Source organism: Ornithodoros turicata, chromosome 5 (genome assembly GCF_037126465.1).
Source record: "Ornithodoros turicata isolate Travis chromosome 5, ASM3712646v1, whole genome shotgun sequence".
In the NCBI taxonomy this organism is placed as follows: Eukaryota; Metazoa; Arthropoda; class Arachnida; order Ixodida; family Argasidae; genus Ornithodoros; species Ornithodoros turicata.
The window spans coordinates 28,467,541-28,539,629 of record NC_088205.1 but is presented as its reverse complement, the minus strand read 5'-3'; the positions used below and the strand labels follow the sequence as shown (position 1 = coordinate 28,539,629).

The following is a 72,089-nucleotide window of genomic DNA, read 5'->3' as shown; positions in this document are numbered from 1 at the left end:
TCGTGGCCGGGTCAAACGGTGAAAGATGGTGACAAAACTTACGCCAACGCTTCCTGTCCTCTTTCTTCAGTTCTAGAAGAGAAGAGAAGGCTAAATTGCACTTTATACCTGGATTACACAAGCAAGTAAGCATGTTTCTCAGGAAAGCTTTTCGATTTTTTTTCTTTTCTTTTACATTGTATTTTCGCCTAGGTTACATCCAGGCGATGTCGTAAATGGATGAGTCAGTCATATTCTGTGGTTGGTATTACGTTCTGCTGAAGAAACAGAAGTTGGGGCAGAACAGGAATCCAAAGGTATGGAAAAGAAAAAGAAGCGTGACCTCCGAGCAGCCGCAATGGTGAAGGAGAGATGCAGTTGAGTTGAGTTGATAAGAGAGATGGTGGTCAGCGTTCATCCATACGTTGCGCCCCGTGTGTTTGACGTTTGTGCATCATGACAATGCATACTCGCAATCAACAAGCACACTTGAAAGGCATGTAATTTTCGAATAAAAGTATCTGTTTGCGACATTTATCGTCCAGCGTGGCTTCTTGGGGCTGTTCATAGAGGAGGGGAACCACCCAGACGACTATGCCTAAATCGCTGCGCGCTGTGCGTTGCATGTACCGCATGTGAAGGCGTGTGTGCTTCATAAATTTAAGAGGTACGTTGTTTAAAAAGTATACCTTTTGACCAAGCGGTGCTTAACCGTTACATAAGCGTTACCTGGTTCAGAGTGCATAATGGGAATGGGTGGTGAGAAAGCATTAATAAACGTTTGGATAAGTATGTTCACGCAATCCGTATTTGGAACAATCCCGTGTCCTGGGTATTTAAAGGGACCATGAAAACAAAATTTGCGAATTCTGAGTACTCTGCCGGAGACGGTTCTCACGATCCCTGTCTATCATAAACACATCGACTTTTAACCGTATTCAGTGCACCGGGGGCGCAGTTCCTACGCGAAATATAGCGGGGTGCGACCGCCGGATACATCCCTTCGAAGCGGGGCTTACGACATCAACATCCAGTCCTCTTAGCCAATTGTGGACTACCTGGAGCACCCACCCTGCGAGACCACGTGGTTTTTTTCGGGTTTCAGTTTGTAAAGCAAATGACGCTGTCGTATACCTGCCGTCGAAATTAGTAAAGATACGGTGAAGCACGAATTGTCAGCGATCGAGGAAGACATTATGCGACGGACACAGCGACTACGGAATCGTTCCATACGCAGCAGCTTAATTACGAAGAAGCAGCTCACAGAGGAAAGCGTGCTCCGGTAACCACGTCAACCATCACGGCTACACACTTCCGGTAGGATTCTGTGTCAACGATTAGATACGGTCTTAGCTCCAGGTCAAATTAAAATATATTTCATGACAAAGTTAACACGCTTGTTTGCAAACCTTAAAATTTGCACGTAAGAGGCCGTCCGCCAATCGGCAACATCCCCTGTGTTTGTCGTCACGGCCAGTTCGCCTCGCAGGCGTGTCGTAGCAGCTAGGCGCCGTTCACGGCCGTGGTTAATATTGAATATTTGCAACTATTTCGAGGTACACCCCTAGCGCTCCGCTTCATAGCTTCGTTAGCCACAAGGATTACAGGCGCCACGCCATCGTGTAAAAGTGGGCGTCCCCTGGGCACCAACACAAACTCACCATTTATTATGTGTGTGTAGCGGCGGCTGATGTACCTGGAATAGACTTTCCCATTACGTAGGGAGGTACACTGCGAGCGTTGATACCTGCAGAATCGTTCTTGATGCACAACGACATCGAAACGTCCGTCATTAAATTCGAGGAAATTTACTCATGCGCTGTTTCGATCTTACAAAAAGGAACGGGTCAAGGAACAGCGTAAGATAAATGCACGCAACGTATCAGTTCGATTCTACCGTCTGTGCGCGGCCGAATTTGCGGATTTTACAAGTTCTTCTTCTTGCCTCTGTACTAGTTTCTTGGGTAAATGATATCTACCACAGGGGTGTCATAAATCCGCCATCGTTGTAACTACCCTCAAGCGAGAGCTTTTTCCAAAACCGCCACCTTGTCCTGGTCGCACTTCATAGAAAACGTCATCTTGAGGTCATGTGACCCTGTTTACATGTCGTTTTGCCGCTTACCGACATATTTGCTTCGTCATAACGCCAAGAGATTAACGTATTTTGCCAGCGTGAACTACGCAGTGCTTCCTCCACAACATATGGTAGCCCATTTCTCCTTAGTTTATAAGTACATCGCATCGGCTCAGTGACCCTTAACGCGCTGTCGTCATCACATCTTTGGAAGTCGTCAACAGGACGAGGCCTTATGTGCAAAACTGCGCATTACTGCGAGATTAACGGATAAAAATAATTGCTGTGGTCGAAAGACATCCAAAACGTCGCGCAGGAACAACAACCGCATTGCTTACAAGCGGTTTGGCCGCTGATTACGGGCGCGGCCATCTTTAAAGGGACTATCGCATCCGGGAATGTATGTACGGTATCGATAGGGTAATGTTCGTCACCGCTTCAGAGTCAACTTTGCCAAATTTATCTTCCGAAAACAGCTTACATATTAAGTAAACGAGTTTTAAAGGTCCGCCTTCCATCTGCAGCCAACGCGATGATGACGTAAGCCAGGCACACGAATTGGAGCGCAGCGCAAGGCGATTGTCTCCGAGATCGTCTGCTTGGCGTTCGCATCGCACTATAATAAGTGAAAAGTCCTCGGTAAATACGGCTGACTTTCGCTTACCAGTGTGAGTGCAGATGTAACCATGTTACGTGAAACACGGCGCTACGCTCCTGGCTGTACGAACACGTTCAATGTTAACCAGAAACAACATTCCGCGAGCCGGTAACAGAGAAGACGGTGTCCCCTAGCATTCCGCCTCGCCCGCCCGCCCGCCTGTCGGTCGGTTGCCAAGGCTACCAAGGTCCCTCCGGCCGCTCCGTGATTGGTATTCTCCATGTCAAAGGGCGCGCAGTGATTGGCCTCGTCCGTGTGATGTTTCCAGAGAGGGAATCCCGGAATGCGTCGTCTGCTCTTGCCAAGTTTTATGTCAAACTACACAGGAACAACGCTGCCAATTCGCGTCGGGTTTTCGGCGTTATTATCAGTGATAAACGCGGAGTAAAAAAAGCACTACAGTTTCGGAATCGACCGGGACGGATGCGATAGCCCCTTTAAGGTCACGTGTGCCTTGACGATTGCTGTGGCGTACGGTCAGGACCTGTCCAGAAGGCATTGCGTTCGCCCAGCACGCTTTCGTATACTGAGCAATACATTGGATGCCACACCTGTGATAACTACAGCATAGACTAGATATCGTTAACATGGTGCACAGTGTTAGTCCGCAGTGCAAAAGTAAAATCATAAAGGAACAATGCTACATAAATTTCCGTCGGAGACCGGATACACGTAATCCTGATGTTTTCTTTCAACATTCTTGCTCCACATTTGTGATTCTAAGATTCATCACAAATTTCCTTTCGCACATTTTTTTTATCGAGGAAAAAAAATAAAAAAAGACGCAATGGGCGTACTCGGACATCGAGCGTGTGTGTTCACGTCGCTTTGCGCCTGAGTGCTACAGAACGGACCTGAAGATAAAGGAGCTCAAAAAAGGTTCTTTTTTAGTTTGAGTTTGAGCTTGATCATAGAAAAAAAAAAGGTTCTTGTTCAACTATATTCCCTGAGTATCCTGCATATAACCAGCTCAGACATAAAAAGGGTCGTCGTATCATTAAAAAACATCCGCTGGAAACGCAAAAGAAACGCAGTGCACCGTTGCTCCGAAGTCATCTCTACCTGTCGAAGACGGCCAAATTCTGCCTCCAATGCACTCGTGAATAACTAATGTGCGGTTGAAATATGACTGTCATCGAAATAGCTAGACAGCGGCGAGATTTGAAGCAAGTATCTCTCAATTACCGTCCTCAGAACAATTACCTTCCATCGTACTAACTATGTGCTTACCACATTAACAACCAATTGATGACTGGACATTAAGCATAACGTGTCTGTCCAATGCAGTTGTGTATAATTGGAAATGATTGTGTCTACGTTTCATTATTGTGTGTTTTTATTATCTGTGTAGCGGCAATTTTCGTGTAAATGCTTTCGTGTGAACCTTGTGCTTGACAGCGTCTCTTTGTACATATCCCTCAAGCTCCTGAATCTTTATAACTGTACGTGTGTACAAACACTGTGTGATAAGCGTGCGTTTAAATCATTCTATACCATGAAGGCCAACTACTCACTAAAAAATTGGATCCAATTGCGGGGCGCGGCTTTAGGTTTTAGCTTACTGTGCGTTACGGTTTCCACGGCTGTTTCCAGTCTCAACTTTTAATATCAAAACTTCAAATGATCAGCTGCACGGACACTACGTAATACGCGTTGAGCTGCACAGCAGGGCGGACACGTTTGTCCTGCAGAAAAGAAAGGGCAGCAAAAGTCGCCAGAAACACCATTAGGTTGTCCTCTATATCACATATATTTTGCGCAAGCAGTTGCATCCTGACTTGGCACACACCAGCCGGATACACGCATGGTTCCACAGAAATTAAGTATTGCCAATAAAACATTTATAGCAGCACTACATCGCTAAATAGACCTTGTATTGCCAACTGTTGGATGGGACAAGCGTAAGCTTGCCCACATCACGCGCCACCAGTGGCAAAGCCAGCCACAAAAGTCACAAGGCAACCTGCGGCACGCAAGGGCTCATGGGAACTTGGACCGCCTTAAAGCATTACGAGACGGCTAGAGGCGGAAGTAGAGGAAGAACAATAAGATTCCCGGTGTGCGCAGCAGCAGCGTCAGCCTGTGTAAACCATAACCGAAGCAGACGGCAGAGCAGTGTCCCTCAAAGTTTGCATGCTGCTTTGCGCCGCGCGCTTGGTGGCGCGCGCATCTTTTTAAAACCGTCTATTAATGCATGCAAACCGCACACGGCAAAGGCACATTATACGTATGGCACGCGCGTCCCCTAAATGATACTAAAATATTAGTCACGGCTCACTTGCATCAACGTTGAGAAAGTTCCTCAGCGCCATCCTCAGAAGCTTTGGTTGTTCTTCGTGTAGGTGCAACTGTCCTCGGCATTGCTAGTGTCCAAACCATTACCGAAACTGCTGAGGACGACTGTGAGGAGTTTTCTCATCAAATGGTATGGTGCATTATAGGTTGGAGCGATCGAGGATCCAGGATTGATGTGATGGAAATCGTTGAACTTCTAAGAAAGCGCGGGGATTTTAAATTGCCCGTACTAGAGCGCAGATATGGGTCAAATGTAGGAGCATAACTGTAATGAGTTATGATGTAATGCGAGAGAGGATAACGCACTGTGGGGTTTGGCGTGAAGAAAAACTTTTTGACGGACCACGAGTACCTTAAGCAGCACACATAACCACCTGAAGAACATAGTGGGCTGGTTGGTAGCATTGCATGTTAGGGCGACGCAAACAGAAAACAAAAAAAAAAAGAAGAAGAAGAAAGAAACAATGATTGCGACTTCGTTATTGTTTTTTTTTTATATGCAATATTAACCATCTCGCAAAGTAGTTGCCGATGTGAAAGCCAAGGAACCTTTCGTCTAATAAATATATCCCCCCCCCCTCCCCAGGGAACCGGGAGCCCGCATTTGGTCCCTAAATGATAGTCCTTCAAATCACTGGTCCTTCCAGAGTTGGAATATGCAGCGTTCGTGTGGGATACTGATCACAGGACAATCTCCAACGCAGTAGAAACACTAGAAGGTGTAGAGCAGGTTGGTTAAAACATGATGTAACACATAGAAGACACAGACGGAAGACACATAATCTTGATCTCCACCATAAGACTGTCAAAAACTTGAACTGTCCCAGCCTTTAACCGACGTAGTCGTTACCTTCGGTACACTCAAGCTCAACAGTAAGCCGTAATTCCTAGATTTACGAATTCAGTACTCTGCCTCGGCCAATTCTCGTTGTTTGCGTCGTAGATTTACGCATAGTTTTCTTAAAACGGCACTTGGTGGTCTTACCAGCAAAGCAGCAAAGAAAAAAAAACATTTTGTAGAAACCATTTCGCTGGTTCTTTACGATATGAGAAGCATCGTGTATGAAGACTCACGACGTCACGTACAAGAAGAAGCCAGATTTTGTTACGATGCCAGGTATAGCCACATCGCAACCACTACGCCGCTCGCTATGAATACAAGGACGCAATGGGTGGTTTTCAAGTTAAGAAGTGGCCCTACGCATGCTGGGTCTTCAAACTTCCGGTCCGAAACTGCGCTGAATTGCAGCAAAGCAAAACTTTGTAAACTCTGGCTTTAACGACAACCAAGATGAGTTCGCCTGGGAACGCCTGTACCCCTACGAAGTAACGTACTGTAACAAATACTTCGCACGTACTTTTCTTATGACAAAGATGAGATTTCGTGACACATCGTGCATGTTTCGGTTTCGTTCGGGGTGCGCTTCAAAATCGCAATATTTTGCTGTGGCAAATGTTCTGTTACAATGCGGTCAGTTTGACCCTTCAAATCACAAAGATAACAAACAACATTTCAAATATTGCACAACAAAATGTACAGGCGGTATTTTACGCTGCAATCTTCGTCACTGTGACGATAGTACGCATGTAATCGTTTTCTTTTAGTTTGGGACGAAGCTGTGACTTTAGTGATATTCTATTCACATTATGAGTTGATAATCTTATCACAGCTACGCACAATTCAACGTGATAAGTACACAACACGGCGTTTGGTGACAAGTGTCTACACCCCTTAGTTGAATTTTCGTTTACGTTGACAACATTTTTCTAAAGGCGCAGGATCCACGGGTATGCGATACATTTTATGTCCCTTTTCCGCAGAATTAGTGCATTTAAGCACGGAACATCCGCTTATTTTTAGGTTGAAAATCACACTTACTCTCTACGACTCCAGCAGAACTTCGGACCGGAAGCGTAAATCAACGTGACAATGCAACTTCCCTTACGTCATTTTAACTGGAAATTGCAAGCCATCCATTGCGCCGGCACTACCGATGCGACGCTCTCGACCGTCTTTGCATTATTGCCGGCCACGTTGCTGCCGCGTTTCAGTATTGGGTTGAGGATACGAGGTTCTCTCATGGGCCAGAACGGTGCATTGAAGCGACACACAAACTTGGTCTTGTCCAGTCGCCGTGCGCCGTTCCCGGTCGAGGAGCTCCTCTTCTGTGGGTGCTGGCTGCTTACGAGGCCCCATCTCATCTGACAGAACGAGTGACTCGAGATCGGGTTTTATAAAGGGTTTACGACGCGTTGTGAAGCTTACCCGTACGACGACGTTTACGACGCGATTGTGAAGGATTGCGTACCACCGCTCCGTTCACACGCGGCACGTGTATACCCCCTAGTTTTGTTACGAGGCCAGACAATATACCACTTTTTATGTGGTGGTTGGTTGGTAAAATAACAAGGGGAAGTTCACTTTTTCTGTGTTTGTAGCTAAATGAATGCGTCGCATCAAAAAACATTCTTCCCTTCACCAGCTCTCGCTTCACTGCAAGATTGTCAAAGATTGAGTTGTGAAATCCGCTATCAAGCCAGCCGTGCCAGAGATATGTGGACACATGTGCCTCTGCAGCATTATCTTATACAAAATTAGTTAGAAAATTTGTTCATTTGCAAAGCGTGCTTGCTCTCAAAACAAACGGGGGATGAGCCTGACTGGGCCTGAGCCCATGGAGGAAGAGTCCTTGCTCCACAGGCTTCGACTGAACGTGGTGTGGACTCCACAGCTCCTCTTTAAGAATGACCGCCTTTCGTCACCGAACTGCCCCACCTGTCATGGTGAAGGAGACATCGCGCACTTGCTGCCCCACTGCACCCGATACCGCCAACATCGTCTTCTCCTACGGACGCGCATCGCTCGCCTCAGGATTTCGGACGTTTCCCTATAGGCTGCTTGGCCCCACACAACATTTCTTTTTTTGTTGAAGGGGGGGGGGGGATAGGAAGCCGGTGTGCTGCATGGCTGACCTGTCCCTTTTATCTTCCCTTTTTCTTTTTCTGCTAATAAATCCCCCCCCACACACACACACACAACCAACATAGTCAGGTGACAAAGGTACTTGTTCAGTTCCTGAACAAGTCTGTGGCCTGTGGACCTGTGGCCTTCTGGGTTAACTGTGATCGATTTCGTGTCTGCTTTCCTTTTTGTTTATTTGTTTTTCTTTTTGCTTGTCTTTCTTTCTTCTTTCTCTTTTCCTTTCTTTCATGGGAATAGCAAGCCGCCGCAGCGTACGCTAACTTTCCCCTCCTATTTTTTTATAATAAACATATCCCCCCCCCCCCCCCCGTGCATCTTCGCTGGGTGGGTGGGATAGGTGGGTGTCCGCCAGGGCTGCCCTTTGTCACCGGGATTGTATGCCCGAGTGGTTGGTCCGCTTTTGGAGTCCCTCGCGTCCTCAGTTGCGTCCCGGATGCTTGCCCTTCCGGGCACATCCGCGTTACCACTTTGCGCATATGCTGACGACCTATCGCTCATTCTTACTAACAAGAAAGCTATCGGGAATGTTCTCCAGGTAATCGATAGCTAGGGTAGGGTTTCCAATGCACAAATCAACAGAGAAAAAAGCGCGCTGCTCACCCCAAACCGTCGTGCTCCGCACCCCTTGATATTCCAGTGACGAATGCCGTATCCGTTCTAGGCTATAATTTCATTTCTTCAGGAGTATCTCCCAGCTCCTGGGTACGTGTCCGCATGCGAAGTCTTCCTGTCCTCCGGGACTTGAAAAATCTCGTACTCCCCATTACCTGCAGAGCGCGTCTTGCTGCGTCTTGGTTTCTCAGCAAATATTGGTATGTAGCCAATATTCCCATCCCTCCATGGACTACTCTACAGACTGCTGCACGTGCAGCGTTTCAGTTTATCTGTGTGGGGGGGGGGGGGGGGGGGTTCTGTAGAATGGGTACAAGGGGCCGAAAGCATCAGCATCGCGTAGATGGCGGCCTACTCTTGAAAGTGAAGTGGCTTGCCTTAGGTCTGCGCGCGATCTTTCAGGGTTTCCAAGAGCCAAATAACTTTTCTGTTAGTGTCCGACATTCGTTTTTCTTTCCTTTTCTTTTTTTTTGTGTTGTGTGTTCTGACACGCACACGCTCGCGTTCCGAGTGTGTGGTTCTCCACCTGCAGGCATACTTTGTGGCAATGCGCAATCCACGAGTTTCGTTCCCGGATGATGATATAGCATCATGGCCTGTGCAGCACCTTTACGTACATGGCACTTCTTGCGCTTGATCGGCCACACTCTCACTCGCATTGGTCGCGTATTCAGCGCCACATAGCGTGACGTAGGACCACTGGCGGCTGGCTTGATGCCCGCCGTCCCAGTCCTCAGTGGCTCTTACGCATGATGTCTTGCCGCTGCGTGAGCGTTTTTCGCGTTTTGGTGTAACGTCACCCGGCTGTCCCTTTTGCGAGTACAGGCAGTCAGCAGAACATGCTTTTAGTTTGTGTTTGTTGCCGGGTGCCCTGTGGCATTGTGTAGCAGGCTTCTATAGCCTGACGGATGCTGAGTGGAGCACCGTTCGTGGTCTCCGCTCCCTCCCTGTCTCTCAGCGGGATAGGCGCTTGGTAGCAGATACCACGTGTGGATTGCTCGCTGGCGACGAGCACACGCGGAGCAGAGCCGCAGTGTGCAGGAGGTGATTCAACTTGTTAACGCCGGTATTCGCAGAGTTATTTACAGGAAGCGAGCGGTACTTGGAGCAGTTGAGTTTCACCGCCGCTGGATGACCTCTGACATTCTCTTTTGTGTGGACAATGGCAAGTTCCATGTTAACCTATGAGCTGTCCACGTCCTCCTGTTGATCCCACTTGCAGCTTTCCAGTGCCGTGAACTATTGCATGGCGAAACTGACACGTATAGTAATCTGTGAACAGCCTTAGTCGCTGGGCGACAGTTGGCATTCAGAATGTGTCTGAAGTCTGTTTGAGACGCTACAGGAACCCGGCCCCTAAGTTTGACCTTCCTCCTTTTTTCTTTTCTTGATACCAATACACAGTCTGGCTTACGTTAGTGTTCAGTCATGCAACAACAGTGTATCTTCGACGATGCAACGACCACTGCCCGCCGTATAGGTCGTTCCACTGGCTAATGTATTTGTGTGAGTTCTGAATAGATGGTGCGAGAGTCGCCTCAGGGTTGTCGCATCTTGGAGTCCGCAAATTTTGCTTGAGGCGACGATCTTAAAAATTCGATCGCTGAAAAGATACTCTATGAACAGCAGTATATCTTTTTTATGTATGCGGCATTCAGGCTACAAGCTTCCAGAAAAACATACTTTTTGGTTTACCATTCACTTTAAATAATTCTTGTATTGTTGACTGGTTAGATGAGCCTTGCATTGCCAATTGTAGGATGGGACAAGCGCAACGCTTGACCACATCCCACTTCAAAAATAGTATGATATAATATGATATATCAACACGACAATCAACATGATATAATAGTGTCTAAAAAATAGGGATGAGCCTTAAACAATTTAGAAATGAGATTAGGAAAAATATTTCCATGAACAATAATATAAGCAATGCTTGTATTGTTACCTGATTAGATGAGTCACAACATTAGTGATTCCATCTTCCTTAACGCAATACTGGCTACAATTGAAATCAATAGGATATGAGTGTATTGGCATCAAATCAAATCAATAAAACCAATAAGACATATATATATATGTATTGGCATCATCGTGGAAGACCAGCCATTAATCAATAAAATCAATAAGACATGAGTAACGCAGAGAAAGCATAACATTGAATTCATACAACCGATCTGTGCCACCATCCGAGAACGCCTTAGGAGAGACGTTTGAATCTACCGGTGTGCCAACCAGAGGTATACAGTGAAAAGAAAGACGATATTGTTTGTTTGAAAGGAACAAAGAGGAGAAATTGAACTCGTCTGCTGAGTTGTTCTGCTACTTCTAACATAAATTCTCCCCCCCCCCAAATAAAAATAAAACATACGACGACGATATTAAAAGTGTGCGCTTAGTCCGCGTCGTTGGACTAACGCGCTCGCTTGTAACCAGACTTATCCGTAACGTGTTACAAGTAATTGCGTTCGTAAAAATCAACTTCTTTAAGCGAGCAAATAATTTTTCAAGTAGTCTGATTGCAATTTTGGGTAACTACCCAAATGCGTGCGTAGTGCGAGAGCGAAGGCACATGTCCATGTGAGACTACTACGCGTGAAATGCCGAAATGGTGCGTTGTGTTCAAATTTTGCGATTAACTGAGACAAAAAATAAAAATGAAAAGTAATAGTAGGGCCCGGGACTTTATGTAAATGCACATCTTTTTTCTTTCTTTCTTTTTTTTTTCTTTTGTAGGCGTCTCTGCGAGTACCCTTATGTTTCCCACGTGTTTCCAAGCACGGAGAGCACGAAAAAATGTGTCTCGTTATGCATATATTTGCATATTTTTGCCGAATTTCTATAAAAGTGCATATGGCAGCATATATCTGCATATCTTCGTGCATATATTTACATGTTTCTAGTGCATATTTTTTGTTCTAGTGCGTCTTCCCACGTTTCCTGAGAGGTTCAGCACTGACACACTCACTTCTAAGAGAGCTTATGGACACACATGGCTGTGTCGCAGCTGCACGAGCAACCTGGAGCGCCTCTGGTTTTAAACAGTCTGCAGGTGATGCAAAGGCTGCTAACGCTTCACCACAACGCTTTATTTGACTGCGGCTCGCATTTTGCTTCTGAGCTGTTACGCTGAATTGCGCAATGACAGACGACATTACGACAGTACTCCGGGGGTTGGACGCTGCAGCGAGTCTACCTTTACAATTCCCACCTTCCGGTACATTCCACAAAGGTTGGTTGGACGCGCGCACGCGGAAGAGCTCTCTTCTCTTGGTTTGTGCCGCCTGTGTATGGCAGTGATTACTCCAGGCACCCACCCCCTACACCACCCTAACAACACCCCCCCCCCCAAAAAAAACAGATACTGGAGGAGACCCCGCTAAACTTTTGAGATTGCACAATATTTCACCAAAAGCATGTAAATACACCCCCTTGCGAAGCTCAGCACCTCCCATGGACGAAATTCTGGGGAAACCACTGGTGTAGGGTGTAAGGTGCAGCAGTGCCGAAAACACCGGCTTCGCTTCGCCTCTGAGGCAGTTGGCAGCTGAGCTCAAAAGTACATTCAAGACGGACGGATCCGTTTTGTTTTGTCTGGCATGCGAGAAAGCTGTAAACGCTGACAGACAGCGAAGCACCGTGCGGCCAGTCAACGAAAGTCACGTTGCATGCAGCAACTTATGTGCCAGAGTGCACCTTCTACGTCCAAGTATTCTGATTTTACGATGGACCTTTGTAGGGGATTGTGCGCAGCAAATACTCCCTTTCGGAGGCTCGAAAACGCTGAACTACGGGTATTTCTTGAGAAGTATGTACGTGTGTGTGTGTGTTGAGAAGTACACAGGCCGGCAAATCCCTCACGAGTCGACAGTACGAAAAGGCCACCTGCATCGTTGCTATCAGGCTGCCCTACAAAACATCCTTCACAATCTGAAGTCACGGAAAGTGTGGATATCCATAGACGAAACAACAGACGCTTCAAGATGCTGCGTGGACTCTGTTGTCGTCAGACCACTTGGGCTGGACACATGTGAAAAGAGCTACCCACTGACAGTCGAGGAGCTTCGAAAGGTCAATCATTCTACAGTGGCACAACTCTTCGTAGACTGTGTCCAGATGCTCAACGGGTATGTGTGTGCAAATGACGTGTTGCTTTTTGTTGCGTACGCAGCTCCTTACCTGGTACTGGCTGAAGGCTGGTGCCGCTCTTCGTGTCATATACCCGCAGCTCACGCGCTACACAGAGTTGCAGGTGAAGTTCGTGGCTGTTTCCAAAATGTTGATAACCTCATATCGAACACGAAGAAAGTGTGAAAGTGTGAAAGTGAAAGAACACGAAGAAACGTTAGATGCATTTCAAGCACCAACAACTGCGATCGTACCTTCAGTTCAACTGCGGTTTTTGTCCCCGGACAGAACCTTTAAGGATTTGGCGTAAGATGAGGCTTTGCCTCCTCAGCCTGTGCTGACCAGATGGGGCACGTGGATCGAAGCAGCAAAATATTACGCAGCAAATTTTTGAAATCGTGCGACAAGTGGTCAGCAAGCTAGAAAAAGCGCAGCGACTCTTTGAAGACGTTAGCGTGAAAAATGGCTTATAGCAGCTACTGAAGCTAATTTCTCGTTCTTTACCGATTACATCTTAAAGTTGGAGTCTACAAACTTGACTCTCGTGGAGGCTTTGGACATCGTTCGGGACGTTCAGGATTCCTTACAAAGGGCTCCGTGTGCATATGCATATGTTGAAGCCGTGCTTGACAAAAACATGGGACTTAAACTGTTGCAGTCCGTGGGCGCCATTCTTGAAGGCAAAGAACACGACTCCGAAACTCTGTCTGCATATAGCGCTGATGAACTCTCATTTCAAGTTCGCAAGGATAACGCCTTGCTATGTAGAACGGACATTTTCTCGATACAAGACTGTATTGTCCGACAACAGTATGTCTTTCAAATTTGAAAACTTAAAAATGGATTTGGAGTTGGCTTCAAACGGAGTGGGCTTCAATAAAAAATGTATGTTTGATATTCTATGATCCGTTTCTGTTCATTATTTTTCTGCACAAAGAGGTTCACGGCATCATTGGCTACAACTGTGCCTTTCGGAGGACTATTGCGTGCGCCTCACAGCGCAGCCTCCAGGCGTGCTCTCATCAGCTCAAGGTGTTCCTCCCGGTATGCAGTCTTCGAAAGACCTCTGCTCTGCGAACAACCTTACAGGCTCTCGACCTGCCCCTTACCCTTCTCGAGCTCGACTCTGCACTACGGGACTCTCCTCTGCATACCTCCCCTGGAGCAGACCAGATCACGTATAAGGCCCTTCGGCATCTTCCCCTGTCAGGGCGAGCATCCCTCCTACGGATCTTCAATGAGAGCTGGAGCCAAGGGGAAGTCCCTAACGAGTGGAAGACCGCGATGGTGGTCCCTTTACTGAAACCAGGTCAATCGCCCCATCACATCGATTCTTTCCGCCCAATAGCTCTTACAAGCTGTGTGGGGAAGACCTTGGAACGTATAATATTCAATCGCCTGAGCTGGTACCTTGAGAGCACGGGTTTTTTTCCCGAGGAGATGGCTGGTTTTCGCCCAGGCCGGTCAGCAATGGACAGCGTCATAACTCTAACCAGTAGGACACAACAGGCAAGGGCCGAAGGTCTATTGACAGCCGCTGTCTTTCTCGACGTCAAGAAAGCGTACGACAGTGTCCTCCATAGCGCAATCATGGCGACGCTTTCAGAAACTGAAGTCGGGGGCTGCCCCTAGTCATGGCTTAAAGACTTCTTGGCTGACAGCTCCCTGTTTGTGCGCACCGCTGACGGGGACACTCCGACGTTCCGCGTGCACCGTGGTGTCCCACAAGGGAGCGTCCTCAGTTCCCTCTTATTCAATATCATTATGGCTTCTCTTCCTGAGCAGCTTCATGGTCACACTCATATTACAATATATGCTGACGACATATGTATCTGGACTTCCGCCGTTCGGCGTGACACGATCCAACGCCGACTACAAGGTTCATTAAACATCATTTTAAGATACCTCTTGCACCGCGGCTTGGTTGTCTCGCCTAGCAAGACGGTAGCCATGGCATTCTCACGAAGATCATTCCATAAGTACCCGCTTTTCATTGATGGCTCACCCCTGACCTTCGTCACGACCTGCCGATACTTGGGGATTACAATTGACCGGGGCCTGACGTGGTCCCAGCATGTGAAGCTGCTTGCTACCAAGCCAAACTCTTTGGTAAATGTAGTCAGGCGTATTGCTGGTGCACCCTGGGGCCCGTCATGCTCTGACCTCTATCGTGTCCATCAGGCCCTGGTGTTGGGGACATTGCGGTACAGCTTACCCATTCTGCCTGGTCTCAGTCGAACCCAAGAACAGGAACTGCTCAACATCCAGGCCCGTAGTCTCCGTGTCTGTTTGGGAGTCCCCAGGACAACGGAGACATATTCTGTCTTGGCAGAGGCGCGAGAGCAGCCGGTTCACATACTGCGGGATGGTGATACCCTTCGCACTTATACGCGGCACCCGCTCCACTCTCTTTGTCGCATTGCTGAGGACTGCCGGGCGTCTGCTTTCGGCAGTGCCATTGCCCGCCTGAAAGGGCGCATTCCATCTCCCGCGTCTACACGATCTTATGCACCGGCGATGTGGACTCTCGAAAGACCCTGTATTCACTCTAACATTTCTGGCCTCCAACGCAAGAAAGATGTCCCCACAGTCGTGGCCCACCAGCTCACACTGGAGCACCTCGCCTCAACACACCGACTAAGTCGCCATATATACAGCGATGGCTCAGTAACCCAATATAGTTCGAGCGCTGCTTTCTACGTTCCGGGTGAAGACCTGGGGCATGGTTTCAAACTCCCCTATAGAGTGTCCTCGACAGAAGCCGAACTGTTTGATATCCTGGCAGCACTGGAGCATATTACCGAATCCGGGCATGGAACGTAGGTCATTCTTACCGACAGCAAAGCATCACTAGATATGTTGTCGTCATCTCGCCCCAGCATAATAAGCGATTTGAATACCATGACGCTTCAAAAATTCAATGAACTCATCGCCACTGGTTACAACATCGCGTTTCAATGGGTCCCTGGCCTCGTAGGCGTGTATGGAAATACCCGCGCCGACGCAGTAGCGAGACGCCCTGGGTCTGATGACACTTCGGCCCTGGCACCTCTGCCGCTTACACCCTCCACATGCCATCTATACATACGCCGTCGGTGTGCCACATGTGCTCAGCAGTTCAGTGCCGAAACTACGACTTACAACTCATTCCTACGGTCTATCGACCCATTGATGGAGTTCGTCATCACTTGCCATCACAGCCGTAAAGAAGAATCCCTTCTCCACCGCCTACGACTCAATGTTGCAGGTACACCCTCACTTCTCTTCAAGATGGGTCGGCTAAATTCACCAAATTGTAATGTCTGTGGAGTGGAAGCGGACATCCCACACCAACTCCTGTATTGCCAGCAGCACCTTCAACATAGGGACACCCTCCGCTGCCGTCTGCTCCAGATTGGCTGTAACGACTTTTCGTTGGCCGCTCTTGGCCCCGTCTTGCACCCCAAGCAGTGGGCTGTCACTGCCGCTCTCCTCGGTTTCCTCCGAGTCTCAGGACTCGTGAACTGCATGTAACGTTGTGCTAGTGTTTATTCTCTTCTTTCTTTCTTTCCTTGTCGTTTTGTTTCTTTTTGTTTCTCTTTCCTTTTCCTTTCTTTTTGTTTCTTGTTTTCTTTCCTTGTCCTTTCGTTTTGTTTCTTTTTGTTTCTCTTTCCTTTCGTTTTGTTGCTTTTTGTTTTTCTTTCCTTTCTTTTTTCTTCTGATTCCCCCGTTTTTCTTTTTCCTTTCCTTTTCTTTTTTGATTCCCATTTTTGTTTTTCTTTCTCCTTCTTTTCTTTTTGGTTTTCCCCATCCCCTTTTTCTTTTTTTTTTGGAATAGCAAGCCGGCTCTTTGCCTGGCTAACCTTTCCTTTCTTTTTTTCTTAATAAACATATTACACACACACACACCTGGCATCGAGGAGGAGGAGGAGGAGGAGTGTCGTTGGGAGGAACCCGAGAGGTCTGCCTGCCTGATTAGGCGGCATGTTTCTCGGGAAGGGAAAGATGGTGGAGAGGAGGAAAGGGTGAAGTGGAAGACCGAGCGGAATCCGCTCGGGGGGAGGATAGCTGCGTCCATGGGCCGACTTCAGGGGAACTGTGCCGGCATACGCCTATTACACATCTGAGGGAAACCCAGGAAAAACCCCAGACGGCACAGCCGGCCCGCGGATTCGAACCGCGGACCTCCCAGTCTCCAAGCGCTCGCGTTACCGCTGCGCCACCGGAGCTGGTCACACCTGGCATCACGTTTCATGAAGCGAGAATAGCGAGTATCGCATACCCAGAATTCACAACCTTTATTGCTATAGGCTCATCCTGGCGTACCGAAGGGCAGTTAAGGAAAACTTAAGTGACCTCCTGGACGTAGCGAGCTTAGAAATTACTAATCCTGTTTACAATTACCGCCACCCTTTAACATATAAAGTTCCACAGTGCCGGACGTCGTATGGGTTCCACAGGTTGCAATATAATTTAGTTAGATTACTCAATGATAATGCATGCGATCTGCTGTCTTTACATAGAAATGATTTGCTAACATACTTTTGTAATTTAGAATAATCACTACTGTATATAAACGTTACATTGCTGAAGCATGAGTAAGGTTCGAAGCTGATCTCTACTATTGATGATTGAGTGACATTTCTGTACTTGTTTACCATTGTGCATAGTGTTGCATACATTGTGATTATTTAATGTGCTGCTGTAGGGTCTAGAGGCCTTGTCAAGTCTCCTGTGACTTTTTAGCCTCTGCTCCTAATCACTTGTATGATGAAATAAATAAAATAAAAATAAATAAAATTTGGTGCGCATATTTTGAGCATATTTGACGTTGTTTTTTTTCTCGCATATTTGCATGCATATTTTGGAACATTTTTGTGCATAAAGTCCGGGGCCCTAGTAATAACCGTCAAAAGAAAAAAAATATTTAAAATAGAATAAAAGTGGAGTGAAGGGCAGGAATATGGCAGCTGAGTATTTCTATTCCCCTCCCCCTCCCCCGTTTTTAGTGCTACTCTCTGCTGCAAGTGCTCGCCAAGGGCAGCGAACATTCACTCTGTAGCTCTGTAGCTTCGTAATGTACGTCCTGAGCCTACACAATGTCTGCTAATGTGGGCAAGAAGATGGTCACTATCGATAAAATTTATATAAGTGTGTTCTTAAACAGGCGTGGGCGGAATCGCGTGACCGTCCGTGTAACCATACCGTGTCTGCCCTTCCGAACTATGATCATGAGGGGCGCCATATAGTGGTCGGACTGTTGATTAATTTTGCCCACCTGAGGGTTATTTAACGTGCGCTGAAATCTCAACACACCGCACACCGTATTTAACGTCCCCCGGAACATAAAGGACACCGTACTGGAATGTACCCTGGTGTCATCATTATCATGTGTGGAATCACTGTTGATGCAGGAAATTTTAGGGGCATTATTATTATTTGGGCAGGGCCATGGGGCACACCCACACCTACCATATGGCATCCTGTCTGACAATGGCATAAGGACGGGGTCCTTCTGAGTCTGCTTGCTTCAGTAATCAACCGGGAGATTGTTGTGCATATGCTCACATCCTGCTTATGCTCAGTGTTGCTCAGTGTAGAAGTAAGACTCACTATTATCAAACAGCTACGATTGGGATTGGGTCGAAGATGAAGTTCTTAAAGGGGAGGGGGATACGTTTATTGAAAAAAGAAAGGGCGCAAAGGTTAGTCAGGCGACTTGCTATGCCTTTAAAAAAGAAAAAGAAGAAAAACAACAAAAATCACACTCACACACACAAAAGGGGAGGGGAGGCTTAAAGATTGATCGAGAGGCCGGAGGCATGAAGAAAGCTCAAGAGGGCAGTCGTAACCGCCCCCTGGTTGTGCAGAACTGGGCCGAGAAGAGTGGCTAAAGTGACTTTGGGTGTACCAAGTTGTCGCAAGTGGCGTTGGAGGACGAGTCGTTGAGAGAGGTACCGGTTGCAGTATAATAGATAGTGCTCAATGTCGGCTTCCACGCACAAGTTGTGCAATTGGCAGTTGGCTTAAAGGGAGTGTAAAGGGTGCTAATGTGTTTCGTGTGCTGCTCTTTAGTTTATTTTTAGTTTGATCTTTATTTATCTAGTCATCATTTTGTTGATAAAAATATTGTCATAATCTATTACTGAGATGCGTGAATAAATTTGATTTACTTTCATGCCTATAGATTTTTTTATTGCCCTGCTGATAAGAAACGCGTTATTCGATACACCAGGTGACCCGAGATTATGTCTCTCTCTTTTTTTTTTCTTTTGTTTATTTAACTTCTGGAGACGGAGGAGGAGCGTAACTGCAAAATATTGAATACTTTTTCAGTAATATCTAACTTTATCAGCGTATCTTTCTTTTCAGTATGACTTCCGAACCTATTTATCTGTAACTGTAACTCAGGTACTTTTTAAAAGTGCTTTAACTTTAACACCATGCTTGTATCAAGCTGCCTTTCGCGAACAACGAAATGAAACCCAGGAACTTAATAACTTATCACACATTGCACTTTATTACAAAAAACCCTGTTCGTGAGCGGTGTCACAGAGGCACCATTGATGACGTAATTCGATTCTTTCAGGTAGCTTCTACGGTGATTTGGCGCTGCTTCGGTAACTTTGGTAGCACAGGAGAGGCATGAAGTGAAACCTATAGTGGGAAGCTGCAAATAATGTAGAGAAAATAATTAATGCATATTTAAAATTATACTTTCACTTCGTGCCCTACAAAATAGTGTGCGATTATTTGTCCCCCTTCATTTCTTCATTCTATGCAGTACACCAATCAGAGGAATTACTAAATGACTAAAGGAAACTAAAACGACTGCACAACGTTGGTTCCGTATTCCATTATTACAGTCTGCAATGCACAACAATGCCAAATGAGGCTACCCTGGTTTTGTAAGTCATGTGTGTCACTGCGCATAAATAGTACATCAAACAAGACACTGCGGTCTAAAAGCGCCGCTCACCTTGAGCATTTAGCCGTAGAATCCACGGCCGTATCCACCGTATCCGCCAAAGCCACGGCCGTATCCACCACCGAAGCCGCGGCCGTATCCACCACCGAAGCCACGGCCGAATCCACCGCCGAAGCCACGGCCGTATCCACCACCGAAGCCACGGCCGTACCCACCACCGAAGCCACGGCCGTAGCCAAACTGAGCCTCAACAGCGACGAGGCAAAGGACAACCACGAGGGCGAGGGCGAGGATTGCGCTGCACTTGTTCATCTTGCTGGCTGTAAGAGATAGTTAAGAACACGGAGTGATTGAGTGCTCAGTACTGTTCAAGAACATGCATTTGCATTTCTATGCGTTCACAATAGATTAAATTCATATTGATTACGTGCAGCGACCGTGCAATAGTTCTCGCTCCTACACTCTCAAAGCCGAACTTCACCAGATAACACGCTGAAGGCCATTCATTGCACTGAATGACACTGGGATTTTTGATGGGACTGCCTACCGTTGTCGGCCACGCTCAGGCGGGCAACGTCACGACTATCTAATGGGGGGGGGGGGGGAGTAGTGCGTCCTGTGTCGACTTCACAGGGAGCTGTTGTCTTAAAGCGTATAAGAAAAACCCTGGTGAAACACCCACACAGCTCAGCCGGCGCTCTGTTACGAGCCCTGGTCACTGGTTCACAAGAAAGGCGTGTGCAACGCGCTTTCTGCAAATCAGGTGTGATAACGGTACACTCTACGCCATGATCGGCCTTCACCGTGCTACATGGCGAAGTTCTGTTTCTGTTTCTGTTCCGACATATGTCGGCACAGTTCCCTTAGAAGTCGGCCCAGGACACACATCCCCCAGGGCGTCAGTCGTGACGTTGCCCACCTCTGTGAGGCCGACAACGGCGAGCCCTTTCACCAGCACCACCACCACCGCACCACCATCTGTTTGAAGAGTGCAGGCAATTCTCAGCAGCGAATAGAGGGTGCTCGAAGAGCTGCCGCCGCAGCACGCCAGAAAGAGCTGGGAGAGATCGCTCCGAATGCGCCCACTCTTGTAAACCAATTTTCGCAGAAAATGCGCGCTTCCCAAACGACATATTTCGTGTAACAGTTCCTGAAGTTCACATTACGAGATAAAACTAAATAAATAATAATAATAATAATAATAATAATAATAACAAAAAGAAAGGAGAAAATAACAAATGAGTGAACGTAGTTCACGAACATAGCACAACACTACGATATCAGGCTCAAAATTGGTAAATCTCTGACTTAGCTTCGATGCGAAAGTAAAAGAGAAAGTCTTCCCGCCACGCTGCTACAGAACTCGCATGAAAGGTTACACTCACCTGCTATGAGGTATCACCTGCTGAAGTTGGTAGAACTATTGGTGAACTGTTGCGTTCGGTGCACGCTTTTATATAGGAGGACGGATGCTTTCTTTCTTATTTCGCGGACTTTCTCCGAAGCCCCCCTCCCCGTTACCGTCAAAATTAGGCAAGGGGTTTTTTTTTACTCTTCGGCCAAGGCCATTCATGTCCAGATAGGAAACGGTACTGCCGTCTTTCCCCCTCGCCACTGTTCTCTCATCGACATGCGGCAAGGATGGAGATGCCGGTGTCACCAAGGTTACCTGGTGAACTGCTCGGACCGTTTTAATAATGCCGAGGTCTGATCTGCGTGCATTTGAGCGACATATAGGTCATTCGGATTGTCAGATCGGAGGTGTGGAGTACGCTCGACCGGCCACGCCCAATGCGGTTCTTCTCCGTTGTACACTGGATTGCGTAGTGCTTTTTCGCTTCTCTTCGAGTTATGTGCTCCACGCTGAATATTAGCGTGATAGTGACGTTGATTTCAGTCTGACGTAACGCCGTGAGGTGCTTGTGGATGTGCTCATTTAATGCGCGAATTTGCGTGACGCTGATTATGCTGCATAGAAGGCCCTTTCCGTTTGATAACTGAATCGGGGCTGGATTTCAGTGTGAGTGGCTGTGTGTATAGGACTGCTCCGGGCGTATGTGCTGTAGGGGACACAGTTGTCTAAAATCAGCACTCCGTGGTTTAGCTCATCTCAAATCTCCAGGTGCTGCAAGACTATTTCTTTCAAATAATAAACACATGCAGCACATGGTCGACGTTCAAATACAATATTGACTCAACACAAGCGCAACCGAGGTAGTATTGGACGGCGAAGTATTGAGAGGCGACTTTAGCTAACCGTGTCCCCAACAGTACGTCGCGAAATGAATGACATTATGGTGCCAAAAAACAACAACAAAAGACAAAAAACAAAGCTAATTTATCCGTTTTGCCTTACCATGTTGACGTAGTCTCCTTCCGACCGTAGCTCAAGGCTCTCCTCGCCTTTTTGGACGCCACAGGACTTCGATCCTCATTGTAACGGGACCCATTCCTTCATTCCCTGCTTCACCTCCAGCAGTGGGGTAGAGTATCGCCCCCAGCGATGAAACTCCCCACCCATCATCCTGAAATAAAGTTATTGTTGTTTTGTCTCCTTCCGAATTTGATAGTGCATTCATACGACTTTACGTAGAAAGAGATTACATTTCTTTGAGTATGAGGAATACACAATACGAAGAGGGCAATACAATACAAGACACGACAACTAAGACTGTCCTCTTCGTATTTTGTGTTTCTCAAATTCAAGGATATGTTACATCTTTCTACAGTACACCAGCTCGCTTGCACCATTATCACTTGCTCGACTTAAAGTATTTACAGCTGATAGCATAAGTACTTACTGGCTGACTAACCCATACACAGCGCGGTTAATTGCACCGATACTCTGAAGGGTCTGCAATGTAAATCTTGCGGTTCTTGTTTTGTATGTTTGTGTCTTGTGTGTTCTTGCGGTTGTGTATGCGGTTCTTTGTAGGGTGTCTAACCGAAACGTTTTTCGTTCTGGTTTCCGTTTCGGTTCAAAGAAAACCTCTAACATCCGGTTCAGCTCCGGTGTGACAAAATAACGTTTCGAAACTGGTTTGAACCGGTAGAGTTTCACATGGTGTGAGGAGAATTGACTGCAGCGAAAATAACCTCGTTTATTCTTTCCAAGATGTCATACAGAGGCTGAGAAAAGAACGGGGTTACATACAAGGTCCGACGAAGTGGGAGAAAAAACAACGAGCCCGTCTTGCACTCTGGCACGTTGTTGTGTTCTGAGGTTCGCACAAAGAATTACGCAGTTTACTTAAGTAACAGCAACTGGTCGAGTACTTCCGGGGAAAGACGGGACCTTTGATCGGTGAGAATGAGTTTCAAAATTTCCTACCTAAACACCGATAGATGCCATGTATTGTGCACTTGAGCTCTTGTGGTATGTGCTCTTCAGGTCCAAGTAGTTCAATTATCCACTTGAACCAAAAACCGGAAAAAAAATTTTTTTAGGTTTAGTACCGTCGAAACATGAACATTTTTTACGGTTTTTGTTCCGTTCCGGTTCCCCCAAAATAACGTGTGTGTTTTTATTCTTTTTCGTTTTTTTTTTTTGGGGGGGGGGGCTTTCAGTTCCGGTTTTCGATTTCCTCTGGAACCCTGATGTCATGTGATTCAACACTGATATTTCCCTCGTGTCATTCATGCGCATATACAGGGTGTCCCAGCTAACTGCAAACATATTTTTTAAAAATATATATAACACTTTTTCCAAGATGAAATCAATTGCAATATAGCATATGCTGAATGGCACTCCCTAGGAGGGCATTAGCAAAGTCCAAAGGCAATGTCTTAATTAACTTTCATTAATTAACTTTTAATTATAAAAGCTACAAAGTTGTCCCAATGAGAACATCTGTTCCTTTCGGTCACCTGATATCGTAGCCGTTTTCAGAACAAAAATCCGTTCGATAGATCGCCCGCAAAAAAATTCGTGAAGGAACGCCATTTTTTTTTCTTTATTTTGTTCATTGCGCTTCTTAGAAGACGCGTCTTTCCTTCACCCCCAATGTGAGAGGGAGAAAGAGCACACTATCGCCTCTCGTGTCCTGGAAAAAGATTAAAAGGAAACAGAAAATGCAACCCAAGATAAGGCCAGTTCTGATAGAGTCACCCGATACATTTGTTTTTGTTTTGTTTCCGCAAGTTAAAGCTCATCTTCGACGCATGAGGCGGCATTGCACTCCTTTCCCCTCTCACGTTGGGGATGAAGGAAATACGCGTCTGCGAAGATGCGCAATTAACAAAATAAAGAAAAAAATGGCGTTCCTTCACTAATTTTTTGCGGGCAATCTATCAAACGGATTTTTGTTCTGAAAACGGCTACGATATCAGGTGACCGAAAGGAACAGATGTTCTCATTGGGACAACTTTGTAGCTTTTATAATTAAAAGTTAATTAATGAAAGTTAATTAAGACATTGCCTTTGGACTTTGCTAATGCCCTCCTAGGGAGTGCCCTTCGGCACATGCTATATTGCAATTGACTTCATCTAGAAAAAAGTGTTATATATATATATATATATATATATTATATGTTTGCAGTTAGCTGGGACACCCTGTATATCATTTTTGCTTTTTCATGGACAAAAGAATGTGCTTTTCTCCTCCACTAGTTATGTCCATATTACTACTTTATCAGTGTTTCAAACGTGGCGTGTGCTCTTATTTATCTTTAGCACACCTTCCTTTCGTGATCTTGTTTGCTCTACATGGGGAGGCGTTATTTTCCGCAATGCTTCCGGGTTTTTAAGCCAACAAGAGTGAGCTCGTATCATATAAGACATTGATATGATAAGCCATTCGATATATTGTTCTCGTGCTCACGTGTTACAAATCCTGTTTCAAATTGAGTTAGCATTTTCTCTTCATATGGGATGCATTGAAAAAGAAAAATACTGGAAGGCCCACAAATGTGGAACCGTCTATTCCATAACATCTGAGTAGTTTGCTCAGCGACCGTTTTGGGTCCAAAGAAAAGTGAAAGTAACAAAATGGGAATGCGAAGAAGAAATCAGATAAAAAAGGTAAAGAAAGAGTGAAAAAAATGATGTACGAGGGTATAAAACGACCAAGTTATAGAACGTAAACAACGAGAAATTAGCCGAGGCAGGCTACAAACATGGACGACACAAACATACGTAATCCTGCAAGGTACGGAATCAACGGAATCAAGAAACTCAGTAAAAAGGTGCTGACACCAGGATTCAAACCTGGACTTTCGGACAGCACCTTTCCCTAAGTTGCTTGATTCCGATGAAGCCATACAAGTTTCACGTTGCTCATCTCAGATCAATAAGATTCAGAACTTGATGTCCGTCTGAATTATTCCGGAAATATTTGACTACAGTTCAAACACATAGCGAACTGTTAATAGGGGATGAGCTAAGCAGGGCTGTTTATGGCCATGTTATGAACACCGAGCTCTCTGAAACCTGTTCTCATTTGTCATCCTCGTGACATCTAGTTGTCGTTCAAGTGTTCTGGAGTAGTCAGCTCCAAATTAGTATAACTACATCTTCATATTATCGTACTTTTCAATCAAATAATTCAGTCCTGTCTGATTGAGTGAGCGAGTGAAAGAAAAAAAAAAAGACGAGAAAATTGGCACCACCAACGTGGAAGCCGGCTACTCCATACCATGTACAACTCAGAAAACATACCAATAGTCACACAAAATCAGAACAGTCAAAATAAACGTAAAACGTATTTGATCTTTCCTTGCATTCTGTAACCTGGCTGTTTAGTCATTTCCTTCTTGTGAGCAAGTGAAACGGAAAACTGTAAGCCAAGTAGTCGTTATAGCGTAATTGCTTTCGAGAGTTGAATGCCTCCTATGGGGCTCTCAGCTTCGTAAGCTATCGTCTAGTCAATGTCAATGCAGAGCGAAGCGAGAAGGGCGCGCGATGTTTAATGGTAAAAAAAGAAGGAGTGGAGGAGAAGGTTAGCTATACAAGAGGCCATGGAAAACGAATTTTAAGCGAGACCAATGCATGATGATAGCTCAGAATGGATTGCACGTGCTGCACATCGCAGGCATTCATGCACGAAGTGATGAAGCTCTGGAAAACACATCTTCCGCGAAGCTGTTGTCGTTGATTACGTAAACGCAGGTTCATTTACCCTGGCGTCGGTGAAAGCGTGGAGAATCCCGTGCGCCTAAGACACGTGGGAACCTTGCCACGCGCATTTCTATTAGTGTGTTCCAAGTTGGAACTGGTCCCAGAAAACTCAGATTTTCCCCCAACATTTTTTCCGTATTAATGAGCATGTGACCAACGAGGCGGATCAGATAAAAAACAGAGATGGAACGCTGATCTTGATTATGACCTTTGTCCACTGCAAATTAAAATTCGTGATAGATAAAACTCGGCCTAACATCACTTAAGTTGCTTCCTTGATAGGCGCTCTTACACCACATCCTGGCTTTGTTTTCTTGGGTTCCAGAGTAATGCACGCGGCTCAATGATGACTCTTTAACACCACGTGAAGAGAATGGCTAAAAAGCGCCACGTGAAGTCGCTCCCTTTCCACATGCGATGAAGCAACCCATTCAGTACGAAGGCGGGCACGAGTGGCACTACTTCCGTGTTAGCGCCGCAAAGCAACTGTGGCTATATGAGCGGTGTGCAGACGTGGACACGTGGAGAGAGGACGGGAGGCAGAAGTGGAGGCAAGGGGGTTAGTGTGCGTCCTGGGCCGGCTTCAAGGCGGACTGTGCCGACATTCGTCTGGAAAGTGTGCCGGAAAACCCGGGGAAAACCTCCGACAGCACAGTCGGTCGTTGGATTCGCCACCTTCCAGTCTTCAGCACGAGAAGGTGTTTCTTACACACTCGCCCATGCCGCTGGTAGTAGGAACGATATGGAAATGTTCGCTCCTATACAGCCCAATAATGGGCAAAGTACCTCAAAATTGTACTTAAAGTAAAGTACTAAGTACTTGGCATAAATAGTACTCGAAGTGCAGTACAAAGTACACAATTTGAAATGTATTTAAGGTAAGGTAAAGTACTCAGAAGTGTACATGGAGTAGCACTTGAGTACATGGTACTTCAAGTACTTCCCATCACTGCTACAGCCGAGGAGTGGGCTACTCCGAATGATTTATATGTGAAAGTCATTTGTCATAAAGTGATGTTGTCAAAGCAACAACAGACACGTGGTAAGTGCGGAAACGCGAAGCGTAATTCCGCCGAGCAACTGTGCCAGTATCTATATCGTAATGCCCTCTGACTTCCGACTGTCCAACGGAAACAAATCCCCGAAGCGTAATTTCGTTTGCGTGTCAGAGAGCTTCAAGGGTCGTGCGATTGCGCATTTATCCGGAAATTCGTTATTCGGACCGCTGAACCATGGGCGCGAGACACGACTGGTTACAGTTAAAGGCCTCTGCAGCCTAAATCGCAAGAAAAATGTGTTTCTTGATTCGTCATGGCATTTAGGAACGACAGCTTTGGCCACAGACTTCCAGCATGACGAAAGATGCGAATAATTTGCTACGTATGTATTTGCAACGGTATGTAGTTACAGGAATACGTCGTCTCCACCCTCATTAGTATATGCACCGCTGTTCTATTACCTTGTATAGAAACACCAGCTTGGGTTCAGGAATCGCTAAACCGACTAGGCTTTGATGAAACTAAGGGGTTTATTTTTGTGTGTCAACTGATATGCACTGAGTCAATTCAATTTTGAGAACTAACCCAATATAACCGATCTACTTCATCATCATCAAACTCATTAGCTGTCAGAATTTATACTAGTGCGACTGTAGTGACACATTTCCAACCAGACTTGTACACGTTACCGAAAAAAATGAATTGAATACCGTTCGTCACCACGAAAAAAAGGAACTAAATACGTCACCCGCTACCGAAGTACCAAAAGGAACGCGATCCCGATACCGGATGGTAACGAGTTACTCTTACGTTACCACGGTACTACAGAGGCAGGATTAACGTGTCAAGACAAAAACTGACATGCGTTTTATTTGGTCCGACAATTTACATATTTCGCTTTCAACAATAGCTGGTACTGGAAATGAGCATCGGTTATCATGGCGCGTTTCCTTGGGAGAATCTCTGTGGCAAGGCGGAACAATCGCTCCAGCTATACGCGTTTAGTCGCCTTTAATCGAGTTTAGTGACTCTAGATTGTCCATGGGCAGCAGCTGTAACACGACCTACTCTGTACATAGTATATAGTATAGTAGTGGGTCGTGAGCTGTGACATAACACAGAAAATCCCAGTGTCTGTTCCAAGAATGCTTTACGCGGTCAATGACACGATCGGATAGCGTCGCAGTATTCGTGATGCCGTCCACCTAGGACTCATGAAAAGAACGACTGTCGATCAGAGGCTTCCAGGAGCTGAACGTCCAGGTTAGGTCACCAAGTGTTAGGAGCCTACGGAATTTCCACATACTAATTGACAATGTCGTCCATCTTGAAGCCGAGTGTAAACGACGAAAAGGAACGAGTAACGTGTCATTACACTCGTCCAGATGTTCAGTAATGCGCACCAAAGGGTGCAGTGATTTTTACAAGAAGTGAACGAAAAGAAAAATGATATCAGCCTGTTTCTAAATCAATATATAATGTGGTATAGCAGAGGTATAAACAAAAGGAAAATCAACTTGGTTAAAATAAGTAGAGGGAACAGCTAGAAGTTGGGAATTGGGGATATTTCGAACACAATACCGTATCAAAGAATATTCGTAACAAAGATTTGCGGCGTAAATGCACACAACGAGCAACTTTAGAAGGGGGTGCCCGCAGATAGTGGGTACTCAAAAGAAACCTGTGGAGACGTCACTGCTCATGGCGCATAATACTGTTTTCGCTCTGGGCATGCGCAGTGACAACACCTTTATTACTTTAGGGCCCTATTTGGGGTCTTGGGGGCTATATGGGTACCCTGTTTGAAATCTGGCTAATGTTAATGTGAGAAACGACATCAGTTATCTTGGCAGTAACCCACGGTGCATTTTTTTTTTTTTTTGCTGCATGCATGTTGGCTAATTATTTACGTTACCGTTTCTTTTTCTCTGTTTTTTTGTATTTTGTTACATTTTCGAATTCGTATCCACGCTAGTATTACGCTACGTTTGTGTGAAGCATAGCGGGTAGCCGTATTCCGATATTTCGTTATTAAGGCTGGTTTAGAGTCAGACGGAGCGGGGAGTAACGACGCATAGCGCACCGCTGCGCATCGCGAGCCGCCGCCGGTGAGTTCATAGTGCGACGACACTCGGCGAAGCGCGGCGCGGCGGCAGCGCACGGCTACGCCAGCCGCCGCCGGGGGAGTACAGCAATGCCCTACATCTGGCGGTGGCCAGCGAGCTGAGCACTGCGTGGACTCGCATTTCCCAACATGGCGTCGCCCATTGAGCTTTTGATCGAAACTGGAAAGGAACATCCATGCCTATATAATAAACTGCGGATGGACTGTAGAGACAAGCAAAAGAAGGAGAAAAGCTGGGAAGACGTGCGTCTTTCTTAATCAGTGTTCATGTTTGGGGGTAGCAAAAGTATTACAGTAGTACAAACATACCAGTACAGACGATGGGAACACGGATTGCCTTTAGTCGGATTTCGGCAAGCGGGTGCAGATATGACTGCTTTCCCATTATGAAATGTGAAAATCGCCAGTGGTGTTTTTGGTTGCGGTGCGCCGAATCGCGTACTACGACCTCGGTAGGATGGGGAATCGTGGCGTAACGAACGCTGGCTGTCGGCGCGGAACGCGGGCAACGACGGGCGAAGGCTACGTCGGACTCTAAACCAGCCTTTACAGTAGCGGGCACAACACTGGTTACATGTGATTACATGTTATGCCTATGATGCACCTGCGTACCCGTCTGTTCTTTTGTGTTGTGTTTTTGCCTAACGTTTTGTTGATGTTCTCGCCACCGCTAATGTTGACTCACCGACTCGGCTGACTGTCGACCACTCACTTCAGAATCGTTCATCGTCTCATCATCAAGTCACATCTCATTCCGTCCATCGCGCCTTGGGGTAGTGGGCCGCACGGCCCACACCTCATGTGGGGAATTTGCCCATTCATCATCATGAATTTATCTGTTGTTGTTGTTGTTGTTGTTGTTGTTGCTATGCCCACGGCTATATGCGATAAGATAACTTGGATGATGAAAAATTCCACCAATGGAGAATCAACAACGCCATGAAGGAGCGTGTTCCATGCATATATTGTCTGCGGTGAAAACGAAAATTTAAAATATGCGCATTAAATGGCTTCCGGTACATCTCATCTAGAGTTACACCTTAAAAAACGTACTGTAAGTGAGTTTTCCTTGTTGCTAAGAATACATTAGTTGTTCGGCTGATGGAAGTGCAAAAAATGAAAGGTAATGATATGCGGAGAGGCAGTCTAGGACATTCGGACATTTTCGGTGCGCGCTCATCTTAGCGCCAGTGTTGTGCCCGCTACTCAATTCAAGTAGCGAAATACCGCTACCCGCTACCCTATTTAAAAGTAGCGCGATACTAGCGGCGCTACAAATTTACGAATGTAGCGCGATACCGTTACCGCTACCAAAAAATGTAGCGCAATTACCCTTGCGCTACTTTCTCGCCGAAGGCCTATGAATATGTGATTCGATACATTCAAAGATATGTGCTCTTGCTGATACTTTATATCTTGCGGTCAGTTCTTGGTGAACATATCGGCGCAAACACTGAAAAGTCGTTCGGCAGACGCACATGACGGAACGGCGGTATTCAGCTTGAGGAACGCCCCGTGCACTCTTGGAATACCCTGCTTTAGCGATGTCGAATTAAAGTTATCTGGCACAAAGAGGTACTGAGTAAGCTCACGATCAGCTGGATCTGCTGTATAGAAGTTGACTTCCCAAAAGAAAAGAAATCATCTGCATGTAGCTCGCTCGTGGATTCCTCGGCGCGCTCCCTTGAGGCGACCGAACACCTTAACATTTCGTTTACGGTCAAGCTGGTTACTTCCGTTCGTTGGTTTTCATCCCTGAGCCATCTGAGCTTGAACCTCGGAATTAAGACAGAAGCGATTTGAAGGTTCTAATCTGACATGAATCGGTCGAACCTAAAGTAAATATCATGTATCGTTACTTGTTTCGCAGTTGAATACGATACGGAAGATGTAGTAAAATCACCTTTAGACGCTAGAGTCTAGCGTCTAATTCATTTTATTTTCTCCCTCAAAAGTAGCGGTAGCGGAGGCGGTTCCGCTACACAAAATTGTAGCGGAAATTACTTTCCCGCTACAAATAACAAATGTAGCGGAATTACACCTCCGCTACTGAAAAAAGTAGCGATTACAGTAGCGCCGCTACGCACAACACTGCTTAGCGCACGGGTCATTCTGTACACGGACATTTGGTGTGACACAACAAGGGCATTTTCAACAGATGCCTGGAAGAAGCATAACTACACTTTTCTTTGTGCTGCTCAGGACATAGACTGTGTATCCTGTCACGCTTCGCGCATAATGAGGGGTGCGAGCTTCCATTGAAGTCATTTGACTGACGTAAGGGGGTGAAGGTCTGTCCCCCCGGCGTCCTTTCACTTCCACTCCTGCTTCTACGACCGTCATTTTTTCTTTTTCTTTTTTGCTGCTGCCTCGGTTGAATGTTTCATTCTTGTTTTCATTCATGCGCTCTCGCCTTGCTTCCAGCAGGCTAAAGGCTTTTCAAGGCCACCGCCTCCCCGCACTGTACGTTAGATGTGACCGTTCGTAAAGCAGCGCACGCTTTCGTCCCAAACGCGGTATCTAGCGTGTGCTTACGGGGAACGCTACACTCGAGAGGTACGGCTGCGTAATCTCCTCGAATTTACTCTCCTTTGAGCCAGGCACGGTGTCTTGCACGAGTGCATCTGAGTAGTCTTCAATTTGCGGAGGAAACTGCGTACATCCGCTGGTTCATTGCACTCGTGAAGGATAGGCACGTGTTACGTTTCCCTTTTTAATCTTTATTGGTTTTTAATCGGAAATGCGGGCGTAGTCTGGAAGGCTTACACTACATACCGGATCTCCTAGCAACACAGACTGAGAGTACGACGCTACAGATGCGAATGAGCTCTCTCAGGTTACGTCACACCAGAGGTCGGCAAAATAACTCATGATCGCGATAGCTCACGATATGCACAATCACGATCGCCGATTGCGTGAGTCCCGCGTATCTTCCCACCGCGTGGCTGCACCTCTGCGATAAGCTGCCATTAGAATCGACACTGAGTTCCAAGAGCGAGCATGCGCCATCTTGTTTCCGCGTTACGCTACCCACGCACACGCGCACTGCAGATTTTAGCACACGATGCCATCTATCGTGCGCGGGTGAAATGGTGATTTCGTTTGCAAGCAGCAGTTGACGGCCTTGAGCTCACCTTGACATCCTCGGGACGCTCTGGTTGACAATACATGGGTTATCGCACAACAATCATACACGCTACTTCATCCCACAGTGAGCATCATGTTAGCCGTCTTTGATCCTCAACTTGGGACGGTACTGTTGTGGTGCGGAAACAAGATGGCGCTACTGCTCTCCCTTGGACCTCAGTGTCGATACTCTGAAGCGAAGCTTATTTAGTGACTCTAGCTGCTATCACGTTGGTAATGAAACGAGAAGGACCGCGATTATTGTGATCGCACTCGTGCTGCACTCAGATATCGTGATCTCGCTTAGTGCACTTATGCTGGCGCGTCTCTCAGCGGTAGTAACGGGAACCATTCTGTACGGCTTCGAACGAAATCGTTCACTTCAACGCCATTATCGCGTGAGTCCGCGATCACTGTCCTTGCGTCGCTACCGCAATCTGACGTTGATGTTCAAATTGCTGCTGCACATTGGCGCTTGCTTTCTGGAGCGTTTTGCATTAGTGTATCTTTTTTTCTATTTTTCCCTGCCAGAGGCAAGATAGCACGTTGTAAAATTAACCAATGGGATACCGTGTTTCAGTACTGCAACCGCGCATGCCGCTTACTCGCACATTTCAAACTCTTTTCTTTTTTTCTTTTTTCAGGCACGCAGGCGTATGCATCGTAATTTTGCCATTAGCACACTAGCACTGTGACATTAGCACACAATGCTTCGTATCACCCATCAAATGCAAATCACTCAGGTGAGGTGTGTCGTCATAGTATCGGAACAAAGTGAGATCGCGTGATCACCCATAAAGCCGAAGAACTACATCAACAACAAATACACTGGTGATGATGAATGGGGAAACCACCCACAGCCCAAACCCAACATGTTCCGGGATATCCGTTCCACGTTCGGTGCGGGGAACTGATAAGAGTATCTTCTATCACGCTCAACTTCAGCCGCTCTGGCCTTGAAGGTTCATTCAGCTCTACCTCAATCGCCACGTGCGGAGGGCAGAGATTGATATCACTGCTGGGCTTTCCTCTCCTCCTGATGATGCGTCTCCTTTCCTTCTACTTGCACAGTGATTCTTCTCCAGAAGATGCGAGAACTTGTTTCCATAAGGTATACGCTTATACAAGCATCTGCTTCGATTATAACACCGCAGGCGAATCACTAAGGAATGCATACGAATGCATTATTGTCAGGAAATTATACACATACCAGGTGCAATGTGTGCAGGTGCATGAGGAAATGAAAAAACAAACAAACAAACAAACACACTAGATTAGCTGTTTTTCAAGAACTACTTTTTGCTGAAGCTAAGAAAAAATATATATTTTTTTTGACTGCTATCGCCACGCTCATGAGCATCAGTGTTCTCCAATGTGTTTTCTCTTCCCGAAACTTACGGTAGGTCCACGCTGCGTGTGTGAAATGGAATATTGTTCAATTTGGGGTTTGCATTGCTGAAACTTCTCTATACCTCATTGTAAAATACTGTAGTGGACATGTCTTTATCTTCAGGGGATAAGCAGACTGTGCATCCTGAACATCGAGCAGCGTTCATGCATCAAGTAATATAATTTCTGATCTATAGACAGGAGTTCCGTTCCTGACACTACAAGGCAGGTGGGCATCCACACAAAACAATATGATAAGACTCTCACTTTGTCTATGCTTCTGCTCTTGTTAGTCCTTTCGTCTGCTTTCAGTTTGCCTGTATGTACGATCATCACCACTATTTGCACGATAGTGTAGACTCTTTGAGGATAATCACAATCAAACAATTCGCTAAAAGTGCGTTTATTCAAGTTATTTACACTCGAACACTTCTCCAGTTCTCAAACACTCAAATACTTCCTCTTTTCTTGTTAATCGTGTTTAATGTGTCGATAGGATAACATTCTTCACAAAGCTTCCTGCCGTTGGTTTCGTATCATGAAATGTACGAGCTTGTTGTTCTGCAAGAAAAGTGCAACATCAGCAGGTGATTATCACGCTCATGCATCTTTGATTAAATGTGATCACCATGATACACAAAGCAATTCTTGTATTTACAAACAGTACATAACAGGCCACCGAGATTAGCTTGATGAGTAAAACGATTACTTCGAGATGTTCCAGATTTAGTCACTTGAGAGCCGGTCATCCAGAAAAGAGGCGCTTCAATAATATTTTGGGTTTCCTAGCTATTTCATATGCATAAGAATCATTTATGAAGAATTGAATATGTACAGCAGTCTACATTCTTTTAAGTCGGACTGGATTGCATGGCTCAGATTTGGCCTTTTCTTGAAATGAAATGTTTTCCCTGAGTAATACACTTATGTATAATTTGTCGAGTAAGCTCCAGACCATTCCCATTTGAGAAAATTTGCACTTCTCTGGCTAAATTCAGCCCGGAAAAGTGGTGCGAATTTACGTAGAAGCACAAATCCGAGAAGCCAGCACCAGGTTTGTGACAAGAATGTCAACAATACTAACCATACTTTAGCCGTAAAATCCTCGGCCAAAACCGCCGAATCCACGTCCAAATCCACGGCCGAATCCTCGTCCGAAACCACCACCGAATCCTCGCCCGAAGCCACCACCAAATCCACGTCCGAATCCACCACCAAATCCTCGGCCAAATCCACGTCCGAAGCCGAATTGAGCATCAACGACGGATAGGGTGAGGACCAGCACAAGGACCAAGGCGAGAACGGCAGCGTATTTCTGCATCTTGCTGGCTGAAATATGGAAATATATGGCGAAAAATGGTGAGCACTATTGGTGAGCATCGCTAGCATTCATTCTCAATAGCTTCTCCCCAGAGAATAAAAGCATTCTCCAATGTCAACATGTGGGACCCGGGGGCTATCTCTGGTTTGTGCCGGTAAGACACTATGTTGTCCTGTTTTCGTGTCACTGACACACGCGGCCGGGATTCAAAAACGGGAGTGGAGAAAAGGTTTTTGAGTAATATCCAGGACCTCAGAAAGGTGGAAGAGCCTCAGTAGAAGAGCCGCTGATATTTCGAACATAAGAATGGAATTATAATTCGAATTGTCGGAGGCTCTCGTCCTCACGCTCTTCCTTTAACACATCCCGGACCTCAGCCCCTTGAGAGGTGTCTGGGGTTCTATCATTCAACGTGAAACAATGTAAGATTACGAAGGCTTTCGCATAGGTGGAATAAGACCTACGTATCGGCGCAATAAAGTTCGTTATCTGTCAATTTCATAACACATGCCCGTTTGTTATCAAATTCGTGAAATTATTTTTAGGAATTGGTAATATTTTGCTTGGGGCGCGTAAAAAGATGAAAGCATATGTCTTTTTTTTTTTCTTTTTTTTCGTATATATTTGTATTTAGAGATACCACAGTGCGCGCTTCCTACATTATTGAAGATGATCGAAGCTCGAATCGATGTCTGACTAATAACAGTTTGCCGCGGATTCTACAACCGAACAAGGTATGGCCGATAAATAGGCATCAATCGATAGCAACAATAAAATAAGGGAGCAGCGTGCCGTTGCTGGAGTCTCTTATAACTGAATTGGCAATTAAGTAATTGGCAACGAATTCAGCTTGAGGGATAGCATTGCACGTGTAAGCATGCGTATTTAAGTATTCAAGCATTACTATATGCCTTAGCTATAGCAAGAACAGCGCCCAAGGCGTTGTGTATTAGAAACAATCACGTTAGACGTACGTGCAAACAGACAGTCTCCCCAACAGATGCGGTTGGAACATTTGAATGCACTGAACTTTTCGCGTTTCTTTTATAGGAGACTCAGGTATCCCGACAAATGTTAACAAGGGGACCACGTAGATGTATACGTTACATATGAGATACGTGTCTAAAGTTCTCCTTACGAAATCAAATGAGTGCGAACAGAGCTGCCTTCTACAAACAAAATACACCCGGAGCCCACAAGATATATTCCAGTGTACTTACAGTTGAGACAAAGGCACAGCTGCAATATGGAAGTACACGTGCTAGAGCGATGCTTTATATACAGTAGACGAGTCCTCCGGTCACCTTACGCAATCAAGGCGAAGAACAAACGTCAAGGACAATAATATTTTGTTTCCCCGCGAGGATTTTCCACGTCGTGATATAGCTGTAGTCTTAATACCATCCTAGAGCTCGTTACAGCGTGCTGGTACACAATGCAAGAAAAGTAACCACGCGTTGAGGAAATGGTGAAGACTCAGATACGAGATATAGGCTTCGCACAAAAGCTACACCGTGACGTTCACTTACCCAGTCGCACGTGCCTGATTGTACTTTAATAAATATGTGTGCGTATGCGTGAGAGGGAGTGATTTTACATAGGAATAGCAGGTCTCAGTTTTTGAATGTATATCTCCTCTCTTCTTCTTATTTATAGACATTCATCCCCCCCAACAATGGACCATCCTCCAGCGTACAAGGAGAGCGCAGCCTTTGGGTTCTGGTGCTTTGTCTCGGGCGTCAGGTTGGTCCCTTCCTGCTTGCAGTGTTGGGTACGCGTTGAACAAACAGGCTCAGGCATCTCACGCCCTTCAGTAACGATTAAAACCTGCATGCCTGTGCGGCCATACGAAACGCCGATTAGCCTCTTGGGAAAATAATTTTGCGTACTCTATTTCCCGAACATGTGGTGCTGCGTACACACACGCATAAATGGGATGATGATATGGTGGGTAATTCATTGCCGTTAGGGCGGTACACTGCCTCACTGCGCTTGTGGAAGGGATGAGAAAGTTATGATAATGGAAAGGTGTCGTATTACAGTTCTTTCCAATAGTCCAGTGCTGGAGAGGAACCCAGCAACAACTTGTAGGCCTTGTATCTGATGTGAGGGGTCCGACCACGGCCCGAGAATTTTGGCTAAGTCGAACTGACGTTTATCGACGCGTTGCAGAGCAGTTTCCATGAGGGTGCGCTCGCGATCCTACTGTCCGCAGACCAGGAGGATGTGATAGAGGTCATCTCGCACACCACACGTGGAAAAGATGCTGAACGCGCCGACACCGAGGAGGTGTTTGAAAGCCGGTGTAAAAGCCACATTAAGTCTCATGTGGTGGAAGACTGTGGTAAACGAACGTGGCATTCGGCGGGGGAGGGTAAGGGACAATGTAGGGTCAACAGAGTAAAGCATAACGACAGACAAAGCGGTGCATTATTGGGCAGGGACGTGAGCATTTCAATGCAGTAAAAAATGCATCGGTGACATTTGAGATATCAAGACATACGTAGAGCTGACGAGTGGTTGTGGAAGCAGCAGCCATTAAACCTTCCAAATTGCGTCAACCTACTTCCTGTCGCTCCATCTGCAACATCCTTTTCATCTCCTCTCTTTAATATACTCACATTCCTCGATTGTGAAATGAACTTTCCTGCTGCTTCCGGCCTTTTTTGTGTGTGAACGTTGAATTTCTTAAAGTTCGGACAGGTCTGTGGCAGCCGCGTGTGGGTCCCGATCGACAATACCAATTGTCATTTCCAAAGGAGGATAGAAGAAGCTACTTTGCCAATTTCATAAATCCCACGTCCCATCTACGATGGTGTCAAGATGTCCCAAAAGACCCTCATGAGAGAAGTAGATACCGATTTATCCCTCAACTTGCGGGTTTACATGCCCAATCGGCTGGCTCGCAACTTTTCGTCCGCTACACACAGGCTCTTCCTGGGTGTAGCCTTCACCCCTCTTTTTAAACACAGGCTTGGTCGCTGTGTCACCGTGTTATGATCCAGGTGTGCCGTGCTGGTAGATATCAAGCAAGTGATCGCGGACTCCGTCCCCTTCAGGAGTCAACCAGGAGCGCTACGAAACCGCATGAAGCAATTCACTGCTGCTAATCCTGGTCAAGTACGCCCGAAATATTTGCCCTCTGATGTTTGTGTAGGCCACAGTGTGTGAAGACAATTTCAAAATTCACCCCAGAGCCACAACTGACGCATTGTCTTGTGTCGCTGCGTCTGATGTGTTTAATATGTGAAAGCTTTGAACGTTGAAAGTGAAGGTTGCACCATTTCGAAGTCTTTACAAGGGGGAAGTAAATTACATGGTGAACTGTGCGGAATAGAAAATCCCAAAGTTGCCACACAATATGAGCGACCTAACGGTGATGCCACGGACCAACGCTACAGAGCGAGTGGCTAGTGCTTCAGGGCTCTGGTCGTGAAAATCAAATCAATGTTGCTGGATTTAAAACGAGGCTACTGTCATTTGTCGCACTGTTTGCGTTGGGTGCTCACTCAACTTTATCCAGGAAATTTCCACTCGTCACAAGGTTACATCATGCCGACCTGCAGACTACATGCGTCTCAGGTCCAAGTTGATATTCTGCCTGATAACTTCCCCACAGATTTTCTATCAAGGTTGTCGACCGTACCAATCTTGTTGTAGTGCGCCCAAGCTTTCAATGTTCCGCTGACACACATCTGCGTGCTTTCGCAGCCAGGAATTCTGACGGGTCTTTTGAGTTGACTATGGCGCCGCAGAAATCAATTTTCTATGGGACGATAATACCGCTGGAGTCAGCTTATGGAACCATTACACTTTGCTTCATGGATCGCGTTGATTTCTCCGTGGCGTGCGAAGGTGCGAAGGCCACGCGGCTCAATGCGTGAAAGCTAAAGAGGCTATTCTGACCAATTCTATTTCACGCATATTAAGCTTTTCTTTTTTGTTAATAACGAGCATGGTCTACCGCGTCTTTTATGCTCTTTCGACATCTAGGACTAGCTTTCACTTGTGTCCGGAACTGGAGTACAAGTACGTATGAGTAAATGTTTGCAACATGAACTCCCTGTACGTTGGGCGCGGCGAGTGGCGGTTGAGGCACATAACAATGAATGTGTGTGTGAGAGTGGATATAGAATGATATGTCTCATCGACAATGCCTAACCGTAAACTAACGATAACTTAATATATAAATAATAATAATAATAATAACTTAACACAGCTGAAGCACGCGCCATTTGCGGACAAAGGGTTACCGCGTCGTACAAGCTGGGCTCTCGTAGGACTTCGTTCTTAATGCTTTCGCTGTGTTCTGCTATGGTATGCTGAGCGAAGCATGACGTTGGATCGGGACGACGGGCCCGCCTACAGGTAGCTACCACGGGCTACTTCTGCGGTCGTTTGCAGCGTCCTCTCCGTCACGTCATACGGTGTGTGAACAGCAATCTGACCGCGCTCCGGAGTACAGCGCATAAGAAAATAGATGAAATCTACCGAAAATAGAAGATAAATAAAACCGAAGTGTGCGCGTGCTCATAGCTGTCTTATACGCTGTGGGTCAAGACAAACTGCAAAAAATGCACTCGCGAAAGAAGAATCGCGTTTTCTTCAGAATGTATATGACAAACATAAGCAGAAGCGGTAATGTGCGAACATCTTTTTCACGATGAAAGTCACTGAAAAGGTTATCCAGCTGTAAGACTTGAACCCACATCTTCTGGATTGCCGGTCCAGGGCTCTACCAATTGAGCTAAGCTAACACGCCTTCTTAGCGACTTCCAGGGTGCGCCATCTTAAGGGACAAACCAGTCACTCTCTCTCGCTCATCCTCCTTTCACTCTTACATTTTTGCACACTCATACACACATTCATACGACAGGGATCGACGCAAGCGGCAATTGTTGAACAAGAGCGAACTGATGTTCTGAGGCTGGAACAACATAGAAGGACAAACACATACAAAGCCTCAAGTTGCCTAAGTTTTTCACGACTGGTGAAGCGTGAAGTGAAAAAGACAAATGCAGGTGTGTGGAGACGCGCTGGTTATTGCACAGTTTCCGAGTATTGTTTTAGCATATTCAAGAGAAGTGCTAGAAACTCTTTGGTGGAGAGCTTCTTTATATACGACCGCGGTGACGACCGCTATTGACCGCTGCGTGTGACCTTTAATCAGAGTGCAACGCAGTAAGCTGTCTCTATGAGGTTTCATGGTTAACCTGGAATGGCTAGGTTCTGCCCGGTTTCATCAACATTTTCTCACATAGCACCTCTAAGTGCTTTCCGATGGGTGGTTGCAATTAAGATGTAACTACATGATGAATAATTTAAATGTTAGTTGGCATACAAGTTGTTGTAACCGGTTGCACGCACCACACACCCTCGTAGCAACGGCCAGTGGTTTAGCAAAACCCCTGACACGTGCCCCTAAATGTTTGGCGGCATCTCCTAACGTTTTTCCTGTGTAGTACTATAACAATGTAAGTGCACACAACTTTTTTGGCGACGCCTCCCCCACTACCCCCTACTTGACCCCGAACCCATGAAATCTGCAAAATCAAAATCTTGCTTGTGTGGGTACTCGGATTGCATGACAGCAAATTGGGAGACGACACTTTTGCAACAATAAAGCTGAATGTTTATTATACAGCCTAGACACTTTCGTTGACTTTTAGCAGTAAATGGTGCTTGAATGTTTCGTCTCTGTGCGGTATTCGGACCAGTCACAATGAATAGAAGTAAGAACTATCACCAGTAAAGAAAAGGGGGCAATAGAAAAATGTAAGCGTCATTAGATATAGATCTACCGATAATGGTATCGGTTTCATAGGTGGGTTTCCGGATGTGACCATCCCTTTTACTAGTGCTCAGAAGTACTACAACCCAAAAAGCTGCGCAGTCCAGCATGTGCTTCCCACTCGTCGAGGTACTGGAGGACGCGTCTGTCGCGAGTTTGGCCCGCAGAGCACCCAAATGTAATCAAAGGCGCATTGTGTGGCAGGTCAAACAGCAAATTGACAGCGTTGGAAGCTTAAATTCCAGTAACTAACACAGTGACTGTATATGACAGCATGGAGCTACATTTAATAACCCATCAATCAATATTTAGAATCGAGATGAAAATATTCAAAGAAAGGATGTTCCAGTGTTGTATCTGTGCTGCATCTTAGGGATTCGAGATACTCTACTGCGTGGTGCAGTGTTCCACCTATCTGTGGGTCAAGTAAGCGGGGCGCAGTGTAATAGTGAACCGATTCACGTAAAAAATTTGCGCAGAATCGATCTAATATATCCTGTTACACATAAATTTCTGTCCGCTGAGCGTCCCGCGTGGATATCGAGCGATCATCAATATCATAGCGGTAATGAGCATGAGCTTGATGGACTCTTGCGTTGGGGATGTGAGGCTTGTACAGCGTGAGGACCTTAAGGTCGCTTAAGATTCGGGCCAGGTTCACCCGCATTTTACCAGACGGCTCGTATGTATATGCGCAAGCGTGACCCTCGGCACGGCTTTTAGCACGGAAGCCCGAAGATCGCATTTTTACGTGCTCTCATAGGACCTTCGTAGCCGTGCAAGAGCAAAAGCACAACCTAGTGTCCAAACAATCCCCACTGTTTCATATTCAAACACACACTACGGTTCAAAACGCACGACTGGATGCCGCACTCTTGTACTACGACGTAACGATGGGGAAGCTTCCCTAGGTGAGGAGGCCCCAGTGTCGCTGTCAGGAGAAGCAACTGATGATGAATCCTCGGACGGAGGAGGCCCACTCCTTGGCGAACAAACTGGTGGCGCCGATTCCTCTGGGAACGTACTCGTGACAGAAGCGGGCCAAGGCGGCGGTGAGGATAGACTTCAAAACCCTTGTTGGTAAGATGGGTGATGACACCACTCCGCCCCAAGATCACGGCGGAGGTGCTCCTGATGACGCCTCCAATAACGTCCATCTGACAGCTCTACGTCAGAGACAGCATCGGTTAAAGCTTTTGTCACGGTTGCGGGCATCCAGGGCGCTCCTGGCCTGAAATTGCGAGCATAAACGCAGTCCTCCGGTGATAAAACCTGGGATGACCGCGGCCTCTGATCGTGCTGGAATTTTTGCTTCAGCTGCTCCTGAGCCACAGAGGATCTGAAGACTGGGCGTAGCAGGTCGATTGCAGTCTTCAGCTTCCGTCCCATGAGAAGCTCCGCTGGGTTACAGCAAGTCGTTTCGTGTGGCGTCGTACAGTAGCTGAGCAGAATCCGAGCCAGTTGCGTACAGACGTCACCTGAAGTAGTTTTCTTAAGCTGGTTCTTGGTAAGCTGCACCGCACGTTCAGCGGCTCCATTGGAAGTAGGATGATAGGGTGGGACACAGAAGTGCCGAATTCCATTTCGCTTAAGGAAATCCCTGTAACTCTGGCTCACGAACGCTGGACCGTTGTCTGAGACTACTACGTCGGGTAGTCCGTGGGTGGCGAACAACTTCTGTAGACAACTCATGGTTGCGTCAGTCGATGGCGATGCCACTGGACATACCTCGATCCACTTTGAGTACGCGTCGACAACGACGAGGTAATGACGACTCTTGAAGGGGCCTGCGTAGTCAACGTGCAGGCGTGACCACGGACGTTCTGGCAACGGCAATGGTGTCAGAGGCACGCTTCGGGAAGCTCTTTGTAGCTCCTGGCAGACACGGCAACTCCGAAGCGTAGCAGTGATGTCGTCAATGGAGTCCCACCAGACGTGACCCATCGCTATAGATTTCATCTTGGCAACTCCCGGATGGCCCTCATGCAGTATGTGAATGACTTCAGAATGCAAGGACACGGGGACGACAACCCACGGTCCTCACAAAACAGTTTTCCTGAATGCTTAGTTGGGCCGACCTTGTAGAAAATGCCTTCCACTGTAGCCCAGCAGGCAATTCAGTACCAGACCAGAGTGCTTCACGTACTCGTGCGAGAAGAGGGTCCTTGGAAGTCTCCTCAGCAACGACTTTAGCTGAGAGAACACGTGGATACACACCCTCCAACATGCATACTTCAGGTGGTCTGGGCACGAGGAGTGCTTCTGCAGGCAGTGGCAACCGGCTCAACGCATCAGCGTGAGCAATACTGCTTCCTGGGCGATAGGTCAACTTGTACTTGTATGCGGAAAGCGTTAGCGCCCATCTGGGAACACGCGGTGAACAGCTCTCGGGTATTCCTTTGTCTGCAGCCAGCAAACTCAGTAAAGGCTTGTGATCCGTGACAGCAACGAATTCTCGTCCCCACAGATACTGGCGAAACTTTGAAACGCCGAATACCAAGGCGAATACTTCTTTATCCAGCTGGCTGTAGTTTCGTTCCGAAGGACCAAAGCTTCTCGATGCAAAAGCAATCGACCGTTCGTCACCTGAAACTTCTCGGTGAGCCAGAACGGCACCGATGCCTACAGGGGATGCCTCGCAGACAAGCACGACACTCTTATTGAGATCGTAGTAGCTCAGAACCTTTGCAGATGACAGCAAGTCCTCACTGCGAAGGAACGCAGCCTCCTGGCTAGGGACCCAATGCCAAGGCGTCCCTTCCTCAAGCAGCTGATTCTGCGGATGAAGGACTGTTGACACATTAGGCAGAAACCGTCGATAAAAGTTTACCAAATAGCTCTGAAGTGATTTCACATCCGTAGGTGTGGGTGCTGCTCGCACGGCATCGGTTTTCTTTGGGTCTGGTCTCAGGCCATCTGCGTTGATGATATGGCCCAAATATTCTACCTCAGGGACTAAGAATACGCATTTCTCGACCTTGAGCTTCAGACCCGCTTCTTGAAGGCGCGACAAGACGAGGTTGAGGTTTCTCAGGTGATCCGCATCGTTGTGTCCGGTGACCACTATGTCATTGAAGTATACAACGACATGGTGCAGATCTTGAAGCAGGATTTCCATTGCCCTTTGGAAGATCGCTGGCGCTGACGAAGTTCCAAAGGGTAGACGGTTATTCTGGAACAGTCTTTTGGGTGTGTTGATCGTCACGAGTTTTCGCGATTCCTCATACAGTTCTACTTGTAAGTACGCATCCTTCAAGTCCAGCTTGCTGAATTTGACTCCACCAGAGAGCTTTGCAAACAGCTCTTCAATACTCGAGGAATAGGGTATCTTTCCGTCTCCGACACTGGGTTTATCGTGACTTTGAAATCTCCACAGACTCTGTCGCGTCCATCACTCTTTGAGCACCGGCACTATGGGTGCTGCACAGTCAGCTGTCTTGACAGGAGAAATGATACCTCCTCTTTGCATTCGACACAGTTCCTCGCTGACACGATCTTGGAGAGCGAACGGGACGGGCCGTAACCTGAAGAACTTCGGCTGCGCCCCGGTCTTGATGAAGATCTTCGCTTGAACGCCCTTGAATGTCCCCAGGCCTGAAGAGAAGACGTCGCTGTACCATTTCGCCATGGCGTCAACAGATGACACGGTGTTTATGTCTCGAGTCTTGGACAAGACGATATCCAGTGCTATTATCCAGTCTCTGCCCAACAGAAAGGGGCAGTCACCTGAAACGACGTACAAACGCTGGACCGAAGTACGTTCTCCAAACCTGACACTGGCGGTCATCTTGCCCAGTACAAGGGCGAGTTCATCGTTGTAACTCTTCAGCATACGCTTTACGGAATGTATCTTCTGATACGATCGTTACGCTGGCACCGGTGTCCAGCTCCATCAGCAGGGGAACATCGTCCACGGTGAGACCAATCCCGAACGGCTCTTTAGCGTGCGAGGTGATCGCACTTGCCACGTGCCATATACCGTCTGCAAATCGTCATGAGCCACAGAGGTGTTGAGCAGTTTATTGACTTGCCTCGACCTTCCGTTTGGTGCTTTCGTAGCCTTCCTCTTGTCCTTGCAGACCCTAGCGAGGTGACCTTTGTTGCCGCACTTGTGTCAAACAGTCTTCTTGTGGCTGCATTCCAGTCTTCTTGTGGCTGCATTCCGAAGCGTAATGCGGTGCTCCACATCTGTAGCACACCACAGAACTGGTGTCTCTGACGGCATTTGTAGCTGCGCAGGGAAATGCCACCAAAGCTTGAGAATCCTTACGGGCCGCTTCAATGGCGATGACAGTTTTCTTTGCTGTCTCGAAAGTCATGTCCGTAATTTCGAGCAGCCTCGTGCGCATGGTGTCATCGTTTATGCCTCCAACAATTCGGTCTAGAAGCATGCGTTCCCGAACGAGCCAAAGTTGCAATCTTCCGCAAGACTGTTCAGAGAAGTCACAAAATCGCTGACAGGTACGTCCAAAGTGCGATTCCGCGAAAAGAATCTGTAGCTTGCAACCGCTTCAGATGGCTTTGGCGAGAAGTGCTTCGAGTGAGCATCGAAAATGGCGGTCAACGTCGTCCCGCTAGGCTTAGCAGGAGACAGCAGTCGATGCAGCAAGGCATACGTCTCAGGGCCGCAGCACGTCAAGAAAACAGCGAGTTTCTTTTCCTCTGCAATATCATTTGCCAGGAAGTACTGAAAAACTCGCTTCTTGTAGTCGTCCCAGTCCGTGGCGAACATTCCAAAAGGCTCCAGCTTCCCCACTCCCGGCATGACGCTAGTGTTCGATTCAGGCTCACCACCTCCTGCTCAACGATAGGCCTCCTCAGCGAATGTAGACGTCTGACTTGCAGTCTCCCGCTGCTCCGTTTCAAGCTCGTCGCCAATTGTAATGTTTCGATGAACCCAAGACAGTTGAGGATGGGAGTCACATTACCTTATTCAGCCGAGCAGAAGCCCAAACTGCCTAGAACCCACTGCGCGGGGCACGCGCACTACCACAAAAGACGATGCCCATGTGGATCGTCTCGATAACACCACACCTAATGCATGGACATAAAGTTTGCATCTCAAACAGTGTGCATTACGCGCACCGTAGTTGTTTCCCCAGCAACCGACCTCTGGGAAGGGCGGGTGGGGGCGATCTACCAGGGGGTATGCTTATGGATACATGACTATGGCTGTATTATGCATTGGTAGCCGACTTGTATTGGACATTCTCAGCTCTTTGTATTGGACATTCTCAGCTCTTTGTGAATCCGGCCCCTGGGGCCGGATTCACAAAGAGCTCGTGCGACGGAATCTGTCGTAACTCCGTCGTACGGGAGAGTTACGACGAAGTGTAGATTCACGAAGGGCGCGCGTCGCAAAATCTTCGCAGCTTACGGTGGAATCCTGCGAGAGCTCCCGAGCAGTCTTACGAAGAAAGATGGCGGCGTTATTTGGCAGCGGTGGATTTGGAGACGGGAAACAAAGACTCCGTAATACGCGCGAACGCATTGCACTTTGCCACAGAACCTTCGAGACGATCCCCGAAGTGACATTGAGGCACTTTTTTGCTTGGTAACTTTCAACAAATGCTTCAACTTTGTGCTCTGTAAAATCGGGTCGCAGGGATTTTTCAAGTATCCCCTACACCCCGCTAAGACAACCCCAACACCTCTTCAAATTGTCTGCAAGAAAGGCAAAAGAAGCCATAAAAGCTGCAAAACTGAGTGCCACACACCGCTTACAAAACACCCTCACCCACTCCCTCCCCGAGACGAACATACTGGGAATATATTTGCTGTGTCAACGCGTTTCGCCTGTGACTGCATGGCATCAATTATGGCTACCGAAAGACCGAGAGCACGTGCAGTAACAAAACATTTGGGGACGAACAACTTCGTCTTCTTCTAATGGGACGACTCTTATTGGTGCGATTCCAAATTTTCGTCATCGTTACCATAGCGAAAACATAGTCTTGAACCCTTTGGATGTTTCTCTCCGAGGTACACGTGGCAGGAAGTGAGCAACTTCCTCTTCCTCGTCAAAGGGGATACCCTCTCCACTACGATAGCTTTGTGAATCGCGCTTACGACGCCGTCGTACGCGCGTCGCAGGCTACGACGTCTTAGCGAATATTAGCGTGACTTACGATCGCGTTTGTGAATCCGACCCCTGAGCTGCCGGATGAGCATGTGGTCGGCTCGCAACAGAAGAGCGTTTCTGAGCCCTACAAAAATGTGTCTTCCTGTTTGGCGCGCTGCGAGCGACTGCGCAAAAGCTCGTGCAATTCGCCGCCATCTTGTCCACGGCCGTGACTACGCGCTCCCCATGCATTAGATTAGGCGCTCGGAACACCACACCCGGTCTGCCGCGTGGAACTGTGCGAAATAGTATGGTGTTCAAGATACAATACAATTCCTGAGTAATTCATGGCGAATTCGAGTGGTCATTTCGTAGCAACTTTTTTTGCCAGATCTCGAGCAGTCATATTCGTTTGTTCGTTTGGTCAAAATGAAGCAATTTCGCATGTTCCCGTGGCGCTTTCCAAGCGCTCGGAATTTGCCAGCTAGCACTTTTTTTGCCCGGTCTCAAAACGATCGAGCAGCGGATTGCTCAACTACATCCGGTGTCGTCACATCCGCACTGCAACGGTTGCGAGTGCCTTCATTGGTTGAAATCACGTGGCTTAGCAGACGACAGAACTCGAGGACGAGCGACAGCGATGCCCTTAGCGTGATCCAAGTGACTAAACCGCTACATTCCAGCACTCATGTTCGGGTGATCCAGCTCGACCACCGACCCACCAATTTCCGAGCGCTGTTGAAAAAACTCATATAACTCTCTATGCGTAAAGAAATGAGCAATATGAGCAACGTTATGCGCAGTATGAGCTGCATTTTGAGCAGTATGACGAAGGTATGAGCGCGGACGGTTTAGTTAACCAGTTAGTCACCTAGATGGCGCCACAGCGTGTTGCACAGGTGCATGTTTCCTGTTCCGTGTCCTACAACATTTGGCTCCTGGATCCTCATCCAAACCGTTGCGAGTGCCATCTCAGTGCTTGGCAGGGATTTCCCAAGAAATTCATTGCTGGGGGGGGGGCGAGCTTTCCAGGGGGTGGGGGGGTATGCTTGGTGAAGGTTCCACTTAAGGAATGTTTCTTAGACACGGAAAGCATCGTGGCACAGTGGTGACATCTCTGCCCAACTTTCCCGTCTTATTTGTACATGTTATTACGTTAGAACACAGTACGTTAGAATACAGATTCATTATGAACGGCATTTCAAGATCAAGAAGCATAATCACACGACCGACAAAGAAAAAAGACTAGCACCTTGTCTCCGAAGCTCAATGAATACCTAGCACACAGATTGGACAAATGCATGGTACGATCATCTGCATGACTGTGGTCCTATACAGCCCAAGTTTGACAGTACAGGATGTAATTCGCTGCGCCGGACTCGCTACCAGAACGTGTTGGTGGCCGAGCTGGGTGGGGTCACCTGAGAAATTTCAGGGGGGGGGGGGTTGCAAAAATGCAGGGGGGTGTAGGGAAATCCCTGGTGCTTGGGCCCTTACTTGCTTATTCTACCCTGCTTCTCGGAGCCGTCTGGACGTATTTCGCTTCGCTCTGCGTGGGACTCATATTTTCGTCGCCGTCTCCATGCTGTGACAGTGTCTTTGTGCCGTTTCAGTGATCACTGAAGGTGTTTTGTGTGTGTACCTTGGAATCAACCTACGGAAGCCGTGGGAGGTGTGTGCGCATTACAGGTGCGTTGCAGTCCCGTTTTTCCGTTATCTTACGTTATGTCTGTCGGGTTAGCTGTTTGCAACTACCATATTCGTGCTTTTTGTGACTCTTCGTGGAAAGCATTCGCTGATAGCCTTTACATGTGTGTATAAAGTGTTTAAAAAAAGTCACGCACTAAATTCTTGTACCAAAATTTTGTGGCTACGTGCTGCAGGGCGCACCGAAATCGCACGTTAGCATGCTCCAAAAAGTGTGTGTTTGGATGCCTCAAAGTCAAGCAAGCCACAAACACTCTGTGTCACTAACCTGTTGCTGTAGTGGCCAGCGAAGAAGTACATGCACTCAGTTTTGGAAGCGCTGCGCATACGCATACATACTCAGATGTTTCAGAACCGCGTTCATTGGTCGTCACCAGCATTAGAGGAAGGTTACCGTACCGTACCGTCGTACCGTTTCTTTTCTTTTCTTTTTTTTTGGGGGGGGTAGACACGATTTCAGAAATTGCATGGATGGCCCACCAGAGAGCGCCGTGTTGCGAAAGCCCCGCTGCACCTTGGGATTTAGTTTTCATGAGTCAGAGAGAAGAAGAAGAGCGCAACCGGTTTCAGTTTTCTCTCTCCTTCACCTCCCGCACCTTCGAGCAACAGGCAGAGGAGCACGAATGTAAACTTTTTCCCACGACGCATTGCGCGATGGGCGTGACTTGGGCGACGGAGGGCCCCCGTGCGGAGCACAAGGGCAATATCTGAAATCGCCTATTCAACCTCCCCTCCCCTTGTTAGTTAAACAAACAACAACAACAACAACAGAGGAAGGTTACGTTCTATTTTATTCGGCAAAATGACCTCTTATGTTATTCTGACTGACTAAATATAACTTAATACTTTGAAGGTTGGATCTATGCGTTGGGATGAGAAACAAGCCCTAATCATGTCCATATCAGCGTGAACCGATACGGTTGTATCACTTGTAGGAACTGGAATACTTCTAGGCGCACAAATTTAGCGCAGTTCTAATTTTGTTCTTTCTTTTTCAACAGACGCCTTTGTCAAATATGCAGAAGAAGGTAAACCATCGACATCAAAGGTGCCTGTACAGAAACAGAAAAAGCTCATGAAAAAGCTTTGCCAAGCTCTCTGAGGGACCTACGTCGCGCCAGTACCTGAATAAACCGGTATTTTGTAATCACGTGTTGTCATTTTAGCTTAATCACGCATGTTGCACGTTTGCTCAGACGGTTCATCTCATGTGCATTCATGTACATGAATACGCTGTATGAGAATGCTCATGTGGCTCATAGGCTGTATGAGAATGCTCATATGGCTTATAGGCTGTATGAGAGTGCTCAGATAGCTCATACATGCCCATAGAAGCTATGATTGCTCATACAATAAACACATATATGAGTTCCATGTTACAGATGGCTCTATGCTTTTTGTTTGTTTGTTTTTCAACAGGGCAGGCCGTGTTGCCACGAAGTGACCACCCGAATTCGCCATCAATAATAATTAAATCAATTAATTGGAAACCTCGATATATATTTCATCCATCTGTATTCCACGTCTTGATGTTAAGGTTTTAATCGTCTCTAATTCTCTGTTTGGCATGCGTATACCTAAAAAATAATAACAATAACGACAGTACTCACGGCGCTTTATGTTCTTATTGTGTCGTCACATATTGCCGTACCTGAGTAGGTGATACGTAAGAGAATTCTGTCAAAACAGTGCGTAACAGCTGACGCACATGAGTGCGCGCGGGGTGATAAACTCAACGGAAAAAACGAACCACTAAACATTGCCATTGAGAGACAGTGACATTACTAAACATTTGACAAAGACGCCATACATGTGCTGCAAAAGTGAGCGGTCCTAAGGTCACAGCACAATGCACCCAGTTGTGAACGACCTCGCAGGGGACGACATGTTTAATTATCTTGTACCACCCATTTGCTCGCGCCCTCGGCTAGGTTGTGATCCCGCAACCTTGGGGTAATCGACCGACACCATTTACAGCTGGTTATTTCCTTTTCTGTTTTTTGTTTGTTTTTAACCAACAAATTTGAAGCGCACAATGGCGGTAAAAGAAGGGAAAGAGAAGAAGAAAAGAAAAGCGACGACAAGTAGCATCTCCTTGAGTGTGAGGAGTCCCAGATCAAGGACGAGGAGAGGAAAGAGCGAAACCCCTCAAACTCAAGGGGATGCTAACCGCAGTGGGGGCCGAAGGGGAGGGGGCGGTTGCCCCCAAAAGAATAGCTTACTCATTGGGTTTCCCTCTTTCCTCATCCCCCACTACGCGAGTACCCCCCTCCAAAAAAATCCTGATGATGTCCCCTTTCTAACTGTAGTCGCAATTACACCAAGTAATTGCTACTGATTAACGACGCAATGACAACACGAAGAATAGTGACGACAACGCAACGCCAAATTTCCAACTGTTTACTTCCCAATAAGTACTTCCCAGAGTGTTGCCGTACGGCTCAGAGCATTCTCCAATTGTAAAAAGGGAGATATGTAAAACCCTTCTCTATATAGCTCACAGAAGAACTCGCACGAAGTGCGAACAGAAGTGCGGTTCTAGTTTCGCGGGTGACTGAGATAGGGAGGGGGATTGAGATACATTTATGGAAAAAAGAAAGAGAAGAAAGGTTAGTCAGGCACAGGCCGACTTGCTGTTCGTAAAATATATATATATATATATATATAAGGGAAGAACAAAAAGCTTGGGCAAGCCTATTCTGAATCCGTATGATAGCGAAAGTTGTTGGGTCCCAGTTATCCACACTAACAAGAAAAGGGTTAATGAAAGTGAGATTGACAAAATGCAACATGTTCAACTCCAGATTGGTGATGTCAGTTCCTATTAAAGTAGCATCAGTGTGCCGCCGTATAGGTGAAACTTAAAAAACGGGTAGGTTGCAATGCCAAAATTTGTAGACACTCAATGGATGGTTATATTCGAAATGGTACACGATGGTGGTTTACCGTGCGACACTGAACGACAAATTAAAGTGTACAAAAAAGTCTTTAGAGTCTGATGACCTCAATAAAGTATTTCAACACGAAGTGGTGCTACGGGAGCTCGGTGCTGTTCAGGTCTTGAGGATGTTCACCCTTTGGAAACCTCTGGCCTCGAGGTAACCACAGGGCCTCAAGCTCTCAGATAACCCCAGAACCTCAAGCTCTAAGGTAACCCCCAAGACCTCAGATGTCCCATAATACACTCTCACCAACGAACTTCACCGCATAGCACGCAACTAGCCAACCATAATCTCGAATGATATCATTATCTGCCCGGATTTGTTGAAAATGGGAGGCGTACGTCTCCCGTTTTCAACAAATCAGGGAAGATAACGATATCATTCGAGATTATGGTTGGCTAGTTGCGTGCTATGCGGTGAAGTTCATTTTTAAGCGTGTACCTCAGACCTCAGACCCTGAGGTAATTAATTACAGGATTAATTAATGAAGTGAAATTGAATAGTCAGTTTTTGAATGATAAGGATTAGAGCCTAAACGCCAATGAAACGCGTTGATTGCAACTTTGTACCCGGACCCTTTTTTACACCTTTATTTTTTTGCCCTGCTCCAAAGATCAACATTCGGGTTTGCAAAAAACCGACGCAGAACTTGTCGCAGACGTGCGAGGAGTCAATGTCAAGCCAAAACGTCAAAATGCTTGTTTGTTTGTTTGTTTGTAACGAAAAAAATAGGAGAAATTGAACTGGTCTCCCGACTTGTGCTGTCAAAATGTCAATGAGAACTGTGACTAGTCTTTTGCTGATCTAGTTATCCACATGGGTTTCGTACACTTTCTCATTGATATTTTGGCTATAATTCTTTAATAAAAAAACTGGCTATTTAATTTCACTTAATTAATAAATTACACAGCAAAAAGAGTTCGAGTAACCTCCCACCACTCGTAACACTATGCAGTCTGTCCTTTTGGTGTGCGATGAACCATTTCCTTTTTTTCTTTTTTTACTTTGGCTTTGGCCGTGTGTCGGAGGTTTCTGGCGCTCGCCAAAAGAACCCCACCTGGTTGAAATTATCCGCAGTCCTACCCTGCGGCTCGTGCAGGATGTCGTCACATAGGTTGACACAGCCTACGTGTAAATCTGTTCCAATTACCTACCGTAAAAGAAAAGAAAAGCAAGCGTGAACTACATCGCGAGTATTATTCAACGATCAGCTGAAAAATAGATATGAGGACAAAAAGAAGTAGGTGCTCTTTCTTTAAAACACTAAATACAAGTGCAGCAAAATATGACAGGAGTATTCTGAACAGATTCCGGTCTCGAGTATCAGTGCGCGTGAGCAAATATACAGTGAATGTAACAGGCGCCACACATTAAGGCGCAGTAATGCGAGTTACACCCAGAAAAAGATGGTATAGTCGTCCTCCTCTTGCGTGGTAACCCCAAAACCTCCCAGATGGTGTGTTCTCGAGAAAATTTCTGAAATCATGTACGGTTACCGATAGAAGTACGCCAGCAATAAGTACATTATGATGAAGAGATGAGATGTTTCACCGCTGGAACTGGATGTGTGTGTGTTTGTGTGTGCAAACGTTTAGTTCTTTGGACGATGCGTTCATAGGTTCCACTTTACTTCGTGCGCCGCTTTCTGACCAAGGAGATATGGATCTCTGCAGTGGTCACAGCCTAGTGGGCAGAAAGAATCTCAAATAGTTCCATGTCCTCTTCCCACCAAGTAATGAGCTGTACATACCTTGAGGAGGTGCCCAGCCCCCGAAGCACATCGTAGAGGCAGGACAAGATGTAGCAAAAACGCCATTAATTAACACGTGCCGATTTCAGATAAGCAAATGATCAGAGGCGCGCATTGATTTGTTTGGATGGTGACACGGTCATTTGATTAAAAAGACCTTGCGTCAGGGAACGTCTAAATCATCTAAATGGCCTTGATCGAGTGCAGCTCGATGCTGATTTTTTCCTCCTTTGCGTCAGGTGTACACTGATATTTGCAAGATAGAAGTTTCAGATAGATTGGTAATTTGTGTATCGTAAAGGGCCACTGAATCTACGTGCTAGGGAGTGCGTAAACATATCAAGGTGTGCTTTCAATAACGAATGACGGGTCATCAAAACTAAATGATTTAATGAATTGCCACATGTATGGAGATAGAAATAATGAGATATTTCGAAATAACACAGAATGAAGCCTAGTGCCAGAAGGTGGAGAGCATGTTGGTAGTCAATAAACATGGTAAAATGCACGAGAAATACAAGGAACAGACACGGACAGCGTGTTCCTTGCGTTTCTCGTGCGTTCTACCATGTTTATTGAAAGCCTATATAATCTTTAGAATGTATAGCCCAGGGGAGAAACGTAGATTACACGACAGCGGAGTGCACGATACATTACGAAAAACTGCTCTGGCAACATATAGGGCAAAGTAATTCCCCTGCCCAACTCAGCCGAATATATGTTATTAGGCATAACTTTAGTCTAAATGATTGTTTGATCGGGCAGATTCACAAAACGGCACACCATGTGCCAGACGTCACATTCAATCCGATTTTATTATTTTTTATTCCGTATTAGCGCCGCGAAGCAGCTGTGGTCATGAGCGGTGTACAGCTGTGGACAGATGGAGACAGGACAGCGGGAAGGAGTGGGGGACAGAGGGGACGTCCGCTTTTATGATTTCTTTGTCATCTCCAAGTGACATCAGCATTAATTGCCACGTTCGTTATGCCTTATTCCTTGCAGGCCGTAGATTAACGCTTTAGAGCTCCAAAATATAAATATATCGAAGTAAATGCAAAATAAATGAGGTACACGCAACAAAAGTGGGAAGAGTAATCATAAAACGGGTATTTATTCACACTTAAACAATTCAAAATGTGTTACGGGAAAATCTATTATGAACGTAATGCACAAGCTGTACTCAACACACTAAATCGATGGCAACACCAAATGGCTATATTTCACGCAAAAACACAGGCACTGTTCAGAATAAAACTATGTCTACTATATACATTTAAAATTCATTAGTCATATTGTCTGTAAGCTATACCATATGTTCAGGTCTGAAAGTGTGAAGAGAAATAATTAAATGTACAATCAAGGCGAGGCTCCCACAATTGATACGTGGCCGTCCTGTGCACAAACTGAGGCGTGTGCTCCCCATAGCCTATCGCACCGATCACGTCCGAGCACGAGTAGCACCCGCTGCAGGAAGTTCGTCACATTCACGCGCAAGCGTCGTAGCAACAAGAACAATGGGGCGCGATTCCGACGTTGTGCCACCACCTTACAGCGCGCTGTCCAAATATGTCGGCGCCACAAGCATGCAGCCACAAGAACACTGAGGAAGTGGGACGGACGGCGACAGTCAAATGCGACATAGAAAACGACATTTGTGTGACGGCGAATAACACTCCAAAAGATCCCCGCCGTGAGACAATCGTAGAGCACATGATTGTTCGCTTCGAGGTGACTGCAGTATGGACAAGTGTTTGTCGACACAAGGTTCCGCAACAAAAGGTCGCGTGTGGGCAGGAGATCCCAGGCAAACAACCACATCACATCACGCAGAGGCCCAGGGAGCTACACCAGCACCGCCCAGGACATGTTTCTTGCACATCGCCCGCTATTGGACCCATTGTTCTCCACTTCTTGGCAAGCCACGGCTTCCGACAGCACGCTAGGAGAAGAAGCCAGTAAATGAACTGGTAGAATAGAGGACAGCTTGCGGTGATAGGAGTGCATATGTGTTAGGGAGATGTTTACAAGGATGTCGACATTGCAGCAGGTGCTAATCTATTATGACGTTTTCTCATATTTAGTCATAATAACGTCATGTCAACAGCCATTAAAATACCTTATATGTATAAGCAATTGTCGTACTGAAGAAGGAGGAGGAGGAGGCTCTGCTTTGCATGCTAATGGCGTAATCATACACAAGGCACGTTGTGAGCATTCAACACTATGATGAGCTCACCATAACAACACGTTTTTGTCGGAATCATCACCGTCATAATCATCATCATCGTCATCATCATCATCGTTCCAAGAGTTTTTCACCAATGTAACGGGTGGTAATCATGTGTAGTTGCTGGCCTCACACGAGTGAATTAAGCCGAAATCTCCATTTTATTTTTCCTTAAAATCCAATCCAATCAACACGTTGTGGAAGGAACATCGTTTTAGAATCCTTGGTAGTGAGACCTCGCCACCCCAAGCGTGCTAGAGTAGCCGGCCCAATGTAGAGTTGGGCCAACATCTCCACATTTTATTTTTATTTTTGTACCAACCAATCAACCGCGCTGTACCTTCCATTTTACTTATGATTTATAGGAGCTACCCCGACATTGGTTGACGGTGTACTGATCCTTCCTGTAGACTCACGCCTGAATGATTGCAATGGCTCCTCGACAGAAGAAGTCATCAGGATCAAGAGTTTCCGTGGAGACAAGTGAGGTCACGGGCAACGCCAGCAAGGTTAACCACGAAGGAAGGAAAACGCCAAATAGACGAGAGGAAAAAGCAAAATAATCCGTCAGGACGATAAGCTGCGTACGTTTTTTTTTCAAGGTAACGTCACAAATAAGAACTGTAATGATCTTTTCGTGATCCACAACGACGGCCTCATGTTATGCATTGTGTCCTATGACACCGTTGTGGTAGAGTATAGCGTGCCTGACTGTGTATTTGTTGTCCAAATCATTGATTTTTTTCGTTTCTAGGCATGGCTTTCTATTTGTCTTCTTTATTACAAAGTCATTCACACATTAACTGCTATGGCTAGTGCCTGTGCTAAGGGGACTACGTCCACTACTCCAAAGGGGACTACAACTGATTGCTGTATACCCTCTCAGAGTACACGGCCAATTTAAAAAAGAATCACATCGTTTTGGCGCCTTAGTCATTTGTCGAGCAATTTGCCTGCCGGGTAGGCGTCATGCTGGTCGAAGTGGGAGATTGTGTGTCCTGGCAAAAACTTCACAGGAAACTGGGAAGCAAATACATTCACATAACAGTCGGTGCCGGGACTCAAACCTCCAAGACTCGGCGCGGAAGGTGATTACTATACTTATTGTTATAAAATACAGCAGCGACAGTGACAAATAGGCAACATACACGCGGCGTAGACGTCCCTTTCGTGCACTATTAAAATAATGGAACGCACGTTGAACGGAATATTCCATACTCGGCCACGCGTGTGCCTCGGTGGGGATTCCCCTACGTTACCCGGGACAAAATACTTCTGTCAAAGTACTCGACTGTTAGCAGAGGCGGAAGGTGAACCCCAACTTCATTCCAGACCACTTATCACCCAATGCCAGCGTTTGGAATTTCCCTCGCCGAGCCTTGGGGCGTGCAGCGGTGCAGCTAAGGCCACAATAGAATAACAAGTGAAATCTCTGAATGGGAGACGCTAGGCAAATAGTGCGTATCGCACTTCTAGAATATCGTGGCGGTTGTGTTCGAGGATTCAAGGGCACCTCAGCCTGTGGTATGCAAGAAGGCTTATGATTGGTATGTGTTGACGCCAGCAATGGTTTACTCGGAAAAGTAAACGACACTAGGCGTACATCAGAGCAAACACTTTGTCTATAAGGACGCCGGAAAGTTTAGCTGAAGCGCAGATTCGTTTAGCAATTATGATGAAAACAGCATCAGTTGTCATTTAGATCTCGGCTTCGAAATTATTAGTTTTGACATTGCTAACAACCAATCGTAGACCACATCACTTTGCCATGGAGCAACGTCTCAACAGCAAATCGGAACACCGCTATTCTAATTGTTTGAGTACAGGATTCGCGCGTTTCTCATGATAACTTTCCGTTTTTCTTTTTCTTTTTTTTAGGGGGGGGCATGTTCATTAAGAAAAAATGAAAGGAAAGGTCAGCCAGGCCGAGGTCGGCTTGCTATTCCCCCCCCCCAAAAAAAAGGAAAGAAAACAAAATGATTTTATACAATGAATTTACAACTGAAACGTTGCGAACCTGAACTGGACGTTACGCACGTTAAGACTGGACACCATATCACTATCCGTTGAGAGATGAAGCCGCGGAGTGATAGACGGCAGTGAAGACGATCAGACGGCCACGAAGTGATACCAATACGAAATGGATGAAGAGCCAGCGGTAGAATAGGGGATAGCAAAAACAGAAACTGTTTCTTAAATGTTCAACTATTAGTCGACAGTGGAGTTTAATAGAAGCGTCTACGTCAATGCAGTGTGCAAACTGGTATAGCTCACTACTATCGTCGTGTTTTCTCTCGCTGGCGCCGCATGTGGACAGCATCAGCCCCCAAATGTCGATTTTGTATTTTTAACTTTTCATTGACCGAAGTGGAAAATCAAATTTTTCGCTGACCAGTGCATTTTATGTATACGCTCGACGACTGAACAGGAAAGAGTATCCAACGAAATGGTCCGGATTGTTTCGTTGTGAGACGGATGATATGTGACATTAGACCCTGACAAAAAGCAGTACGCATGAATCACACAAAAAAAAAGAAAAAAAAAAGAACGTCCGAAGAGTTGCAAGACTGAAAGGAGCAAATGAGTGACACTAGCGCTGACCGCGAAAGTCTGCTTTACCCATCAAACATTCTACCAGGAGCCATCATGTACAATATTTTCGCTCTAAAGTGTCTTGTTGCTCGGCACGATCTGGCTGCGTGACGTACATCACCGAAACGAGCGACCGAATGGTCACATTCCCACTGAAAATTTGGCTGCTACCGACACAGCGCGGCGCGGAGCGGCGCTGCTTGCTGCGTACTCTCCTCATCACTTATTCGCTTACTTTAGAACCTTTAAATTAAAGGGTTGCTGTGTCCGACACCTTGAAGTGTGTGCCCCTCTTTTTCCCAGTCTTGATTTTGTTTCTGGCAGTGGAACCCCTGCTTCGCCATCGTATACTTACACTGAACTAGAGAAGGCCCAAATAGCTGCCGACTGGTGGTATAGCGACGTTTTGAGTTATAAGCTCTTACACTGTAGACTGTACTGATATTAATTTGACGACGTCACTGTCCGGTTTGTTTTTATCGCAGCAAAACTGTTTGCACATAATGTACACAAACGACTGCCGATTGTCGCATTATATCCAAAGCTGTTCTTGCGCCATTGCCATCTCCTCACTCAATACCTTCACCATCGTCATCAATAGTCAATAAATCAGCCACAAGTCATTCCCCATGCATGCCAATGATTTCGTTTCACGCGCTATGAGCGGGAATTCAAAAATCTCATGATATATGTGCTGACGCGATGGTGGCATCAAATACATAAAATGATACCTCATTCGCTCTTCATGTAATAGTCGTAGTAGTTGAGAGCATGTTGTTTTTCTGGAAAATCTTCATCGATATCCATAAGTTCTTCGCGTAGCAGAAGGGACACTGGAGCATCACGATCGGTCACAATGCGTGGGGGGATTCCCCCTTCCCATTGATTGTTATTTGTCCTCATGGGTCGTTACTTGTATCTCATAGGTTGTGTTATCTTGAGTCATTACACTCGTAGTCCATTAGTAAGGGTGAAAGTGACTTTCACTTAGCCTAAAAGCCATACCCGTGCTGCGTGACTTGCAAGGGTTAACGCGGGATTCCCCTGTTTGCCGAAGAGGTTCTTCCTCCGCAGTAAACCGTTCACGACGTAGCCTTTCTGCATGCACCGGCTGGGATTTTCCATCCCGCCGTGTGATGCTCATTATGAGCTGTGCTATGTTTAGGGGATGTTTACAAACGATAAACGGCCCTTGTTTCGTGTCGCTGCTCGCTTAATCGTTTGCGAAACCACGTGCTCTCTTCCGCGCATGATTCACGTTCGAGCCTCAAGGCCCCTGTTGCGTTCCTCTCCATACCTCAGCTAACACCACGTGCCACCCTTGAAAGTGACAAGACGTGGACACGCGGTGATTCATAAAACACGTCCGTTTTCTAAATCAGCGTGCCCACTTCTCCTTGTGCCATAGAATGCCTGTTGTAGATATCTGTAAACAAAATAGTTCCATGTTTGTTAGTCACTGCCCGTGCGCATAAAGTGTCGTACACTACCGGCGCATAGCTGTGAACAGCTTATTTGCGTCGTTAAGAATAGAAATGAAGTCGCTCCATCATTCAGGAACATCTCGCCCTTGGAATACACGGCGCAGTTGGGAGTCACATATTTACACGAGGAAGTGCTCATGCCTCTACACTATTCAGTGTTCCGGTGGCATCTTTTGTCACGCGCTCGAGAGGGGAATACCCTCTGGGAAACGACGCTGTTGTGTTGCCAAGGCCCTCCAAACTGAAACAAACGCTTTCGTGACGACGTTACTTCGAATGACCATGAACGGTTGGAATCACTCTCCTATGACACATCCGTCATGGCCCTCTTGCCGCAACTGAAGGACCAGGAAGTCTTGACAGTTGCATAGAAGGCAGAATTGCGCCATTACCGCATTCACAACGTTTTCAGTAGCGGAGTATGGTGGTTCCGCTTTATTTCAATTTGGTTGTGGAAAAGGTATTTCTCTCACGAAGCGGAGGAGCGTGATCCCTTTTCGCCGCTAGCGTTGCTCTGGGGGAAAACGTGAGACAGAAGGAGGAAATGGCGAGACAGAAACGGAACAGAAATGTTGTCACCAGGGGTCCTAGGATCCCGTGGGTACGGAAAAACGCGGATGTCAACGTTGGACGGGAAAAAACGCAGATTTTGATTTTGGGCACGGATAAATGCGCTACTTCTCACGAAAATATGCGGGTTTATCAATTGTAAGTGGAGCGTAAATAACCAATAGGCACAAAACTCGTTCTGTGCTGCTGAGAACCGTGAATTTTGAGGCCGAAATGTATGGCCAGGTACGGATAACAAGTAACGACTTCGATACTATGAAATGTATGTATATACTGAAATGTACACTTCTCTGAAGTATGTCGGCAGGAATGAGCAGTCTACAAACAGGTAGCTAAAGACCCCAGCACCGAAATAGTCCTGACTCAACTTACTCCCACGATCAACCAAATTACGATAACGTTGATGCAAGTCTCGGTCCCTGTTATCTGCTGACGTAGAGCGGAGCTTCAGCAAGCTGGGAAGTTTGTTCCGGCTTCAGCGCCTAAAGCAGGAGAATGTCGCTGAGACGCTCCAGGTATATTTTAATGCAACTGCTTAATATTTTCGATGAATGCTTTGAGATGGTGCTCCTCCAACATTTTTGTGCTGTGTGCGCGGTGTTCGTTGAATGTACTGACACTATAGTAGCGGTGTACACGAACTGAGCCCGAAAAATTAAACATATTTTACGGGTAGATTTGCTACCCTCCCGATTTACAATATGCGGACATGGGGTAGACCGTATTATGCATGCTATGCATGTCAGTGACGCGGAAAAACCGCAAAATAGTTCTTTTTATTTTATATATATATATATATATATTTTTTTTTTTTTTTCATCACAGAAATCTAGAGTCCCTGGTTATCACTCTTGTCTCCTTCCCGTTTCGTTACAATTCAGAGAGATATGCATGCTACTACTCACCCACAAGTTGCGCCACTTCAAATGAAAAAGCAGCAACGCAAGTGAAAAGATACAAAATGGAGGTCTAAGGTTAAGTTTTTTAAGTGAAATGCCCCTGTATCGACCAGCCATCCTCGAAGTACGACGTTACAGGACATGATGTGATACCGTCGTTATCACATCGTCTTGCCAATAGGGAGTTTTAGTGCGCCCAACGAATCGTGTTCCCACCCAACAGCTCCGAATAAGGGAAACGACTATTTCGGCGAAGTATTCCGAAGCGAACGAGGTATTTAGGCGACTCCTCATATTCGTGGTTTAGCTGGCGGCACGAAAACTCCCCGATGAAGCACATACGACTCAGACCAGCGCAGTGCAGTGTACTAAAAGGGAGTCTGGCCATTAGGAGAACCCTAAAAAGGAAGCTCGACCTGTCAATCAAACTTGGGGGCATTTCATTGGTTACCGTTTTCCACGGGGCTGCCATGACACCAATATTTATCCAAAATGCAGGATGGTGCTTGGAATGGCGAAGCGGAGATTTCGTGACAAAAAATTTTCACAGACTACATCAATTTCGTACTGTGAGTATATATCCTCATGTACGCATCTGCAGAATAAGCTTGAACTTTTGCACCGCCTTCATTATTTACGCGAAAATGGGATGTTTCGTCGCTAAGGTAAGGCCTAGTTATGAACGTGATTCTAAGAAAATAGCCAGAAGGACGACCCTTATACATAGGATTTTACATTATATAATTGCATTTTATTTATACGTATATACATCTTTGCTCATTTTTGATTCGGTCTGCTTACATTACGTGATTTAAAGGGAATGACAAGTGCAAAATAACCCCCATATTTTTGCCCACTATCGTGCACAACATCATTGTTTCATAACACACAGAAAGCATTACTTCTCAATTCGGCATATTTTTTACGTATAAATGTTTTTTGATGTATTTTTTTATATTTTAGAGATTGCCGGAACATGGACGGTGCTGCCAACGAACGGCGAAAAAGAGCAACTTGGGTTTCGGGTCCAGGGCTCCCAGAAGTTGGTCAACCCTTGCCACGTGAGAGTTAATTTTGTAGAGAACAAAGTTGACGCACATTATCCTACAGCTAAACGCCATTTTAAAAATGTCTCTCACTTCCATAGTTTCTACATCAATAAAGCGTAAATAAAGCATCCAGCTACTTCGCCGCTACGAGCTAACGATCCGCCGCGCCATCTGCATCTGTGTTATAGTGTTTATTGTGGTTTATTGTCTACGTCGTGGGTGGTCATGCTGGTCGCGCGAAAATGGAAGTGAATGACATGTCTGTGGCTGCTGTGTCATGTATACATACGCCTGGCGTAGTTTTGGTGTTCCGGGATGCAAAAATCATCTTCGTTCATCTTCGACGACGGGCGTTTACTACCACAAGGTTCCACAGGAGAGTGCGCGAAAACGAATGTGATTCGAAGCACTCTGCTATTAGATACAGCAGTCGTGTCGTGTGTGCTGAGCTCATTTTGCTGCCGATGACTACGAAGATGACGTAGAAGGCGAATTGTGAAGAAGTCCGAAGCAAACTGCCGTTCAGTAACCAGTGATTTTGCTACACCGAGGTGACGAGTTCAACACAACCTCTTAGATATGTACAGGTGTCACACATGTATGAATTATAATATAGCGATTCCATTTAACTTATGGTATCCTACTTGTCCCGTACTGAACATTGTCAACATCAACAAATTTGATATCAGGGGCCTTCCAGTGTTGAAGTGGCGCCAGACTGGTTCCTGTGTGTGTGATCCAGGCACTCAAGTTGACATGACAGAAACAGCTGAAAGCAGGTATGCAAAGTCCACAGATGGAAGCACTAGATCTGGTACATGTTGCAGACTATTGCTCTCCCAATCCTACCTTCTCAGAGATTAATGTGGTTCTGTGTTGCATGGGCAGTGCCTTTTTGTACTTATGCATTTGGTTACTTGTTCTGTTCAATAAATCTTCAGTTGAGAGTTTGCAGCCATCACGCTGTCTACTGCGTTCGCCCCTCATCTATATTGATGTGCTATAACGGTATAGCACATCAACATGTCGACAACGTACCAACAACAACCATACAACCTTGCCTAGTCCTACTTTTGGATAGAAACTACACGATGTGGTAGCATCCACATATATAAAATTTTAGTCGACAGAGATTTGCTGTACATTGTACATTTCCTTTGTCTCACTTCGCACACGCGAAGAGAAGTTCTCATCTTCATCAAGATGACAGGTCATTGTTAGATGTATCTGCAGTATTATTCTTCCTGTAATCTTTTCATCAACAGATAATACAAAAGTGCACAAATAGTAAAATATAACTTGCTTGTTAAATTCAAAAGGGAAAGACAAAACTGTTTATACTTCTCTTGTTTATTTTGTTGCAGGTTTTACAACTCTATCAAGTACGTCAAAACATCAGAGGGCAGGAAGTCCTACTCTGTTTCCTAAATCTCTGGACAATAAAAAAGAAAGATATAGTTTGAGTTGTGACAAAATGTTGCTTCTGCTCTGATATTATATTTCAATTAAATGTTATGATGCATTTGTCGTGTACACTGAAGCCAGTTTCAGTTTGCAGGGCTGTCAAAAGTACTTTACAAAAGTACATCTCAATTATAATAACAGAGAACTGAGAACAATGAGAAAAACTTGCAGCAAGCAAGAAATGAAAATTTGCTGACATCAACATTTCTACAAGTCTGCACACTGATAGGAAAGCATCCCTAATAGCATGCACGACGCAGATCGAGATCCAGTGGAGTACTTTCTATTGTATTTTCTCGGAGCACCCCATATCCTTCTTGTGAATGGCCGACAGGTGATATAACGGAATTTCCTGCAGAAATAAGGGTTTTCCGTCCAGTTCGCCGTTCAAGTAGCGCGTAAAGACCACACGGCGCTGCCGCGTATGTTGCCATGCTCTTCGGTTTCTCGGATGTATGTAAAAGACACTTGCAGTACTTCGGTGTCAAGGCACAGTATTCTGTACCTCTCGGCAGCAAAAACCGTAGTATCCATCCGTACGTAGTATCCGTTGGTTTGCATTTCACACATGAACACCTGCACGACGAAAAAACAGCGCTTGTTTCGGCTTACACAAGTGCTTCTCCCTGATACATGGAAATTTCACAAATCAGTCCATGTTCACGGCACGGTGAGCTACTGCTGAGGACGAATGTGACTCCGGTTAATCTCTGGACGAGGAATCTTCGGCTGCGAAGCACACACTTTCCAGCACGCTAATGCACGAACAGAAGTTCTGTGTGAGCGACAGTTCTCGAATGCGGAATTCCAGCGCACTCATGTTCAAGAGGCTCGACATTCTCAACGTAGAAAGTGGTCACAAATGCCCACTGCCATTTTCGTTTTCGCCGGGTTAGCGCCCGGAAGCGCGCGTATTACATGCGTCCCCGACAGATGGCGCGGGATCATGCAATTGTTGACAGACTGCTCGGTTTCCTAGGTCCCTGGACATACAATTATGGAAAATTCGAATACAGAAAAACTACAGCGATTCCAGCCGAGTTCTTTGATATTTGAACTTTTGAAGGTTCAAGCTTTTCGCTGAACATAAACTTTCGATAGGTTTATATTCACTTCTCGGTCCCTTTAAAACTTCGTACCGTCAGTGGTCTGCTGCGGAGAAGCCGTTATACCGCTCTCCTGGCCAATCACTTCTGTCAGCAACCATTTCTGTAATTCTGAGCCTTCCCAACATGCCTCTCTCCATACAGATGTTGTTGATAAATGTGGGCGAAAAATGCGTCGTTTTGGTCTGTCACCACAGTGATATCCGTTTCAATTCCAATCCATCAATTTTCTCCAGAATGGTGGCACCCAGTAAATAAGGGTGAGGTATAAGTACTGGATGGATGTATTAATAGACAACTGTATTTCGACCTATGATTTGCTAGATACCTCAAAAAATGGGTGGAGCCTCAGGTATAATAGGCAGGCCTCATTAATGGCGAGACTCCCGTTTAATACACGGCACTAGTCACAGCACGGCACAGCGCGGCACAGAGCGCTATCTGTCATGAATCTTTTACACAAGATTAACTACTGTTTCGAGCCCGTCGGTAGCATTAAATACATCTTTGACGTTTTTGTGCGGCTGAGGTGAATGTTGGTGATTGGGAAAGGCGACAGGTGAAGCTTTTTTCCTGACACATTAGCACCACACACTGTCCGCCATCTTGTTTCAGTGTTCGGGTGACGGAGGCACACACGAAAGGCTTCCGATAAATCCTGAATGAGTCTGAGTGCGATAGCCTTTTGTGCACGAAAGCCTCTCCTCACTCATTCGGAGCATGCATAGTCGTGGCGGCATTGAGTCGGAGACTTATTGGAAGTACCAAAAGGGACAACTGAAGCCCCCTAATAACGGTTTCACGCACCGAGCGCAGTGTAAACGATAGACACGAAGCAGATAAACAAGACAGATAAACTGGTCGATATCACGTTCGCTGTAGAATTCCTGTCGAACTTCTGCTGGACAAACGTTCACGGAACACGCTCATGCGCATTCCTTCCTCAGAGTGACACGCTAACAGCGAATGCTACCGTATGGACTTGCGAACAGGTGACTGGGTTACCTAGGCACACCTCTGTAAAGTTCGTACTGTTACATTCGCTGCCAGCGTGTCACTCTGAGGAAGGAATGCGCAGGAGCGTGTTCCGTAAACGTTTGTCCAGCACTGTACGTGTCTTGAGTACCGTACTCAAAATACCGTATTTTAAATACTTTTGTTAGTATTTTAGTATCTTTAGTATCGGTAGTGGAGACTTTCGTGCTCTTGGCTGCCCTTGGAGCTGCTTCTACTTAAAATGGGTGGCACATAGTCCTTAGAGCTTGCTTGTTAACTTGACGTGTCCCCCCCCTTTTTTTCTCTCTCTCTCTCTCTCTTCTTGTGCTTTTTCTTTTCTTTTTTTAAGGAATAACAAGCCACCTTTTTGGCCGCTTTTCCTGTAGATTAAACAGAACCCCCCTTGTTATCTTACACAGCATAGCTTTTCCGGAAGGCTATTTGCACTCCATTTCGAAGTGTTTCAGAATTTTCTACTGAATACTCTAATTACTTTTAGTGTGTCTGTTTGTCTTCGTAGCATGTTATCTTTCGCAACAAGGTTAATTCCATGGCCTCTCCCATGGCCATGGTCCTCTTCTTCGTTTCAATGCACTGTGGAGAAGGATGATAACTTATTGACCAACACACACACACACACACAGAAAGATACGATGATGAGATGGGGCTGATACCGGCCAGCAGACTGGGCGCTGTCCCATGCAGTTCCATTTGTAGGTAATGAGAGATGATGATGGAGATGAGGATTCCGGTAATCAAAGCAGGGTGGAGAGGCCTGTTGATGACAGGAAATCCTAAAGGTGACGGAGACCTTGGTGCATATGAGCAGTACTGGACCATGGGCCCAGCACCTTGCCTATGGTAAATGGGCGGTGATCGATTGCATGCAGTCCGTGCTGCAAGATCTCGCGCTCCCATTGGTAGTCAGGGCAGTCCATAAGTAGGTGGTGCAGGTCAGCGCGCACATTGCATGATGCACAAAGGTCCGATGGTGCACGACCAAGACGCTGCCTCATAACTGGTGTAAATGCAAGATTCAGTCGCAAGCAGTGAATAAGGGGTGCGTAGTGTCGCGGAAGGCGACGAGGGTAATGTCATGCAGTCACTGTGATCTTGCCTTGTCTGCAGAGAGAGCACGGACGGGGGCCTGACGATCACCCACCACTTATCACTTATTGACCAATTAGATTATTTCTGTTGTTAGATAGTGGTACACCTGCGAAAAGGTGCTCACACTTTAATAATGTCACCTGAATTATAGGTACTGAGTAAAAAAATTAGCTGCACACAAAATAAAAAGTAAGCAAGAGACAAAAACGAAGCGCCGTAGAAAATATTAGTGTTGCACATCACATTTCGTGCGTGCGTCACCTCAAAACTGTAGGAAGTACACGTTTCATGGCCAGTGTGAGCGAATTATCAGATTTTCCAGAAAAGAACCTCACGCGCAATCGGCGAAGTGCGCCACAGTAAAAATCGACTGATAAGCATTTAGTGACTTTCCGTACTTGAGTGCATGTGGTCACTCTGCAAGTGTTATCAACTGGTACGTGATCTCCCTGGTGAACTGGTGAACTTTCAACCTCTGTCTAGCTCTTTTTTTCCTTGTAAGAGACCGGGACGAGGAGGAAGAGGAAGGAGAGGAAAAAGAAGAAGCAAAAACATTTGAGTGGGAGATTGGGAACAATCTGATGGCTTAGGAGAATTGAGGGTGTTTATCTGCTTATTGATAAAAGTGGAACTTTACAATCTTTTACGGGTAATCTAGAGTACCTGCACAGGTGTAGCCTGTCTCACCCACTGATCTCTATAGTAATAGGCTGGATAGCGGATTGAGGGTGCAACCGTACGGTCGCCGGCCGCCATCTTGGGAAGCTCAAAACATTGCCGTCCGCCACTCAGCTGCATTATGTGCATGCGCCTTTGCGTAGCACTTTTGTGGTGTCATGCCCGCCTGCTGTGGTTATGGGTGTGCTGACCGTACTGGCAAGGCACCGGGGACGACATTTCACAAGTAAGTGACATGGTTTTACAAATAAATGTGATTTATTAGTCCACGAGCGAAGTGACAAAACGTTGCTGTTGATGCATGTGCGCGGCACTTTGTGAATCGTATCTCAAGATCTAAGCGTTAAACTTTAAGCCGTACGTTATCTGCATAGAGTCATTGTGATAGTCTAGCCTTCCTGCAGTTCACGGGTATGGTCTCGGCACTCAGCAAGCGTTGAAGTGCGCTTGTCAGCTGTGATATCTACGGCTCAGTTTGTTGGTCACGGTATCGACGATTGCTTGCTTGGATTAGCCTTGTCATCCCTTCCTTAATTGATGGCATAAATTGTTCAATGCAGGTTCCCTCACGGCCGCCCAGAACATTTAAACAAATTGTGCGGTAAATGTCAGGCGAAAGGACTGGACGCCGTCGACGACATCACTGGTCTGCAGCAAACATTTTAAAAACAAATGCTTCGACAGAACGGGCCAAACCGTTCGACTGAGGCCTGACGCTGTGCCCAACAAGTTCGACTTCCCAGAACACCTCCAGAAAGTAATAATGCATGCGACATATGTAGAGGCCAGATTTATATCCACTAAAAGCTAGTTGAACACACATGCATGAAAAACTCATTTATCTTGCTCAAAATATGCACCTCTAGGAATTCACTTGCATGCATTTAAAATACGCAACAAACTCACTGGGGCAAAAGTATCTTATTACTTTATGTAGTGTACAAAAAGCATGCAGAGTTGAAAGCATAGATCGAGAAGTTGCCCGTCAAAAGGAACTCGTTACAAAGTTACTGTGTGAAAAATGCAACTAAGTTATTCAGCCTGAAACGTAGCTTGAAACGTTACAGAGTTACTTAAAAAAAGAACGAGTTGCTCCCAAGTTACTTCGGACACAAAATAACACTACACAGGTGCAGCTGAGTTCGACCCTGAGTTGCCTGCGTTGAGTTTTCGTTTATGTCCAACAATTCGAACGTGTTACATCTTATTCCCTGTCTGCACACGATGGTTCAGCTTCATTTCAATAGTAGCAGTTCTTACTTCCTGAACAGAATACTGTCATTGACTGGACATCATGTTTTATGACATAAAATGCTGTGGAAGAACCGTAAAGAAAGCAAGGAAATAAGTGGACGTGAGTGAAAAGCGAATTAGTAACTTGGAACGTAGCTTAAGTTACTTTGGCAAAGTTACCTGAAAAAGAAGTTCCTCTGAAAATTAACACGGCGCAAAAGTAGCGAGTTAAGTTATATAGTTACCAAGAAAAGGAACTTCGTTACAGTAACGAGTTACCTCGAACTCTGGTTAAAAGTGTGTATTTGCATGAAAATCTAGCCTCTAGAATCATGTTCCCTAGTTGAGAGTTCCAAGCGATGGTTGATGATTGGAATCAGTACTGCACGAAGAGCACCTTAAAGCTGTAGCTAGTCCAATATATGAAAACACTCCTGAATTATGCATTCATATGCAGTTAAAAGCCACTCCATATTGGATAGGACAATACTAAGACGGGCAGAAGCATATAAAGAAAAAAGTATTGCATGAACATGTTGACTAACGTACAAACTCGTATTAGTGGGACATACAAACACACTAGCCACATGTCTCTTTCGTGCATTCCAGCATGTTTACTTTACTTAGAGACAATAAATAATTTTTCAACCTCGAATGTCTACTCTTTATTCTCGCTGCTTAAGCTTGCGACAACACATGTTTGAATGCAGCCCAAATGAAAACAATGTGACCCGTCTGATCAAAGAAGTTTCCCAGTGCTACAGCAGTATCGGACTGTACCACCTTGCCAAAGAATATACAGAGAAGGTGACAGCCAGGCCTCAGCTGCGAAAGAAATTGTCAAGGTTGATCATATTCAACAACCAGTAATTCACTCTGCCCACTTACCTGCTTGACTGCTTCAAACTTGCTGTAGCAACTGGACTTGTGATACTTTGATGTTGGAACTTTCACCTCAAGACCTCGCTACTTAGCCTTTTTATGACTTATTCACTCTACCTCTAGTCATTTTGAACTGTCTTTACCGCAATTTATTTCCCCAGTGCACATATTTCTAGTCGGTATGTTTTTACAGTCATATAGCCTTTATATCACATATCATTCATGTCCTATGGAAGTGCTTTAGTGCCGTTCGGCATTTCGTGTCATAACCAGTCATATCTAAACTTCCTGTGCAAAGCATAATGTTTATACCCAAGCATATTAAGGTAGTTACATAAACAAACGTGCCAAACATTCCCTGGCATTCCGCACCCCCGAGCAGAAAGGAAATGGGAGAAACACGGGAAGCAACACGCTGACGGACGACAAAGGAAACGTAACACAACAAATACAACACCACACAAAACCAGCAAATCACATAATCGTAGTTCAAAGTACAAGATTGGAACGACACGCGCTCACACGAGTACAAAATAGACAGGAAATAACATGTATGTGACGGGATTTCACACACAAAACGTAAGGAACTCAATCACGAGGGATTTCTGCAGCGATCCGTGGCAAAATTTTAGCGAAGCAGCAAGGGCAGCGCTCACAAACAGCAAAACTTGTCACAGCTTACATGCATTCCTATGGGCTGTAATCGCTCTTTTGAGCACCGCAATATGGCGGCCGGTGGTCGTACCCTTTCCCGCGATACCCTCACCCATCCGCTATCCAGCCTTTATACATAGAGATCAGTGGTCTCACCCTGTCGCAACTCACGTTCACGTTTTTTCTTTCTGTTTTCATCATCACCTCATCACGGATGGTAGAACAACGTTAATAACGTCGTTGAAACCCCTGTGTGACAACTAATGCGTAAGATGTTTGGGGAAAAGTCGTCTCCGAAACCTGGTTTTGTCACATCTACTATGTTCTACAGTCTGTTCTATTTTTTTCTATACCCGTGTAATTACTTTCTTTTGAAAGGAATCCTTAAATATTAGACATTGAAAACCGGTAATATCTAAGACTATACGCCTTCAAATTATAAATTATCTGGTGTGCTCTCGCCCCTTTTCATCGCCGTCGCTATAGGAATTAACTTTTCTACTGAGCTCAGACTCACTTCGGTTCTCTCGGTGTTGTTGCGACAGTTGCTCTTTTCAACGTCTTCTTGACAAACAGCCACGTATTTCCAGTGGATCCCAGCACATTCTACAGTCGTGGGAATGAACAAGCCGATAGCGCCGCAGAAGCAGCTCTCTCGTCTCGGAGACGGACGAGTAGTGCGCTGCTCAGTGGACACCGTCGTTCCATTCTTCGACGCCTCGTGACACCCCTGGCTTCCCGCAAATGGACAATTGACATTTTCGCCCCATCTATGCTCAGAAGAGTTGATCCAACCCTCGCTTTCCGCATGCCACGAAGCACCTCTCGTCAAGATACTGCATTAATTTATCGGGTGCGACTCGATGAGGCTTTTACGGCTCAGTGGCGCTACCGCTTGAGACAAGTTTGGCTCTCCCAGATGCTGTCACTGCGGTGCTCTAGAAGATCTAGATCGCATTCTTCTTCATTGCCCACACTGCCAACATTCCCGAACCGCACTCTCCGGGTCTCTTAATCAGCTGGACTCTCGCCACCCCCCTCTCTCAAAATTGCCTGTTCTCTGGCCAAATTCAGCCCACCAACGCTCTGCCCTCAAAGCTCCTTTGACTTTTTTGGACACCATTGGACTTCGATCCTTATTGTGAAGAGGCCCATTATTTCATTCCCCACATCACAACCAGCATTGGGGTAGAGTATCGCCCCTGGCGATGAACCTCACCTACTCACCGTTCATCATCTCCAAATAAAGTTATTGTTGTTTGTTTGCCACGTCTTTTTATTTCACCCACCTCATCCCCCTTTATTTCTTTAGATAAACGATACCCCCCCCCCACCTCATCATCATCCAATGTATGTGTGTGTTTTTATTTCCTCCAAAATGATCACCATCACCAAAGGTATTGGAGTAGTTATTCTTGCTTGCTTCGCGGTCTGTGTGTGTACCGGTCTTTCGAAATTATAAAAGACTTGCTTATCACTCTTGCGTATCAACAGATGGTACACTCATAAGAAAAATTGTCTCGAAGTCATTATATGGAGGAATGTGTCACAGAAGAAAAAAAATTAACACTCCAACAGTTAAAGCGCAGTTAAAAAATGAAAGTCATTGAAATTGCACCCGGATCTGCGTATAGACTGGAGGTTATGCGACATGTTTAACACGTGGACCTGTGGAGAATCCAGGTGTTCACTGGCAATAGCTTAATCGACCTCGCAAATGCCCGCTCCAACGGCCATGATCTGCTGACCCACATGAGCACGCACAGGACTGCATCATGTCAGGAAGAAATACAGGCAACAGTAACACGTCATTGTATGCGCAAACAGTAAGTAAAGAAACAGTACACAGTAGGTACGTATATAGTCAATATTTATTAACTCCGTTTAAAAGTACTTTTTATCACTGTTGGAAGCAACTGTGCTCTCATACTCAGTGAACTGCATGACAAGCCTTCAGCGTTTAGGAGACCCAAAGTAACCATTACCGGAAAGAAATTCAGAGAAAGCGATGGATGGCACATCTAGAACCCTGTCCTTGGGCGAAACGGGGCCCTGTAGGGGCGTGGCACAAAGCAATTTCAAGGGCAAAGCTACACAGACTTTCTGTCTACAGTCTTCACTCCTCGGTTCTTTTCTTTTTTTTTCTTTTTCTTTTTCTTTTTTTTTATCTCCTAGTGT

The 72,089-nt window shown here is 46.1% G+C and overlaps 3 long non-coding RNA genes across 3 annotated transcripts; 1 reads left to right on the top strand and 2 right to left on the bottom strand.

The window, feature by feature from the left end:
- Positions 1 to 19,208: 19,208 nt before the first annotated feature.
- Positions 19,209 to 21,197, bottom strand: LOC135395439 (uncharacterized). Its single transcript, XR_010423088.1, has 3 exons — positions 21,025 to 21,197; positions 19,691 to 19,959; positions 19,209 to 19,381 (listed from the first exon to the last, which is right to left on the bottom strand). It is a non-coding gene; the product is annotated as an uncharacterized LOC135395439 (long non-coding RNA).
- Positions 21,198 to 33,779: 12,582 nt separating this feature from the next.
- Positions 33,780 to 36,015, bottom strand: LOC135395437 (uncharacterized). The gene is made up of 3 exons (XR_010423086.1): positions 35,934 to 36,015; positions 34,477 to 34,721; positions 33,780 to 33,953 (listed from the first exon to the last, which is right to left on the bottom strand). It is a non-coding gene; the product is annotated as an uncharacterized LOC135395437 (long non-coding RNA).
- On the top strand, positions 34,642 to 55,933 carry LOC135395438 (uncharacterized). The gene is made up of 3 exons (XR_010423087.1): positions 34,642 to 34,751; positions 36,370 to 36,456; positions 55,605 to 55,933. It is a non-coding gene; the product is annotated as an uncharacterized LOC135395438 (long non-coding RNA).
- The last annotated feature ends 16,156 nt before the right edge of the window (positions 55,934 to 72,089 follow it).